Below are 72,089 nucleotides of genomic sequence, written 5' to 3' on the forward strand. Positions count from 1 at the left end.
AAATCACATTCGATAGAAGATTCACTATATGTGTGTGTTAGTTTTTAAATCATTTCAACTTGTATTTTAGATTCAGGTGTAATGTACCAGTTTGTTCCATGGGTATATTGTATGATGCTGAGGTTTGGGATACAATTGATCCTGTCACCTAGATACTGAGCATAGTACCCAACAGGTAGTTTTTCAACCCTTGGCCCCCTCCCTTTTTCCTCCTTCTAGCAGTCCCCAGTGTCTATTGTTGTCATCTTTATGTCCATGTGTACCCAATATTGAGCTCCCACTTGTAAGTGAGAACATGTAGTATTTGGCTTTCTGTTCCTGCAGTAATTCGCTAAGGATAATGGCCTCCAGCTGCATCCATGTTGCTGCAGAGGGTGTGATTTTGTTTTCTTATGACTGCATAGTAACCCATGGTATATATATACCTCATTTTCTTTGTCCAATCCACAGTTGTCGGACACCTAGGCTGATTCCATGTCTTTACTATTGTGAATAGTGCTACAGTGAACATAAGTACATATGTCTTTTTGGTAGAACAATTTATTTTCCTTCAGATATATCACCAGTAAGGGATTGGAGGGTTGAATGGTAGCTCTCATGTAAGATCTCTGAGAAATCTCCAAACTTCTTTCACAGGAGCTTCACTCATTTACATTCCCACCAACAGAGTATAAGCACTTGCTTTTCTCTGCAGCTTCACCAGCATCTGTTGTTTTTTGACCTTTAATAGTAGTCATTTTGATTGATGTGAGATGGTATCTCATTGTAGCTTTGATTTTAATTTACGTGATAATTAGTGATGTTGAATATTTTTTTCACATGTTTGTTGGCTGCTTATATGTCTTCTTTAGAGAAGTATCTGTTTATGGCTTTTGCCCATTTTTAAATGGGGTTATTTGGTTTTTGCTTGTTGCGTTGCTTAAGTTATTTGTAGATTATGTCTATAGACCTTTGTCAGATGCATAGTTTGCAAATATTTTCTTCCATTCTGTAGTTTGTTTATTCTATCGGTAGTTTCTTTTGCTTTACAGAAGCTCTTTAGTTTAATTGGGCCTCACTTGTCAATTTCTAGACAAAAATTATTTGCCTAGGCTGATGTCCAGAATGGTGTTTCCTAGGTTTTCTTCTAGGATTCTTATACTTTGAAGTCTTAGATCTAAAACTTTAATTCCTCTTGAGTTAATTTTTGCCTATGGTGAAAGGTAGGAGTCCAATTTTATTCTAGTTTATATGGCTAGCCAGCTATCCCATTTATTGAATAGGAAGTCCTTTCTTCATTATTTTTTTTGTTCACTTTGTCAAAGATCAGATGATCGTAGGTGTGTGGCTTTATTTCTGGGTTCTCTATTCTGTTTTATTGGTCTATGTGTCTGTTTTTGTACCTGTACCATGCTGTTTTGGTTACCATAGCCTTATAATATAATTTGAAGTCAAGTAAAGTGATGCCCCAGTGTTGTTCTTTTTGATTAGGATTGCTTTGACTATTTAGGCTCTTCTTTGGTTCCATAGAAGTTTTAGAATAGTCTCTTTCTAATTCTGTGAAAAAATGACATTGATAGTTTGATAGATATAATGCTGAAACTATAGATTTCTTTAGGCAGTATGGCCATTTTAACAATATTGATTTTTCCAGTCCACAGTCCATAGCATGGGATGCTTTTCCATTTTTTTTAATGTGTTCTCTATGATTTCTTTCAGTAGTGTTTTATAGTTCTTGTAGAGCTCTTTCACCTCCTTAGTTTGATGTCTTCCTAGGCATTTTATTTTATTATTTTATTGTGGCTATTATAAGTGAGCTTGTGTTCTTGATGGGGCATTCGAACATTATTGGTGTATAGAAATACTACTGATTTTTGTACATTGGTTTTTGTATCCTGAAACTCTACTGAAGTTGTTTATCAGTTCTAGGAGCCTTTTGGTGGCATCTTCAGGGTTTTCTAGGTATAGAATCATATTGTCCATGAAGAGATCTGACTTCTTCTTTTCTTATTTGGATGCCCTTTATTTCTTTCTATTTCCTGATTTCTTTGGCTAAGACTTTCAGTACTGTGTAGAATAGGAGTGGTTAGAATGGGCATTCTTGTCTTGTTCCTATTCTTAAATGGAATATTTTCAGCTTTTGCCTGTTCAGTATAATGATGGCTCTGGGATTTTCACAGATAGCTCTTATTTTGTTGAGGTATATTCCTTTGATGCCTAGTTTCTTCAGGGTTTCTATTATGAAAGGATACATGAGATTCTTCAAAAGCTTTTCTATATCTATTAAGATGATCACATAATTTTTGTTTTCAATTCTGTTTATGTGGTGAATCACATTTATTGATTTGCATGTGTTGAAGCAACCTTGTATCCCAAGAATAAAGCCTATTTGTTCATGATGAATTAAGTTTTTTGATGTTCTGCTGGATTTGGTATGCTAGCATTTTGTTGGGGATTTTTGTGTCTATGTTCATCAGGGATATTGGCATGTAGTTTTCTTTTTCCCTTGTGCCATTACCAGGTTTTGGTATCAGGGTGACACTGGATTCATAGAATGAGTTAGGGAGATGACCTTTTTCCTAGAAGTTTTGGGATAGTTTCATTATAATTGGTACTAGCTCTTTGTATGTCCAGTAGAATTTGGCTGTGAATCCATTTGGCCAAGGCCCTCTTTTGGTTAATTGGTTTTTTCTGATTCAAGTTTGGAACTTGATATTGGTCTCTTTGGGGTTTCAATTTCTTCCTGTTATAATCTTGGTAGGTAATGTGTTTCCAGGAGTTTTTCATTTCCTTTAGATTTTCTAGTTTTTGTGCATAGAAGTAAACAATCTAGAAAAACATTTGTGAAGGAATAATTCAAGAAAATTTTCCTAATTTTGCTAGAGGAGTAGACATCCAGATTCAAGAAATCCAGAGAACATCTGCAAGATACTATACAAAATGAATATCACCAAGACATGTAGTCACCAGACTGTCCAAGGTCAATGATAACAAAAAATCTTAAAGGCAGATACAGGAAAAAGGTTAGATCATGTACAAAGAGAACTCTCCAACAAGGTAATAGTGGATTTCTCAGTAGAATCCTTACAAACCAGGAGAGATTGGACCTGTTTTCAGGATTATTAAAGAAAAGAAAGTCTAACCACAAATTTTACATTCTTCCAATCTAAGCTTCATAAATGAAGGAGAAATACCAACTTTTCCAGACAAGCAAGTGCTAAGGGAATTTGTTACCACTAGACTAGCATTATAAGAGATTCTTAAGGGAGTTCTAAACATGGAAATTATAGAATGATGCCTGCTATCACAAAAACACACATAAGTACATAGCCCAGAGATTCCATAAAGCAACCCCACAATAGGAACTGCAAAACAACCTGCTAATAACTTGACAATAAGATCAAAACCTCACAAGTCAATATTAATCTTGAACATGAATGATATAAATGCCCTCCCCAAAAGACACAGAGGTCAGATATGGTTGTTCATGCCTGCAAACCCAACACTTTGGGAAGCAGAGATTGGAGGATCACTTGAGCTCAGGAGTTCAAGACCAGCCTGAGCAAAATAGTGAATCCTCATCATCTTTACCAAAAATGTAAAACAGCCAGGCATGGTGGCACATAACTGTTATCACAGCTACTTGGAAGACTGAGGCAGGAGGAGTGCTTTTGCCCATGAGATTGAGACTACAGTGAGCTATGATTGTACTACTGCACTTTAGCCTGGGTGACAGTGACATACTGTCTCAAATAACCAAAAACCAAAAACAAAACAAAACAAAACAAAAAGATACGAGTGACAAGTTGGATAAAACAAGACCCACCTTGTTGTCTTCAAGAGACCCATTTCACAGGTAACAATATCTGTAGACTCAAAGTAAAAGGTTGGAGTAAGATCTGTCACACGAATGGAAAGCAAAAATGAGGCGAGTTCACTATTCTTTTTTTTTTTTTTTTTTTTTTTTTTTTTTCTGGAGACGGAGTTTCGCTCTTGTTACCCAGGCTGGAGTGCAATGGCGCGATCTCGGCTCACCGCAACCTCCGCCTCCTGGGTTCAAGCAATTCTCCTGCCTCAGCCTCCTGAGCAGCTGGGACTACAGGCACACGCCACCATGCCCAGCTAATTTTTTGTAGTTTTAGTAGAGACGGGGTTTCACCATGTTGACCAGGATGGTCTCGATCTCTTGACCTTGTGATCCACCCGCCTCGGCCTCCCAAAGTGCTGGGATTACAGGCTTGAGCCACCGCACCTGGCTAGTTCACTATTCTTAAATCAGATAAAATAGACTTTAAATCAACAGTAAGAAAGGGCAAAGAAGGATATTATACGATAACAAAGGATTCAATTCACCGAGAAGACTTAACTATTATAAATATGTATACACTCAACATTGGAGCACCCAGATTCATAAGACGAGTTCTTGTAGACCTATAAAATGACTTAAAACAGCCACACAATAATAGAGGGAGAATTTAACACCCCACTAATAGTGTTAGACAGATCATCTAGGCAAAAAACTAACAAAAATTCTGGACTTAAATTTGATGCGACCAACTGGACCTAGTAGACATCTACACAATATTCCACCCATCAGCCACAGAATGCACTTTCTTCTCATCTGCATATGGAATATATATTCTGAGATCAACTAAAGCTTGGGCATAAAGCAAGTCTAAATAAACTCAAAAAATTTGAAATCTTACCACCAGAGTCTCAGACCACAGTGGAAAAAAAAGTAGAAATCAATACCAAGATCTCTCAAAATCCATAATTACATGGAAATTAAACAATTTTCTCCCTGAATGACTTTTGGGTAAATAAGGAAATTAAAGCAGAAATAAAACGTTTTATGAAATAAATGAAAACAGAAACATTAAAAAAAAACAGGTGTGGCAGAGGAAAGGAAATGCTTATACACTATTGGTTGGAGTGTAAATTAGTTCAATTACTGTTGAAAACAGTGTGGAGATTCCTCAAGAAATCTAAAAACGAAACTACCATTCAACCCAGCAATCCCATTACTGGGTATATACTCAAAGGAATATAAATTGTTCTATCATAAAGATACATGCACATGTAAGTTCATTGCAGCACTATTCACAATAGCAAAGACATGGAATCAACTTAAATGCCCATCAATGGTAGACTGGATAAAGAAAATGTAGTACATAGATGCTATGGAATACTATGCAGCCACAGAAAAGAACAAGATCATGTCCTTTTCAAAAACACGGATGGAGCTAAAGACCATCATCCTTAGCATACTAACACAGGAACAGAAAGCCAAATACTGCATGTTCTCACTCATAAGTGGGAGCTAAATGATGAGAACACATGGACACATAGAGAAGAAAAACACACTGAGAACTATTGGAGGGTGAGAGAAGGAAGAGGATCAGGAAAAATAACTAATGGATATTAGGCTTATATTAGGTGTTGAAATCATCTGTACAACAAAACCCCATGACACAAGTTTACCTACATAACAAACCTGCACATGTATCCCTGAACCTAAAATAAATGTTTAAAAAAAAAAAGAAAAAAAGAGAAAGAAAACAGAGACACAACATACCAAAATCTCCAGGAGACAACAAAAGTGGTGTTCAGAGGAAACTTTATAGCACTAAACATCTACCTCAAAAAGTTAGAAAGTTCTCAAATTAACGATCTATCATAACACCTAGAGGAACTAGAAAAACAAGAACAGACTAACCCCAATGTTTGAAATAGAAAAGAAATAAATTGTAAATTACTAAAATAATACATTTTTAAATTGAAAATTTTAGCATTATCCTATAAAAATACATTAAAATATTATTTACTATTTCTGAGATGATGAATACGTTAATTATTTTGATTGTGGTGATGGTTTCACCGGTGTATACGTGTGTCAAAACTTATCAAATTGTACATCTTAAAAATCTGTTATTGGCTGGGCACAGTGACTCACACCTGTAATCCCAGCACTTTGGGAGGCTGAGGTGGGTGGATCACCTGAGGTCAGGAGTTTAACACCAGTCTAGCCAACATGGTAAAGCCCTGTTTCTATAAAAAATTTAAAAATTAGTGTGGTGGCAGGCACCTGTATTCCCAGCTACTCCAGAGACTGAGGCAGGAGAATCACTTGAACCCAGGAGGCAGAGGTTGCAGCGAGGTAAGATTGAGAACCATTGCACTCCAGTCTGGACAATAAGAGCGAAACTCTATCTCGAAAAAAGAAATAAATGAAATCAGAGCACAAGTGAATGAAATTGAGACCCCAAAGTTCATACAAAGAATCAACAAACCAAAAGTTGGTTTTTGTAAGGATAAACAAGATGGATAGACTAGATTAACCAAAAAAATAAATAAATAAAAAGGAAAAGAAAAGAGAGAAGATCCAAATAAGTACAATCAGAAATGACACAGGTGACATTACAATGATCCCAGAGAACTACCAAAGATCCTCAGAGACCGGTATGTGTTGCTTCATTATAAGGAAAAGGAATGCAGAGAAAATAGTGAGAAATACTCTAATTAGGCATAATATAGAGGACCGTCTATAACTGGTTGATGTTACCATCCACAAAAATAGATCATTGCCTAGTATAATGATTTGTAGAAATAAATGAAGATTAAACCATATAGGTTTGTAGCAAATCTTCCTTTGAAATTTGCATTTGAAGTAGATATTGCGAAATTTCAATGCTTTATGGCAATGAGATAGCTATTAAGATTAAGCATTGTCTATAATCAATATGTATAATATCTATCTCAGTAATGAAAATATGACTATAATATGGCCTGGGCAAGCAGCAGTTTTTTTTTTTCCTGAAAACAGAAGCCTGTGAGTTGTGTGAGTGAAATAAAAAATGCATTAAAGCAGGAAGAACACTGATATGTTGGCAGAATTTTTTAATCCCAATTTTAACTTTAAAACATTCTCAGTTTAAAATTATACACACAGACATGCAAACATAATGTTAAAAAACGTTTTATTATATTTTTAAAATGTGAGCTCCCCTTAATATCATGTGGTTGCTTGTATTTTATTGGGTACCATTTCTGAGAACAAGTTTCTTTTGCATGGGTAATTTGATACATCATGCAAACAAAATTAATTCTAGGCTTTTAAATAATAATTTATGCTGTTTTTGGTGATGTAACAAACATTTATTGACTTTAGTTGTCATAAAAATTATAAATACTTCCGTTATTGGAGTCCTACTTTAAAGTCTTTACCTCAAGATATTAAAAAAAAAAAAACTGTCATGTAATCACAACCTAGAATTTTTATTTTTTTCCCCTTGAAATTCTTATTAGGTCTGCTTGTTTCTAAGAGGGAAAAGAAGCTGAAATGAGCTTCAAAGGACAGAGCACTGTTGACATGTATATAAGCATTGTCAAGCCTCCCCCTGGCTTTTAAAAGAAATTTCAATGACTGGTATTAATTCTTGACAGTTTTATTTCTAATATCATCTGGTTAACATAAAAGAGCCCCTGTCACTTTTTAAAATGGGCAGAACAGAATGGAAATAGAAAAACAGTGTAATATTATGAGTGAACTCTAATGCACCTGAAGTGGTAATCCGTTTTTCTTTATTAAAAGAAGGAAAAGAAAGCAACTTATACTATAAAACACTGATGTTTCAAATTCCCAATTAATAGTATATACATATTTTAAACTCTTTTCCTGTTGTACATAAGAAATGCAGTGTCTCTTGTTAGCAGCTTGTTTGTTGCAGGAACATTTTTTTTTTTTTGACATTTTTATTACATGAAACAATGCTTCTGACAGATTGCTTTCAGTTTCTCTGACATGCAAATAGAATCCATCTATACTTTGTTCTTACACACTTTTTGCGAAGTCATTAAGAAGAAGTCAGGGTGGTCAGAGACACCTTTGGTTTGCAATGAATAGTCAATGAAACAATATGGGTAGGTCATTTAATATAGTTGTAATCGATTGCTGCTGTTGCCTTTCCGGCCAAGCTGTTGTGCAGGAACAGATTTTTAATTAAATAAATAGCTGGGTCGGCAGGCAGGTGCGCCCGGGCAAGCAACCTGCCCCGGGATTTGGTTTGCAGCAGTTGCTTGGCAACACAACACAGACGGTCTCTGAACAACAGCTGCACCCTCTGTTAGCAGCTAGCAGATGCTCACACCTCAGAGAATGGTGTCAGAAATAATGATTTGTGAATAATAGTTTGCAGAGCTCTCTAATAAACAGAAATAAAATAGCCTGAATGATAAAGGTCAAAGATATTCCAGACTGCTATAATGAATATGAATTTGGATCCAGTGAAATTATCAGAAAAAGACAATGAAAATGAAATATAACTGTAAATAAAAAAAGAAAAAAGCAAAGAAACTTCTATTATATATGATACAAAGTGAGAGGGGCTTTTACATACATTATTTTATTTAATTTTTCAAATAAACTTCTAAGTATTTCTATGTCTAGCAGAGGAGACACTGAGTTTCAGAGAATTTAAATCATTTACAACTATAAATATAGTTTTCACTATTAATTTAGTATGCAAATTTAGGTAAAAATCAAAGATGGAATGTTTAACATATTACAAGAGAGAGTACGTGTAGTGTAATAACTGTTACTGCTAGCAACTGGTAGGCATGTCAGTATAAAACTGCATTCCTTATGCTGTTCAAGTATGATCCTGTTTCTATAGGATCATACTTGAATTTAATATAACCAAAAGTTTCAGTAATTTGGTCTGCTGTTGCTAATTTAAAAATATCAAAAAATGCAGGACTGGAAATTCTGAATCTCTGTAGTCATAAGAACGTATAATTAAGTTGTGACAAATCAGAACCTCCTACTATTTTATTCTTAACTGATTATCCCATGCCATGAACATATGGCCCCAATTTTAATGTTCCTTTTGGTCCAAATTAAGTTGAATAAAGTCATAGAGTATTATCTATCTGTATTTTGGTAGAATAAAAAATTGCTTTAATGGTTACTTTAAAGTTTATAATATTTACATTTTACAAGGAGCTTTAATGTTTTTTTAAGGCAGTGTGTATACAGGTTTTTTTGCTCCAGTTCATCATCCTATGCGCACGTGGGAGATGAGAACTGAAGCACAAAGGCAGACTGTACAATCACACAGATTAATCCGTCTCCTCTCTCACAACTGCACATATGCACATATGTGCCCAGCTTTTCCCTTAGTTTATCGTAAGTGGAAATTCAGTAATAATAAAGTAGCTCTGCTATAAAAATACATGAAGTAGAGTTTTATCTTTTTATTATTTTTTAGTGAAAAAGTATATATATTTTTTAAAACAGTGTTTAAATAAAATCTCCACAAACACTGTTCAGTAGTCATAATATTTTTCTATAAATCTTTAGATGAAAAGTATTTATTCCTTTTCCATTGAAAGGCTTAAAAACGTGTTACCTAAATAACATTCTATAAGTTATCACATTTTTTGAATAAATAGTTACAAGTCTTTAAGAAGATAAAAATGCTTCCATCCCAGCAATTGAATACATAACTTATTTTGTGATATAGCATTGAGTTCATTTAATGTTGAGTGGTGTATTAATTTTTATTGGGTCAACAAAAAGTTGCAGATATTCTGAGAGTGTTTCTTTCATATTTTTTTTCAGGATGTAAATGAGTCTAACAAATGAGTCATTTATACACATGAAGAATTTAATATCCCAAAAAGTATGATTTTCAAGGGAAGAAAAAACCTTTTTTTTTTAAGAGGGCAATGTTTATCTATTAGGCATATTACTGGATTTTGGGGAAAAAGCCTCCACTCTTATTTATCCTTAACACAGATTTAAATGCTAAATAAATTTTTGACAAATACTAAAAAACACTTTGCTTCATTGACTCATCAGTGTCATGTATGTATTGATAGCAAATGTAGAAAGTACTTCTCTGGATATTTGTTCAGGCAAATTTTTAGATAAAGCAGGCCTTGCAAAGAGATCAGAGCTCACTACTGTAGTTTGTGCAGGCATATTTAATTTGTAAGTAAATTAACTGTCCTCAAAGTAAACTCCTCCTGGAAGGGAAGTATGCATCTTTGATTTATAAAACCAACAAAAAGAATAGCAGTGTCATAGTTTTATTACATAAACTTAAAAAAATAATGTGTGTACATAAATCACTAGAAAATAGTAAAGTAAAAATTTGCCTTAGTAGTATATTTTAAGGAGATTGACTAACATATCCTGGTATGATGCAGTAAGCATACTATATCTCTTTTATGATATTATTGCTAAAAATATGAAATCATTAAAATATGAAATCATTAAAAGATATCAGACAATCTGAAATTGAGGGATATTCTACAAAATAACTTGCCAGTACTCTTCAAAAGTGTCAACATCTTGAAATAAAAGAAGGTTCTAGGAGTTTTTCTGAACTAAAGGAGATTGAAGAATATATAAGTAAACACATGTGCAATCCTTTTTGGATCCTCCATCAGGAAAAGGACATCAGTGAAACAGCAAAATTTAATCTATAGATTAGAAATTACTGTATCAGTATTAACCTCCTGGTTGCAATCATTTCACTGTGGTTATATAAAATGTTAACATTTCGGGAATGTGGTTGAAGGTGGAAATGTGACTTTTTGAATTATTTTTGTAACTTTTTTGTATGTCTGAATAATTTCAAAATAAAAAATTGAATTACTAAATTAGAATTTATTTCTCAGCATCAAGCCATTGTTGAATGTAAGTCAATACCTACTAAGAGCCGAGTGCAGTGGCTCATACCTGTAATCCCAGCACTTGGGAGGCTAAGGCAGGAGGACTGCTTGAGGCCAGAAGTTCGAGACCAGCCCAGGCAACATCTGAGACATTGTCTCTACAAAAAGCAAAAGCAAAGTTAGCTGGACATGGTGGCTTATTCCTGTAGTCCCAGCTACTTGGGAGGCTTAAGCAGAAAGGTTGCTTGAGCCCAGCAGTTCAAGGTGAGTGAGCTATGATCATGCTTCTGCATTCCAGTTTGAGCAACAGAGTGAAACCCTGTCTCTTAAAAACAAAAACAAAACCTACTAAGAGTCATATTTTAAGCTGTTATTAATATCAACATCATTTTCTTTGTGATGGTGTCTGATGTCACTAAGTACAAAAGGCAAAAGGGAAATATATACATATAAATCAATTCAGCTTCTTTGAGAGTAAAATGTAGACTTACAAATATTGACAACACAAGTAAATGGGAACTGTTCAGAGTAAACTGGGGTATACCGTCACTGAATTTAGAGACACTATATAGAGAAGAACTATCTGGACTTACAGAAGAGCAGACTCTGTAATAACAGTGACTCATCCATCTTTGAGCTTTAACCACTTAGCACAGTGTCTTGCATATAGTAAAAAGTCAACATATGTTTATTGAACTACATAGGAGCCTGGTGAAGAGGTTAGCTTCATATGGGAACAAATGGTATAAATGGCGTATTTTATCGGTTCAATGTGGAACTGAATGGCATATTTCATCAGCCCACTCACTAGATAATGTTTGGATAGATTTCTCCTCTTATTGTTATATTTTTAAAACTATTAACATGGTTGGTATTTATAATCACATATATGATACAAATCCAAGAGCCAGAAGAGATTGCCAATTCAGGAAAAGAGGTCCCAGAAAGAAATGGATGGGCTGCTGAGATGTTCAATAGCAACATTAGGAATTTCTGTGGTTAAAAAAAAAAAGAAAATTGAATATCTTTGCTTCTTTACAGAAAGCATAAACAAAGAGTCATTACTGAATCGAGAACTACTTTGCAGAGGGCAATCTAATTGTTGATTATGCCCCCGGAGGTATAAATCAGAAAATCATTGGATACCACTAGTTCACAAATTATCTTTCATCACACGCAAACAACAAAAGCTTCAATAATCAATCAAGCAATTCATTCGGAATCTGGTGCTGTGTCAAAAAGATTGCTAAATGCTATCTGTTACACTGCATTATCTTTCAGAAAGTAATAATGTAGTTTTTCCATGTTTTTCTCTTAATCAAAACCACATATTGATATATACCTGCTGTCTTTCAGAAGTCAAAAACACCAACAAAGCTTTGGATTGCTTTTAACTATGTGGAGACAACTCGGTTCATTCCCCTTGACAGGTTATAAACTTTAAGCATTAATTCTATATTTATATATTGCTAATTCAATGGAGTGAAAATCACTTTACCTTTACTGATTATCAAACCAGTGACAATTTCTCAAATTAGGGTATAATTAATAAAACAAGTATTCTTGCTGACTTTAAACAATGAGAATGTGGAAAGATTTTATTTTCTATGTCCTCCATTTTAATTAATAAATCAATGTTCTGCTAAGGACTGCAATGTATTTATTTAAAAGACAAAATAACTTATGAGAGCCTGAGGAAGGCATAGGGATGGCAGGTTGTCATTAGGCTAAAGTGAGCTTAAAGTTTCATAAGTATTTGTTGATTTTATTTAGGAAAAAGCTCTTATTTAAAAACACACAATGAAAAAAAAAAACACAGTAACAAAACCACAGTAAAAATAACACAATAAAATAAATGGAAACATTTAAGCATTAGGATTATGTTTATCAAAAATATGAATATAGTTACTAATCATAGATTCTTATTTTTTAACAAAATGTAAATAATATGTTGGTATTTCAGGAAAGTGGATTTTTATTTCTCCTAAGGAAAGATAAATTAGAAATCAAGCAGGCTTAAGTATTTATTCTCTCAACCTTGAACATTCAAACCCTGAATTTACACTAACTGGAATAGTAACATTTAAAGACATGCTGGAAGTGGGAATGGGAGGAGCGCTAGAGGGTATTAATTATGCTTACATAAGCAGTCCAAAATATAAAGGAGATTTAATGTACCAGAAACAATACAACTGGAGATTTTTTAAAAACCAAATATTTTCTTTACAATGTTTAAGATGTCTTCACAACTTTACTCCTACATTTTACCCATATATTTCTCTAAAAGCATAACAGATCTATGACCCCCAAGAACTGGACAAAAGTTCAGGGATTAGACATGAGAATAAAACAGCAGGAGGCAGAATGAAAACTTAGACATAATTTCTTTCTTCATTTTGGAGTCTAGACACAAAGGAGAGAACCAGCCTTGAAACAGTTAATATTCCTTGGAGAGGAACAATATGGAAATGAATGGCATTCTACTGCTATTAAGTTTATCTGGGCCAGGTACAAGTTATGTATGGAAAAGGATCCAATTTTATTCTTAGTTTAGCACGAATAAGAAGCTAAAATTGGGTCATGTTTAGTTATTTAAATTTAAATAACTTTGCTAATGCTGCCCTCCATTCCTCACATTGTGAATATTCAGTTTTGTGCGCCATGGCGTCAACTCTAGTTTCAGCAAGTATCATTTATAACTTAAATATATATCAAAGTGGATTGTATTAATAAATATTTTAAAAGTATTAATTGCTTTCTATTGAACATTATACAGAAGCCAATGAGGCTTTTGGAGTGAGATGCTCCAGAGATATCCAGACCTAAGAGAAGATAATTTATATAAACAGGCATTTTAAAAAATTATACTTTAAGTTCTTGGGTACATGTGCAGATCATGCAGGTTTGTTACATAGGTATACACGTGCCATGGTGGTTTGCTGCATCCATCCCCGCATCATCTACATTAGATATTTCTCCTAATGTTATCCCTCCCTAATCCCCAACCCCCTTCCATCCCTCTTCTAGCTCCCCCACCCCCTGACAGGCCCTTGTGTGTGATGTTCTCCTCCTTGTGTTCTCATTGTTCAACACCCACTTATGAGTGAGAACATGCAGTGTTTGTTTTTCTGTTCTTGCATCAGTTTGCTGAGAATGATGATTTCCAGCTTCAACCATGTACCTGCAAAGGACATGAACTCATCCTTTTTTATGGCTGCATAGTATTCCATGGTGTATATGTGCCACATTTTCCCTGTCCAGTCTATCATTGATGGACATTTGGGTTGGTTCCAAGTCTTTGCTATTGTAAACAGTGCTGCAATAAACATACATGTACATATGTCTTTATAATAGAATGATTTATAATCTTTTGGGCATATGCCCAGTAATGGGATTGCTCTGTTAAAAGGTATTTCTATTTCTAGATCCTTGAGGAATCGACATACTGTCTTTCACAATGGTTGAACTAATTTACACTCCCACCAAAGTGTAAAAGCATTCCTATTTCTCCACATTCTCTCCAGCATCTGTTGACTCCTGATTTTTTATGATGGACATTCTAACTGGCATGGGATGGTATCTCAGTGTGGTTTTGATTTGCATTTCTCTAATGACCAGTGATGATGAGCTTTTTTTCATATATTTGTTGGCTGCCCAAATGTCCTCTTTTGAGATGTATCTGTTCATATCCTTTGCCTACTTTTTGATGGGGTTTTTTTCTTGTAAATTTATTTAAATTATTTGTGGATTCTGGTCATTAGCCCTTTGTCAGATGGGTAGATTGCAAAAATTTTTTCCCATTCTGTTGGTTGCTGGTTCACTCTCATGATTGTTTCTTTTGCTGTGCAGAAGTTCTTACGTTTAATTAGATCCCATTTGTCTACTTTGGCTTTTGTTGACAATGCTTTTGGTATTTTAGTCATAAAGTCCTTGCCTATGCCTATGTCCTGAATGGTATTGCCTAGGTTTTCTTCTAGGGTTTTTATGGTGTTAGGTCTTATACAATCAGGCATTTTTTTCAGTATGAATTACATATGGGCATCACCTATAAAGCTTTTATAAATATTGATGTCCAGGCCTCAATCCAAATCAATTAAACTTCTCCTCTAGGACTCGGACCCCAGGTACAGTAATTTTCAACTCTTCAGTTGCTTATTTCAAGCCAGGGTTGAGAAACACTGATGTAAATGTTTTAATAATGATTAAACCTCTCAGTGGTAGAAACTCAGCTTCCTCCTTCCTTTTTCTCTCTGCCTCAGAGTAGCTGTGTGATTTGGCCAACTTTCCTCCTCTATAAATGAGGATAAAACTAGTAACTTCCTCAGGGGATTGCTAAACTAATAAAGTGAGTTAATATTTGTAGAATAATTCAAACAATAGTAATAACTGTGTAAATGTCTGTTAAATAAATGTAAAAAACAAATCAGGCCCTGGGGTAAAGGGGAAAATCATTTTAGGATGATAAGGGAGTAGCTTTAGTAGACTGAGATCCTGAGACCTCTCACAACAGTCAGAACATTATTAATGGCTTAGCTTGGGCTTGATCAAAAAGTCCAATCAAATAGAAATTCTTGCAATATTTGATGATTTAGTTGTGAATGACCAAAACAAAACTGACTAAGAATTGTTGATGCACATAATTGAAAAGACCAGTGGCTCAAATGAGACCTCATGGTTTGAAGAAACTTTCTCCTTTTTCTTACTCTCTTTTTTTCTTTTTTTTTTTTTTTGAGATAGAGTCTCACTGTCACTCAGGCCGAGTGCAGTGGCAAGATCTCAGCTCACTGCAACCTCTGTCTCCTGGGTTCAAGCAATTATTTCGCCTCAGCTTCCTGAGTAGCTGGAATTACAGGTGTGCGCCACCACACTTGACTAGTTTTTGCATTTTTAGTAGAGATGGCATTTTGCCATGTTGCCCAGGCTGGTCTTGAACTGCTGACCTTAAAAGATCCACCTGCCTTGACCTCCCAAAGTGCTGGGATACAGGCATGAACCAGTGTGCCCAGTCACTTTCTCCTCTTTCTTAACTCTCCTTTTCTTTCTAGGCTTCAACCTTAGACATACTCTTCCTTTTCATAGCAAGTAGTTCCATTTTACATGCATCCTATTCAGTAAATAAAGGAAAGAGAGATTATTTTTCCCTCTGTAGATACATGCAGAGTCGCAGATTGAGTTTCCTTTTCTCTGGCTTGCCCTGTCCAGAATGGTGTTAATTGCTTTGGCTGCCCTGATATCAGTCTTCTGGTTTGCCTACTCATGAACTCATCGCTGAGTGCAGGAAAATTTGACACTCAAATTAGTTAGACCTAATTCATATGTTCATTTTGGGAAGCTGTAGTTCCCCTTGCACAAACCATGCAGACAGAGTGGGGGATTAGTAATCCCTGAAAGAAAAAGCAGGGTGCTTGTTATCAGGAAAAAGAAAACGGATGTGGAGCAGGCTAACAACAACAGATGTCACCATGGCTAAAGGATAATCATTCTATGCTTCTTTGAGACTCTTTTAACTAGTAGGCGCCTATGTTCAGCTAGATTTGAAATCTCTGGGGTAGCACATTCAGAGGCCCTGGAAAGATCTTCTCTCATTGCTCAAAGCTGTCTGCCTGTTATTTCTGAAATTCTTTTAAGAGTGGACACAGTGTTTATGATAAGACTTAAAATGAAAATAACTCTGGACAAGAGAACACATTTATCTAGACTCAAATTAAGAGATAATTGGCTGACATGAGATCCTTTCTGGGAAAAAAAAAATAGTTTTATGGGATAAGAGGAAAAAGAAGCCAAGGAACAAGTAAATGGGCACAGAGAGGTAAAGCACTGAGCACTCTGGGCACACAGCCCACTGACCACAGCTGCCAAGGCCAAGCCCTTGTCAGAGCTCTGAAACACTGGCTTTTCAGCAAGTCACATTCTAGTATCTTAGAGTACTCAGTGTAGCTCCCAATTTCATAATCTGCCTAAAGTACTTTGATTCAAAATCAATTATTTGGGTTGTCATAGATGAGATGGATCGTGGGTACCAAAACAATCCTTCAATTCAATGAAAGACTTGATTGTTTGACATTATGGGGATTAAATATTGTGGTTATTGGCTAATTTCTTTTACATTTAAAGATGTTGCTGGGACATCATGCAGACAAGCCAGTTTTAGCTCTAGCTACTGCCAGAAATGGCACTGTGACCTTAAGACTTGGATGCTTTTATCTTGGAAACTGAACCACTAGAAGACTCTGAAAGATTTTACTTCCTTTTCCAGATACGCTTTTTTAGGGTGCTGTGTGTGCTTCTGTTTTTATTTGGCGTGCCCCCTTTCATTTACTCCTATTTAACAAATGCATACTGAGTGAATACTGTACATCACTGCTCCATGCAGAGTAATAAAGTGTTTTTTAAAAATTAGCTTCTCTGTGACCTTTGTGGTGAATTTGTTAAATTTCTGTTGTGAAATTTGCATTCTGTTTTTTCTATAAATGTGACCTGTCAATTTAATCCTCTCATTTCTAACTTCTGCTTCTATTTCTTCACTCTGCTGCCCAGAATTACATTAATGTGCCTTTGTTTCCATGACATCAGAATCCTTTGGTTTCCCCCAAGTCCTTTCTGCTGTCTCTTCCTCCGTCTTCCTCACTCCTTCCATGTAAATGCTCTTTAGACCAAATTTCCTTATTTTTCTAGCTGGGCTAAATGTCCCTTCTATATGTCTCCATAACACCTTATTAAAGAATGAATCACCCTGCACTGTAATGAGTTGTTTGCATGTTGGTATTTTGATGAGAATTTAAATTTCTTGGGGAAAGAAACTGGATACTATTCAGTGTTTTAACTCTACTATGGAGCCCAATGCGTAAAACTGAAAATAAACTCTTTACTTCTGATAGAACATATCTAAGATGCTTTGCCTGAAGGAGACACATAACAGAGCATTAGAGCAATTCCAGGCCCATGCTATCATAGAATTAGATCTAATGCTATAAAGCAGCTTTTCCTCAAAATAGAAAACCATGGCACTTTCAGTCCGGGTATACGAAAAATCAGAATCTTTGTTAATCCCTTATACTTAGGTGTAAACTTTTACTTAACTCATATTAGAGTTGAGACAGTACCTCCTGCTGCGTTTAAAAGAAAGTTAAATCTCAACACAGGTAGACTCTGATACTGACTAAAAGAATAATTGGAGACCAGAGATTTTTATGGAAGAAACCAAGAGCAATAATTGTTATTGAATCACTCAGCTAAAAACTGATTCTGTGAAACTTCTTGAGAAGTGCATGCTCATTCGTCCAACAAATTTTCTTCTAGAGATTTATATGCTGAGGAGGTTACTAAACTATGAAGAAGACAATTATAATGGAAGGGGGTACTGCTGAAGTGACATTCATGAATAGTAAAGAGGAAATGGGATTTCGCATATACGGATGTAATTGCCTTGGTTAAGAGTACAGAGAGTTTCTTCTTGTAGGAAAGAAGCTACACTAAGGGCAGAGACCCAGGTGGGATCATGTAATTCCTCCTCTGAGTGTTTCTGTTTTCACATTGAAATTAGTAGCAGGTCATTACTGAGAATAAGGAGGTGCTTGAAATTTAAAGAGAAATATGGAAGTATGAAAAAGAAGTTTCTAATAAGAGTGGGGGAGCAGCAAATGACTTCCACATTACTAAATCCACTGGCCATTTCTCAGGAAATTCAAATGATAGAGATAGCATTTGACATAGTTCTTTATGCTCTCCATTTTAGAATACTTCTTTCACCTATTTTTATTTTTTTCCCCATTTTTTTTGACTTTCTCAGCCTGTTGTGCTGGTTTTGTAGCACCTCCCCAAACTCTCAAAGTTGAAGTACTCCCCAGCTTGAAACTTGAAACTCTTTCAACCTACACTCGTTAGGTGATCCCACCAATTTTTATGACTTTAAAAATCACCTATGCCCTGATGGCTCTCGAATTTATATCTCCAGCCCAGATTTCTCTATGAATTCCAGATTATAATCTGGAATTGTCCAATAAATTTCTTTCTAGAAATTTAGTATGCTGATGAGAATACTAAAATATGGGAAAAACAATTATAATGGACGGGAGTACTGCTGACATGATGTTGATGAATAATCAAGAGGAAATGGATCATGAACAGATGGATGGAGTTGCCTTGGTTAAGAGCACAGAGAGTTTCTCCTTGGGCGAAACTCTGCCCACTTCATGTCTCCGCTTGGAATTATACCATACATCTCAAACTTAGTATGTACAAAATAGAACTCCTGATACAATAGTGTTTGATACTGTGATATAAATTATTATAAGTGTAGTGATATAAATTATTATAAGTCCTTTTCTGTTGAAATGAGGTTAGAAGAGAGGAGTGATTTGCTTTTGGAAGGGTTTGTGTTATGTAGACAAAGCCCCAAGAAGTAGATTCCTAATAGCTGTAAAGGGAAGGTTGAATGTTCAGAAGTTCTTGCAGTGTTAATTGAAGTCTATCATTCTTTGGAGAACTTAGAATGTAATGAACACTGGGAACATGGGTACTGCTTGGCTGATCAACATTAAGTTAAATGTAGATAGTGCTTAGCACTGTTATATTAACATACTCTGAGATGACACATGTTCAATTCTGGGAATAAATACAAATTTTCCCTACATTTATTTAAATTTTAAAATTGGAAAAATGAATAGAATGAGAAATAAACTTTATACAGTCTCGTGGTCAATAATGGTGTCTGAATCATGCAAGTTGAAAAGGGACTTGATATTTGGAAGCCTTAGCTGAAAAGTCAGGAAGCTTCAACCAAGCTTTAAATTTCACAGGTGCCTATTTTCTGACAAGAAAATATCCATCTGTACAGAAGCAGGGAGGAAGAATCAGTCATTCTAACTACAGAAAAACCTTGACATAACCCGAGAAGTGCACCCTAAAAATACAATCGTATAAAACAAGGGGTTTCTTCCGTTCAGGTTTTCATGTCCTGCTGCAGCAGCACCCGTTTCACCGCAGGATCTAACCCCATTCCTTTCAGTCCCTGCTGTGGTTTGGCGCCATCTGGTGGAAGTTAGGCTCTGGTTTAAAAAGCAAGCAGTTGATCCTGGTTCCTCTGTCTGGATGCCAGGATAGCGGTAACGATTTTGAAGCCTTCTAATTAGTTTACAATTGTTTTATCTCCCCGGAGAGTCTCAGCCAGGAGAATGTTGGAGATGAAGGGATCCACTATTTCTCCCATTTTTTCAGATAGAGGATGGGAGGAGTACAACAGCCAATTCTCATTCATATTATATCCAAATTGGTGTTCACACAGCATTTTACTGAATTTATGCCCATCCATAAAGTATTGGTTGACTCTTAACCTGAATTAAGGCTGGAAGCCAATGCTGGAGTCATCTACTCTTGCAGAGGCAGATAGATTTTTTTCTTCCCTTGCTTAATTTCGTAGCTGACCCGCCTTCCAGTTTCCATTGTCTCTGTCTGGGGGTTATATTTAAGGTGCTACTGGGTACTATTTTTATGGTTCATTCTTTCTTGTCTGTAATGATATCAAGTTCCTCAGCTTAGTATTGCTTCATTATACACAGCACTGTTTGCTTGAGAACTTCCAGAATCTCTTCACTGCTTTTGGCTGCTGGTGGAGTGGTGGTTTGGATTTTGTTTTATAATTTATATAGTTTGTATATTTTATGGTTTTCTACTGGTAAATTGAATTTATTTGTACATTTCTGAGATCTTTTCAAACAGATGTGGAGAAGGAAGAGAGGTAAACACATTTTCTTAGGAAGTCACCTTGTTAGGGTGTTTGTTCCCTCTTTATTTTTAATAAGTGAATGTGTGCAACTCCCTTCTGTTTAAACAACCATTTAGGGCATTTCTCAGTTATGAGCTGAATGTGAGGAAACAGTGATAAGACAGCCATCTACAAGGCCAGAAGCGGGCCCTCACCAGCACCTGAGCACGCTTTGAGGCCAGATGGATGCTGGCACCCTGCTCTTGGGCTTCCTACCTATATTCGTCCATTCTCACGTCGCTATGAAAAACTGCCCGAGTCTGGGCAATTGGTAAAGAAAAGAGCTTTCATTGACACAGTTCTGCATGGCTGAGAAGGCCTCAGGAAACTTACAATCATGCAAAAGGCAAAGGAGAAACAGACAACTTCTTCACAAAGCGGCAGAGAGAATGAAGGCAGGCAGGGGAAATGCCAGAGACTTATAAAACCATCAGATCTCACTCATTATCACGAGAAGAGCATAGGCGAAACTGCCCCCATGATCCAGTTACATCCACCTAGTCCTGCCCGTGACACGTGAGGATTATAATTCAAGATGAGATTTTGCGTGGGGACACAGCCAAACTGTGTTATCCCATCCTTGACCCCTCCCAAATCTCATGTCCTACATTTCAAAGCACAATCATACCTTTCCAATGTCCCCCAAAGTCTTAGCTCACTCCAGCATTAACCCGAGTCCTAGTCCAAAGTCTCATCTGAGACAAGGCAAGTCCCTTCTGCCTATGAGCCTGTACAATCAAAAGCAAGTAGGTCTACTTCCCAGACACATGGGGGCACAAGGGCATTGGGTATGTACGCCCTTTCCAAATGGGAAAAATTGGCCAAAGCAAAAGGACTACAGGCCCCATGTAAGTCTAAACTCAAAATGGATTTTGCAAATTTTCCAAACTTTTATGTTCTGCTTCTCTTTTAAATGTAACTTTCAATTCCAAGCCATATCTTTGTGAATACATAAAACTGAATGCTTTTTTTTTGTGAAACAGAGTCTTACTCTGTTGCCAGGCTGGAGCGCAGTGGTGCGATCCCAGCTCACTGCAACCTCTGCCTCCCGGGCTCAAGTGAAAAATTGAATGCTTTTAATAGCACTCAAGTCGCATCTTGAATACTTTATTGCTTAGAAATTTCTTCCACCAGATACCCTAAATCACCTCTCTCTAGTTCAAAGCTCCACAGATCTCTAGGGCAGGGGCAAAACGCCACCAGCCTCTTTGCTAAAACATAGCCAGAGTCACCTTTATTCCGGTTCCCCACGTGTTCCTCATCTCCGTCTGAAACGACCTCAGCCTGGACTCACTGTCCAGATCACTATCAGCATTTTGGTCAAAGCCATTCAACAAGTCTCTAGGAAAGTTTCAAACTTTCCCACATCTTCCTGTCTTTTTTGAGTCCTCCAAATTGTTCCAATCTCTGCCTGTTACCCAGTTCCAAAGTCGCTCCCACTTTTTCAAGTATCTTTACAGCAGCACCCCACTACCCAGTATTAATTTACTGTATGAGTTAGTTCTCATGCTGCAAGAACTGCCTGAGACTGGGTAATCTATAAAGAGGTTTAATTGACTCACCGTTTCTCATGGCTGGGAAGGCCTCAGGAAATTTACAATCATGGTTGTAGCAACTCTTCACAGGGTGTCAGGAGAGAGAATAAATGCAAGCAGGGGAAATGCCAGATGCTTGTAAAACCATCAGATCTCGTGAGACTCACTCATTATCACAAGAACAGCTGGGGGAAACCTCCTGCAAGATCCAATTACCTCCACCTGGCCCTACCATCGACACCTGGAGACTACAATTCAAGATAAGATTTTGGGTGGAGACTCAGCCAAACCATATCACTAGCTTTCAGACTGCGAGAAACAAACGTTTGCTGTTCAAGCCACCCTCTATGGCATCAGCATAGGTCACAAATATCCACTTTACGCTGTCTCAGATTTCTGAAGTGTTGGCCTACATCAAATGCTCTTCATGCCTCCAACTTTTTTATTTCGTCTTCAGGTCAGACCTGTTTTCAGTATTTGGAAAGGCACTTCCGACCCACACCATTGCTTTAATAAAAAACAGTAGTTGCGATCATCCCCTTTTGACCCCACTCTATAAAAACACTACAATTCTTCTGCAAATATTTATTATCTTACAAATTGGACTTACCTTTCTAGTCAGAAAGACAGCATTTGCAATCATTATTTTTCTTTTTTTCAGTTTTTAAGAAAACTTTAATCATGAATATAGAATGAAAGGGCTGACATTTTTGTATAGTCAGGTTTAGTGTACTGGAATATACTGATCCTAAGGGACACTGGTTTTCATCTATTTTCAAATTTCTTTTTATTTCACCTTTATTGGGAATCTTTGTTTCCACCTTACTGCTCTATGCTTCAGTTTTGTCATTTGTAGAATTGGAATGTTGAACACTTTATGCTCTATCCTAGAATTAACACAATAACAGCAATATTATTATCACCCATAACTTTGATTTGTGTGGCACTTTACCATTTACAACGAATTTCCATATGTAGACAATTAAATTCAATATTCTTGAAAGCCAAAGATTGTAATTAACCATTTTGGAAATAAGAGAAATAAGCTTTCAGTAATTTGTCCAAGTGAGAAAAATTGGTTTGTGGTAGATCTAAGATTAAAACTCAAGATCTCTGATTCCACATTTCATGTTCTTTCTACCATGCCAGTGTTTTCTTCTCTGGGAAATTAGTGATGTATTTATTTTTTCTCTATTAGTCTATCTCTTTAATGACTTTTTAAATGTCATACTATTCTCTTTCTAAAATGATGCAAAATGTATTATACTTGTGGTTTACCTTTTTGTTATCAGGTTTTTGTTTTTGTTTTTTTTGAGACAGAGTCTCCCTCTGTCATCAAGGCTGGAGCACAGGGGTGTAATCATAGCTTACTGGATCCTCAATCTCTTGGGCTCAAGTGATCCTCCTGCGTTAGCCTCTGTCTTGAGTAGCTGGGATTACAGGCTTGTGCCAGCATGCCCAGCTAATTTATTTTTATTTTTAGTAGATATGGGGTCTCACTATGTTGCCCAGGCTGGTCTCCAACTCCTGACCTCAAGTAATCCTCCTACATTAGCCTCCCAAAGTACTAGGATTACAGGAGTGAGCCACCATGCCCAGTCTACACATGGTTTATTTCAAGCCATTTCCAAAAAAAGCCAGTTCTACTTTCAAAAAGAGACTTCCAATAAACATGTGGGAAATGCCTACTGCTGTATTTAACACAGTCCTTCTTCACTGAAAATGAGGAGTTTCTAAATTAGGGAAAAGGTGCCAAGATCACCACTAAGGAGAGGGGATGGCAGGGATTCGAAGAAAGTGAGACTGGGTTGGCACTGTGGTCTCACTCCCAGATTAGCTTTCTAACTCCAGAAAAGCCCAAAGAGCTCTAGAGATTGAAGAGAGACACCAAGAGAGGCAGTTTTGTGACCAGAATGGGCACTGGCTTTGAAACCCGATGAACCTGGGTTCACACTCTGCCCCCTCTCCTCTGACAAGCTGAGTAAATGTGCTCAAGTTTGCTGACCTCTCAGAGTCTAGGTTTTCTGATTTGCAAAATACCTACCACATACGGCAAGCGGGAGGTTAAAATGCCATAAATGTATAAAAAACACCTAATTCAATGTCAAGAGTGTTGATAATATCTAATAACAAGTGTAGTGTGATGCTGTGATATAAGAAATGTATTATTTGTTGTCTGCTCCCTGGTTCCTTGCACAAAACTCTCATGGATAGCGGTTCTAGAAGAATCTTTTGTTCTTACATTTGCGTTTTGACCCCAGTTCCTGACAGAGTTCCTAAGACCTTTTAATTTCCTTTATGACAGAAACAATTGACACAATTCCTAAATCCCCTGGAATTTTTTGAGTGACAAGAGCAACTTTTGCTCTAATGAAGTGACTCTCAGGGGGCTTCTGGATGGCCTCTGGATGGGGTTGGCTGCCGGGGGAACCGACCATGTGATTAGAAGGTTGGAACTTTAGGTTCCATCCCCTGGCCTCCATGGTAGGGAGAAGGACTGAAGATTAAGTTGATCACCAATGGCGAACGATTTAATCAATCATGCCGACATAATGAGGCCTCCATATAACCTCTAAAAGACTGGGTATGGGGAGCTTCAGGACAGCTGAACACGTAGAGGTTCCTTGAGGACGGTGCACTCAGAGAGTACATGGAAGCTCTGCGTCTCTTCTCTCATACCCTATGCATCTCTTCCACCAGGCTGTTTATCCGTATCCTTTGTAATATCCTCAATGATAAATGGGTACATGTTAGTGAAGCGTTTCTCTGAGTTGTATGGACTGCTTTGGCAAACTAATTGAAACCAAAGAGGGTATCATCGGAACCCCAAATGACAGCCAGTCAGTCAGAAGTACAGGTCACAATCTGAGACTTGCAATTTGCCTCTGAAGTGGGGTGCAGTGTTGTGGGATTGAGCCCTTAACCTGTGGAATCGGATGCTATCTCTGGGTAGCTAACGTCCGAATTGAATTAGAGAACACTCAGCTGGTGTCTGCTGGAAAATTACTTGGTATATAGGGAAAAATCCACATCTGGTGTTAGAAGTATTGTATTGAGTGGCTGTGTGAGAGTTGAGGGAAAATTAAAATGTCGTTCTTCTTACATCTGGTTATACATACAATTTTGTATGTATACCAGATAGTACAACTGAAACTAGATTAAGTAATCTCTGCATCCACTAACAGTTCTGCCGTTTAAACATTATTCTGGATCAGGATTTTAAAAATATTTTAATGCTACCAATGTGGTGATATAAACAATGTCAAACTTAACACTTTGACTTGAGAAACCCATACTTGCATTGAACAAATTCACCCATTCAATAAATATTTCCTGAGCATCTACTGGAGCTGAGGAGCAAGACAAGTATTTTCTCAACCCTCATGGAGTTTATATTTTATTTACACTTCTACTTAACTAAATAAATAAAGCATCAATGCACATTTTAGAAACTCTTGCCATTGATAAGTCAAAATTTACTTTTAACTTTGGTATAAACTTCCCCTGACAACACCAACTCCCGCAAGAATAACAAGGCAATGGATATGTTTGGCAGAGCAACTATTTATGTCCTGTCTTCTGTGTTGCCAGGGTGACGGTAGCAATATTGAAAACATTGGAGGTGGTTGTTACTGGCAAGGATCCCAACCTTCATTTCCAAATGGAAGGACTGTGAAAAGCAAAATGTAGGCTGGGATGTGGGCAGTAGACTGGCTATGGCTATACATAAACTGGATGAATGGATTATTGACGATTAACCAAATGTGTATGCTATTCTTGTTCATGTAATACTCATAGGCAATATTTCCTTAATGATATTCAAAAATTATGAAATTTTAGTGATTACATCAATTTTTTTAAAAGCCCTATCATTATATGCTTTCAAAAATTGTTGATTTTGTGGCATTTTGCCTATTTTCTCTTCCTCTCCAGTTTCTTTCTATTGAAAATAATTCAAAGGCATACTGAGCTTTTGTTCCCTCCTCTAAAGAAGAATTGAAAGGTTGCCACAGTATAAGTTTGGCTGCTAAAGAATTTTCTTAAACATTGGAATATATATTATAAAGGAAATAAATGATTACCATACTGACCCTAAAAAGAAAAAGTCATGTGTTAGGACTGCTACTCTGGAACACACCACGTGCATGCAGACATGTGAGCCAGAGGGAAGTAACTGGTGGTGATTTTTTTTCCCTTGCCAACTTTATTCAGTGAATCTGTAACTCCAAGCCAACTAGCACACTGTTGCTGAATTAATTAAAACAACAGACTCCTTGTGAAGAATGCTATTGTTTGACCCTGTCAAACTCCATGTCCTCCTCCCTATAGTGTGGTGCATTTATGTGCTACAGAGTCAAGAGAGAGGGAGAGAGAAAGACACAGACAGAGACTACATTTCTTAGATTTCTTTGTTGCTGCTGAATTTCTTGATACAAATCAGGTTTTGCCAGTGATATGCTATGCTGTAATATTTGAAAGGCATGAGTAATATGGAGACATTTTATACATTTGATATAACTTTGTTGTTTGTGATAAAGTCATATTGATAAGAGGTTTTTTTGCAGCGGAGTTTTACTGTCTATTTTCTAGCTTCTTTGGTTTTGAAGAACGTTTTTTTCTGAAACGGAGTTTTGCTCTTTATTGCCCAGGCTGGAGTGCAGTGGCGCAATCTCGGCTCACTGCAACCTCCCCTTCCCAGGTTCAAGGTATTCTCCTGTCTCAGTCTCCCAAATAGCTGAGATTACAGGTGCCCGCCACCACACTGGTTAATTTTTGTATTTTTAGTAGAAATGGGATTTCACTGTGTTGGCCAGGCAGGTCTGGAACTCCTGACCTCAGGTGATCCACCCGCCTCTGCCACCCAAAGTGCTGAGATTACATGTGTGAGCCACCACACCCAGTGGAGAAGCATTTTATAGCTACTGCTCAGGCCAAGCCTGGAGCTCATTTCTCCAACTGTTGCAAAAATTTTAAATTTTTTATTTACTTATTTTATTATTATTATACTTTAAGTTCTGGGATACATGTGCAGAAGGTGCAGGTTTGTTACATAGGTATACATGTGCCATGGTGGTTTGCTGCACCCATCAACCAGTCATCTACGTTAGGTATTTCTCCTAATGCTTTCCCTCCCCTTGCCAGCCATGCCCTGACAGGCCCTGGTGTGTGATGTTCCCCTCTCTGTGTCCATGTGTTCTCGTTGTTCAACTCCCACTTATGAGTGAGAACATGTGGTGTTTGGTTTTCTGTTCCTGTGTTAGCTTGCTGAGAATGGTGGTTTCTAGCTTCATTCATGTCCCTGCAAAGGACATGAACTCATTCTTTTTATGGCTGCATAGTATTCCATGGTGTATATGTGCCACATTTTCTTTATCCAGTTTATCATTGATGGGCATTCGAGTTGGTTTCAAGTCTTTGCTACAAAATGGATAGTGCTACAATAAACACATGTGTGCATGTGTCTTTATAGTAGAATGATTTATAATCCTTTGGGTATATACCCAATAATGGGATTGCTGGGTCAAATGGTATTTCTGTTTCTAGATCCTTGAAGAATTGCCACACTGTCTTCCACAATGGTTGAAGTAATTTACACTCCCATCAACAGTGTAAAAGTGTTAACTATTTCTCCACATCCTCTCCAGCATCTGTTGTCTCCAGATTTTTTAATGATCACCATTCTCACTGGCATGAGATGGTATCTCAATGTGGTTTTGATTTGGATTTCTCTAATGACCAGTGATGATGACTTTTTTTTCATGTTTGTTGGCCGCATAAATGTCTTCTTTTCAGAAGTGTCTGTTCATATCCTTGCCTACTTTTTGATAGGGTTGTTTTTTTTTTCTTGTAAATTTGTTTAAGTTCCTTGTAGACTCTGGATATTAACCCTTTGTCAGATGGGTAGGTTGCAAACATTTTCTCCCATTTTATAGATTGCCTGTTCACTCTGATAATAGTTTCTTTTGCTGTGTAGAAGCCCTTTAGTTTAATTAGATCCCATTTGTCAATTTTGGCTTTTGTTGCCAGTGCTTTTGGTGTTTTAGTCATGAAGTATTTGCCTATGCCTATGTCCCGAATAATATTGCCTCAGTTTTCTTCTAGGGTTATTGTGGTTTTAGGTCTTAAATTTAAGTCTTTATCTTGAGTTAATTTTTGCATAAGGTGTAAGGAAGGGGTCCAGTTTTAGTTTTCTTAATATGGCTAACTAGTTTTCCCAGCACCATTTATTAAATAGGGAATCCTTTCCCCATTGCTTGTTTTTGTCAGGATCATGCGGTGGTAGATGTGTGGTGTTATTTCTGAGGCCTCTGTTCTGTTCCATTGGTCTATATATCTGTTTTGGTTCAAGTACAATGCTGTTTTAGTTATTGTAGCCTTGTAGTATAGTTGGAAGTCAGGTAGCGTGATGCCTACAGCTTTGTTCTTTTTGCTTAGGATTGTCTTTGATATACGGGCTCTTTTTTTGGTTCCACATGAAATTTAAAGTAGTTTTTTCTAATTCTGTGAAGAGTCAATTGTTGCTTGATGGGAATAGCATTTAATCTGTATATTATTTTGGTCAGTATGGCCATGTTCACCATATTGATTCTTCTTATTCATGTGCCTGGAATGTTTTTCCATTTGTTTGTGTCCTCTCTTATTTTCTTGAGCAGTGGTTTGTAGTTTTCCTTGAAGAGGTCCTTCACATCCCTTGCAAACTGTATTCCTAGGTATTTTAATTCCTTTGTAGCAATTGTGAGTGGGGGTTCACTCGTGATTTGGCTCTCTATTGTTGGTGTATAGGAATGCTTGTGACTTTTGCACATTGATTGTATCCTGAGATTTGCTAAAGTTGTTTATCATCTTAAGGAGTTTTTGGGCTGAGATGATGAATTTTTTTAAATATACAATCATGTTATCTGTAAACAGAGACAATTTGACTTCCTCTCTTCCTATTTGAATATGCTTGATTTCTTTCACTTGCCTGATTGCCCTGGACAGAAACTTCAATATTATTCTGAATAGGAGTGGTGAGAGAGGGCATCCTTGTCTTTTGCTGGTTTTCAAAGGGAATGCTTCCAGCTTTTGCCCATTCAGTCTGATATTGGCTGTGGCTTTGTCATAAATAGCTCTTATTATTTTGAGATATGTTCCATCAATACCCAGCTTATTGAGAGTTTTTAGCATGAAGGGCTGAATTTTATGAAAGGCCTTTTCTGCATCTATTGAGAGAATCATGTGGTTTTTGTCACTGGTCTGTTTATGTGATGGATTACATTTATTGATTTGCATATGTCAAACCAGCTTTGTATCCCAGGGGTGAAGCCAACTTGATCGTGGTGGATAAGCTTTTTAATGTGCTGCTGGATTTAATTTGCCGCTATTTTATTGGGGATTTTTGCAACAATGTTCATCAGGGATATTGGCCTAAAATCTTCTCTTCTGTGTGTGTGTCTCAGCCAGGTTTTGGTATCATGATGATACTGGCCTCATAAAATGAGTTAGGGAGGAGTCCCTCTTTTTCTATTATTTGGAATAGGTTCAGAATTCATGGTATCATCTCTTTGTAACTCTGGTAGAATTCAGATGATAATCCATCTGAACCTGGGCTATTTTTCATCAATAGGCTACTAAATACTGCCTCAATTTCAGAACTTGTTATTGTTCTATTCAGGGTTTCAACTTCTTCCTGGTTTAGTCTTGGGAGGGTGTATGTTTCCATGAATTTATCCATTTCTTCTAGATAGTTTAGTTTATTTGCATAGAGGTATTTTAGTATTCTCTGGTGGTAGTTTGTGTTTCTGTGGGATCAGTGGTGATATCCCTTTATTATTTTCTATTGTTTCTATTTGATTCTTCTCTCTTTTCTTCTTCATTAGTCTGGCTAGTGGTCTATTTTGTTAATCTTTTTGAAAAACAAGCTCCTGGATTCACTGATTTTTTAAAGTGTTTTTCATGTCTCTATCTCCTTCAGTTTTGCTCTGATCTTAATTATTTCTTTTCTTCTGCTAGTTTTTAAATTTGTTTGCTCTGGCTTCTCTAGTTCTTTTAATTGTGATGTTGGGGTGCCAATTTTAGATCTTTCCTGCTTTCTCCTGTGAGCATTTAGTGCTATAAACTTGCCTATAAACACTGCTTTAGCTGTGTCCCAGAGATCCTTGTATGTTGTGTCTTTGTTCTTACTGGGTTTAAAGAACATATTTCTGTCTTAATTTCATTATCTATCCAATAGACTTTCAGAAGCAGGTTGTTCAGTTTCCATGTAGTTGTGTGGTTTTGAGTGAGTTTCTTAATCCCGAGTTCTAATTTGATTGCACTGTGGTCTGAGACTCTGGTCATTATGATTTCCATTCTTTTACATTTGCTGAAGAGTGTTTTACTTCCAATTATGTGGTCAGTTTTAGAATAAGTGCTATGTGGTGCTGAGAAGAATGCCTATTCTGTTGATTTGGGGTGGAGAGTTCTGTAGATGTCTATTAGATTTGCTTGGTCCAGAGCCGAGTTCAATTCCTGAATATCCTTGTTAATTTTCTGTCTCATTGATCTGTCCAATATTGACAATGGGTGTTAAAGTCTCCCACTATTATTGTGTGGGAGCCTAAGTCTCTCTGTAGGTCTCTAAGAACTAGCTTTATGAATCTGGTGCTCTTGTATTGGGTGCATATATATTTAGGATAGCTAGCTCTTCTTGTTGCATTGATCCCTTTACCATTATGTAATACCCTTCTTTGTCTTTTTTTAATCTTTGTTGGTTTAAAGTCTGTTTTATTAGAAACTAGGATGGCAACGCCTGCTTCTTTTTTGCTTTCCATTTGCTTGGTAAATGTTCCTCCATCCCTTTATTTTGAGCCTATGTGTGTCTTTGCATGTGAGATGGATCCCCTGAATACAGCACACTGATGGTTCTTGACTCTTTATCCAATTTGCCAGTCTATGTCTTTTAATTGGGGGCATTTAGCCTGCTTACATTTAAGGTTAATATTGTTATATGTGAACTTGATCCTTCCATTATGATGCTAGCTGGTTATTTTGCCCATTAGTTGATGTAATTTCTTCACAGCCTCAATGGTCTTTACAATTTGGTATGTTTTTGCAGTGACTGGTACTGGTTGTTACTTTTCATGTTTAGTGCTTCCTTCAGAAGCTCTTGTAAGGCAGGCCTGGTGGTGACAAAATCTCTCAGGATTTGCTTGTCTGTAAAGGATTTTATTTCTCCTTCTCTCATGAAGCTTAGTTTGTCTAGATATGAAATTCTGGGTTGAAAATTCTTTTCTTAAGAATGAAGACTGGGGGGCCGGGTGTGGTGGCTCATGCCTGTAATCCCAGCACTTTGGGAGGCCGAGGCGGGTGGATCACGAGGTCAAGAGATCGAGACCATCCTGGTCAACATGGTGAAACCCCGTCTCTACTAAAAATACAAAAATTATCTGGGCATGGTGGCGTGTGCCTGTAATCCCAGCTACTCGGGTTGCTGAGGCAGGAGAATTGCCTGAACCCAGGAGGCGGAGGTTGCGGTGAGCCGAGATTGCGCCATTGCACTCCAGCCTGGCTAACAAGAGCGAAACTCCGTCTCAAAAAAAAAAAAAGAATGAAGATTGGTCCCCACTCCCTTCTGGATTGTAGTGTTTCTGCAGAAAGATCTGCTGTTAGTCTTATGGGCTTCCCTTTGTGGGTAACCCGACTTTTCTCTCTGGCTGTGCTTAACATTTTTTCCTTTGTTTCAACCTTGGTAATATGTAAATATATATATTCATCAAGAATTAATGAATAAATATCACTAACATCATTTTGCTGGCAAGAAGATCAGCATAATGAACAACATTTCTGTTATAGATGTGCCTTGTAGAAAATCAATCTTGCCACATTCTTATAGATTCCTTTGTCATTATTTGAAAAATGTAGAAGCAGTGTGGGTTTAAACAGATCCTGAACTGAATTCTAAGAAAGGACTTCCCTAAGGCAACATAAGGGTATCAGTAACACCTCAAAACCCTACGCAAAATTTGTGCTAATTTGTGTACATTTGTTTTGCTGGGAGAAAAAGTTCATTCCTTTAACTAAGTTTCTGGAATGGTTCCTCCAAAAGGTTAAGAAATACTGATGCAACATAGCGAAATACTTATCAACACTAAACAAATCTAAAACGATATATTCATTTGTAAGAAGAGCATTCATCATACTCTATTAAATAAAAAAAATAATAATGTATAAAGATAGACTAGATAGAGCATTAAAATAAGCACTGATTTACACACCTTTGTTATGAATGAAGTCAAGATGGGCCTCAGGCAGACTGATCCTCTGGAACTGATTTCCTGGCAGCAAAATTTTCCCTGTATCAGCAGTTTATTTTTGCTTTTTCCTTTATTCTTATATCTTTTTATTTGAGGTGATTTCAAGTGAGATGAAGTTCTGAGATCTAATTTTTCTTAAGGTTAAATGTTCAGTTTCAGGTTAAATGTTAGATTAAAAATCCTGAAATCTCTTACATACCCCCGCAAATCTAATTTCCAGAAGCTACAATAATTGAAGTCTCGTCAAGGCGGAGATATTATAGTGGAATAATCTGATGGATAGTCATCTTCATAGCACAAAATTGATACTTATTCCTTAGGCAATGTTAAATGTTTCGTTTATAATCATATTGTTGGTTTATGAGATTATTTTGTCATCTAATTTGTATGAGTGAGGAAAAATAAATTTGTCTTAGAATCAAAAGCAAAAATGTAAAAGTAATATATACATATACATAAGGAATACATTGTAATTTTAATACATGATATAACGTTAATGTGAAACTTCGAAGATGACACTCATTAATGAAATTTCAGAAAAATAGACCAATTGGACAATGCACCAGAGTAGAGAGAACATATTTGTCTTATTTCTATTTCTGAATAATTTGAAAATATAATACTCAAAATGTCTTTTTGTTTTTTTTCCATACAAAGTTTAGGATTTCTTTTCTGTGAAAAATGTCATTGGGATTTTGATAGGAATTGCATTGTATCTGAAGATTGTTTGGGTAGCATAGACATTTTAACAATATTAATTCTTCTAATCCATGAGCACGGGATAGCTTTCCATTTATTAATATCATCTTTAATTTCCTTTATCAATGTTTTATAGTTTTCATTGTAGAGATACTTCACTTCTTTGGTTAAATTTATTCCTAGGTATTTTATTATGTTGTAGCTATTGTAAATGGGATTTCTTACTTGGTTTCTTTTTCAGATATTTTACTGTTGCATATAGAAATACTACTGATTTTTGTATGTTGATTTTGTATTCTGCAACTGTATTGAATTTATTTTTCTAACAGTCCCTTGGTGGAGTCTGTAGGGTTTTGTATACATAAGATCATGTCATCTGCAAACAGGAACACTTTTACTTGCTCCTTTCCAATTTGAATGCCCTCTATTTCTTTCTCTTGCCTAACTGCTCTGTCTAGGAGTTCCAGTACTATCTTAAATAGAAGTGGTGAAAGTAGGCAACCTTGTCTTCTTCCCAATTTTAGAGAAAAAGCTTTTAACTTTTCCTTGTTCAGTATGCTGTTAACTGTGGGTTTGCTGTATATGGCCTTTATTGTGTTGAGATATGTTCCTTCTATATATAATTTGTTAAAGATTTTTACCATGAAGTCATGTTGAATTTTATTGAATGCTTTTTCTGTGTCTGTGGAGATGATCATATAATGTTTGTACTTCATCCTATTAATGTTAGGTAATGCAAATCAATGTTTATCGATTTGCGTATGTTGAGCCATCTTTGCATCCCCAGGATAAATCCCTCTTTAACATAATGAATGGTCTTTTTGATGTGCTGTTGAATTCACTTTGCTAGTATTTTGTTAATGTTCATCAGGGATATTGTTTCCTGTAGTTTGCTATTTTTGTTGTGTCCTTGTCTTGTTTTGGTATCAGGGGAACTTATTTTTTACATTGACAGATAAAATGACATATATTTACCATGTACAACATGATGTTTTGAAGTATATATACATTGCGGAATGACTACATTTGGCTAACTAACATATGCATTACCTCGCACAGCTATCATTTTTGTATACACACATATTTGAATAATATAGATAATATATACATATTTCAAAATAAAATCTAAGATGTGTTTTTTAGCAAAACTTATTTCTACCAAAAGCATTTCAATTAGTATCATTTAAACATTTTTCTGAGGGGGAAAAAAGGTCTCAAGCTTAAATGCTGAAAGCAATGAGACTATTTTATTCTATAATTTTCTTTCTTTTTAAAGACACCAGACAGATGTGTTTTATTTTTTTTTTTTTAAAAACCTTTAATCAGAAAGTCTGATTAAATTCGATATTAACTCAAACTCTTAAAATTTTTCTGGAAAAGTCAGCAGGGTACATCACAGAAAAGTAGGCAGCTGCTGACAATTCTTTGGTGGAAAAATAAGTTGCATAGTTACCCACGCTGCCCAAATCATTATCAAGCCAAGTTTGTTTTTCAAAAATAGGTTTTAAGATATATCAAAGAAACTATGCAATACAAAAATTTACCAATGAAGTATATAGCAAAAGCCAAATATGATAATACACATGAATAATCTATAAAATAAGCCTTTAAATTCTAGAAAACTAAAATGGGGAGAACTTACTGAAGGGTAACATACATAAAATGAGGCCTAATAGCAAGGAACAATTCTAAACGTTTTCCCAATGACTGACTAAGCTTCAAAATGACAGCGTAGGTAAATGATTAACATGTAGTTTTTCTTTTATCCAAGCCAATTCAGTTCTACTTAGATAAACCTGGTTACCAATCAATCCATATATAAATTCGAGTAATTTTTTTCTACTCAATTATTACCATTTTTTATTTTTCATCTTTTCCTTAATCTTCTCTAGCAACATTTTTCCTTTGGTTTAATCAGTTGAACCTAAAAGGTTTAGTACCTGAAATGAGTATCAACTCTTACTGGAATAGCACTTGGGAAATGCAATTCTAGAAAAGGCAAATGTTTAACTGAGGTGCTTGACAAAGTTAAGCGTCCACTCCCAATATGACAATGTCTCCCATGTTCATCAATAGGTTAATGGCTGTTCTTGGCTAGATCACGTGACCCTGCGCGATCCTGGAATGCTCCCTGGTGAGGTACTACCGAGCTATGTGCACAAACACCTACCCATTTAAGCTTTCAACAAATACAAAGCATCGTTTTAAACCATTTCAGTAGAATAAATTAAAAATATTGCATTTCTATTGGCCTGCTTTGCTTCTTGATCTGGCTTGGAGTTCTGCTTGTGGCATAGAAGACACAATAAATTAGTGACTACTCCAAGCTCTTTAGACTTCAGCACTTCTTGTGCTTCAAGCCTCAGCTCCCTCCCTTTTCTTTTGCAGCAATAAAGGTATTCTCATTAGCATCGTCACTGTTATGGAGACAACACCTCCAGGAACTGGAGTGATATAACCAGCTTTTTGTCTGACTCCTTCAAAATCCCCATCTCCAAACAATTAGGTTTGACAGTTTCGGGATTGTGAACTCTATTTATTCCCAGATCAATGACTGCTGCTCCTTCCTTGATGGTATCTGCTGTGATCAGATTTGGAATGCTGGCAGCAGATCTTACAATATCTGCAAGAATCGTATGTTTCTTCAGCTGCTCTTTGGGAGAATATTGATGAGATATTGTAACAGTGGCATCACCCTCGGGACCTTCATGGACCCTTTCTGTGTGCAGTAACATTGCAATGTGCATTCCAACATTTTTTGACCTTCCAGCCACAACCACATTCTTCCCTAGGGTAGGAATGCCAGTTCGCTTAATTATTTCCCATGGGGTAGCCCGTAACATGGAATACTGGTCCAAACATATTCGCCCTACATTAATTACACGGAAGCCGTCAACATCCTTGTCTGGAGAAACAGCACTGCAGGTCTTTCTCTTATTAATATGCTCTGGAAGAGGCAGCTGAACAAGGAGGCCATCTACATTATCATTACTATTCAGTTTCTTGAGTAAACTCAACAATTCTTCCTCTGAAATTGAAGCTGGTTTCACAATTGTCTCACTGTTGATTCCCACATCTGCAGCTGCTCTGGTTTTGTTGAGGATATAGGAGTGACTTGCAGGATTCTCGCTGACCCGGATCATGCTCAGGTGTGGTCATTTGTTACTGGAATAACACCCACTCTCTCACTTCCTACTTCCTGTGTGATCTGCTGGGCCAGTTTCCTTCCAGAAATGACTACAGTGAGGTGGAAGGGGTGCAGGGGGAGGGAGCAGCTACGGGCAGGCTGCAGCAGGGGAGCCAATGCGGGCTTGAGGAAGTGGTAGCCAGAGCCTGCCCTGGTGACCCTGCCAGGAGGTCTAGTCTGTAATTTTCTGTCAGACCTTCAAAGTATTTTTATTATCTTTCTCGTCTTTTAGTAGTTATGAATATTTTCTTGATCATTACTGATTTTTATTTCCTATATTGTGGCAGAAATTTTTATTCTTATATATGGATTTTTGCATTTTCAGGTTAAAATCTTATTTGGTGAAATCTCATTTTTTTGCCCCCAGAGTTAAGCACAAAAGGGGAAAGATCAGTCTATAATTGAACGATGTAGTGAAACCTTAGCAGAAAAATATCTGGCAGTAGAAGCAGAGAGGTGCCTCCCTGGGAGCTAAAGGTTATGTTTTCTCTCCAAGCTATCTATTCTCCATCACTAATGAAGTTGAAAAAGAACTTTTAAAAAATGTTTGCTATGTTTTTCAAATCAAATTATGTATATCTACACTAGTGAACATAGGCACTTATGATATGCAGTTAAAGTATTTTATTTAATAGTTCCTTCCTATTGGAATATTGATTCCATGGATAATTTAAGGTGTGCAATAAAATCTTAGATAGTTCTGTCTCCTTTTTCTCAGATCCATTCTCTTATTGTGAAATTAAGAAAACAGGGCTTTCAGGACTTTCCCATCTCCATCCATCTATCTACTTAAAAATTTTAATTCAGTAATATTTTTAGTATTATTTATTCATGAATTTATTTATTTAACAGATATTTCTTACTTTCTCCTGCCTGATCCTATGCTTATTTCTGGGGAGACAATAAGGAGAAACAGGGAATCCCTGCCTTCATGGAACTTAGAATCTATGTAGGGAGATAGATACTGTGATGATCACTTAACAATTATAACCCTTGTTGCATTGTGATTAATGGTACAAACAGAGGTGTTTGGTAGTTTGGTTGAGGAATCTGAGGTAGAATTGAAATGAATGGAGGTTAGTAAGGGAAAGAGAAAAGAAAAGCATGTAAAAAGCTGTGTGGTGGAAAGGCTGGAGGTATGAAGACAGCAAGGCTGAAGCAGAGCGTGAGACGTGTGGCACACAATGAGGATAAAAAGGTTTGGAGACTTCAAACCAGACAGAGCCTTACTAGCTACATTGTTTTTCATTTTGTCCACCTGTTTTCCTCTTGATCCCGTATAATAATGGAAAAACACTGAAGCATTCAGCAATGTAGAAACATTGCTCGACTTGTATTTTGAGGAGATCACCTAGCTGCATTTTTGAGAATATTGGAGAGATACCAAAGGGTTTATGGGAGAAGTTAAAAATCTGTTGCACTAGTTCGTGGGAGAGGGGATGGTATTGTGGATCAGGGTGCTATGATGGAGAAACAAAGAAATGATTGGAATCAAGAGGCTAGTATTAGTAGGGGAAAAATGACTTTGTTGGCGAATTGGAAAGGGTAGTGAGAGAAAAAAACGGTCAAAGATAACTGCTACTTAGATGGACAGTTATGCATGTTAAAATGTGTTACACTTAAAGGGGGGATACGATTGTCATCATGTTGGTTTTGAAAATAAAATGTACCTAAGTGTCATCAGCAATCCAAGAGGAGATGCCAAGTTGGCAGTTGGATGTTTGGGTTTTGAATTAGAAATATAAATTCCTGAGATATGTGCATATAGAAGAAAATGAATCGTCATGTATTAAATGAGATTGATTAGGGGAAAAAATATACAATGAGAAGTCCCAGGAGCTACCCTTGATTAACTCCAATATTAAATGGCCAAATTTAAGCACAAATCCATGTTTCATTTGGCCCATAAAAGAAATGTTCTTGGAGGAATTGGTTGGTAGCATTTACATAATGGGAGATTACACGTAAAATTCCATATTCCTAGCTTCTCTTGAGAACCAGAAGCTATGACCATATCGATGTGGTATTCTAACTGAACCACAGGTGGCCACAGTGGAGCAGCAGCTTAACCTCCCTTAGACAGATGCAGCATGCATTTTGCAGTTATTCACAATCTCCACCACTCCCTACTCTCCATCACCTCTCTGGGTGGGCTGCCATTTGTTGTCATAACTTGTATTGGAGTTTTCCAAAAGCCTAATGCCATTACCTGTCTGGCCCCTTGCATGTATTCAAATTTGTGGACTCTGCATAGACTTTAAATTCTTCTAAAGTCTAGTGGACAATAAATACCTACAAACATATACTTATTGTATGCTGTGATAAGAACTCAAGTAGACACTTACTGAAAGTTCATGGGTGATAGAGGAGAAAGTCAATTGCTCTGCCTGGAAAAATATCCAGCCCTGGATGATGACTTTTTGTTGTTGGTTTTATTTTGCTTGATTTTAAGAGAGAAATGGGAATAAAATTCTGAGAAAATAGAATTTTATAAAGTCATAGATGTTTCCTGGGAGTCAATTAGAAATTTGACATATGGGAGAGGACAGAGCAAATTTGGGAAGAAGGTCAAGATGGATTCTGAAAGATATTTTATGACAGGATGAAACACAAATTCCATCCTTTAAGCACTAGAGAGCCATGGGGGAAAAATAAAAGTTGTGAAGTGACCCTCTTATGGATAATCTTCACGCTGTTATATCTGTTTACAAGATAAGAATGCATCGTATATGTTTACAGGGCTAAGAATGTTTTTAATCATTTTATACAGCCACTTACCTACTTTGTGTTGTGTGTTAAAGACAAACTTACTTCTGTTCAGATACCAGTAATTTGTTCTGTACTTTTCATATTGATTCTTAGAAGCAGACTATTCCTTTGGAAAAGAACTTTTCCAAAGGAAAAGTTCTAATCTAATCTAAAGGCCATTTAGTCATTCATACCAGTAAACTTCCTTCTCCAGTTCAACTTCCAAGTTTACAACTTTTTAGCCTCTAGAAACCAAATCTTTTCTATTTATCCAAGCCTCTACTCAAATAATTCAGAGAAATACTAAATAAAAATTATTTAATAATTATAATAGATATTTGATATTTATAAAATAATAATGTATTTCTGTGAGATAATATTTATCCTAATTAACAAATTAAAATTCTAAGTTATTCAAAAACATTAGGCCCATAAACACGTCATTACCTATTTTATTAAGACAAACTAATTTTAGCTTCTGAAAATAAGATGTAAACATTGATAGAACTGGAAAATAAAATGTAATAGCACAAGGGCAAATGCCAGCTTTTGAATTATATATAGTGATGATTCATGGGCATAACCATAAATCTTAAATAATGGAGCACATTTATCTTGAGGGATTGTCACAAGCATATGGAACCTTCAGGTGGTGTAGTGACTAATGACCATTCGTAGGCCAAAGTGAAATCCCAGCTTAATACCTAGGTTCACGTATGTGTGTACGTGATAAAAACTGTATCATTGGAAATTTTTGGTTTACTTTGTTTTTATTATTATTTTTATTATTATTATTTTACCTAATTTTTGAGCTTCTGAAGAGAAAACTAGTGCTGAGTAAATCAGACATCTAGTGATCCATTTATTTAAAGATACGTTTTTTTCCCAAAAGAAAGTGACCATGTTCCAAATTACAAGCCTATGTGTATATGCCTCTGTATATGTGTGTGTGTTTGCATACATTTGTGTGTGTGTAAATATACAGACAATACACCTAGTAGTCTCTAGTGCTATTGTGGACATTTTAACCAGTTTTTTTGTGGTAGTTTATTTTTAATATACAGGGGTTTATTTTTTTATTTTTTAAGGAATGCTTAACAAAATGAAGCTGGCTGGATAAATAGAGAAAAGGACATGGGAAGATATAATCTGACACAGTATCTCCAGATTTGAGCTGGATGGCTAAGAGTTATTTTAGATATTAAACATAGAGGGTTAGACCTAATATGGAGATGCTGTTAATGAATTTTGAGGACGAGAACTAATTTAAATCCTTCTGTCTCTGTAGTGCTCTTACATGGCTAACACAGACAGCCCACATTTGAAAGCTGATGGAATATTTTTCCTTTAGGAAGTTAGCTATAGAGTATATATTGACTGCCTGAAACAACAGTGCTCAAACCAGAGGGAAAGGAAAAAAATCCCTGCCCAGAAGCAAGAGAGAACCACAATGTGTGAAGATCCCTGCTGTGCTTTTCTGTTCTCTGTAAAACTGAATGATAGAAAGCCGCCTGGTTTTTGTTTCTTCAACTCCACTGGATCCCTCTTGCACAAAGCTTTCAATATCAGGACAGACTTGGGGGACCTCACTTCTAACAATTCCTTCAAGATCACTCTTCTTGCTAAACCAGTCAGGTTATTTTTAGGTCTTAAGAGCAAGGGCTCCAGGTGAGGAAGAAAACAGACGGAAGGGTGAGACTGTGGGGAGATGTCAAATTCAGCCACTGAAACCCCACGAAATATAGGCAATTATGTACAACCCCTCCTATATTTAATTCATTTTAAATGTAGTTTTATGCATTTTGCTTAAAAATAGAATAAATCTTTTAGAGTAGTTTTGTATGCAGAAAAAGAAAGGGAACAAATTCAGAAAACAATGACCCTCCCTAACAACAACAAAAAAAAGCCAAGATGTTGTAGTGGGTTGTAAGCCTCACAACTATCAGATTTAATTTTTTCTCCTAAGAGGAAGTCAGACAATTCTGACAGCCTAAGCCTAGATTATCTTTGGCCTTAGACCATATTCTTCTATGTGTCTGCAATTTGATTCTTGTTGATTTCTCCCAGGGATTTTTTTCCAGATGAATAATTAATTAGAGTCCATGTCAATTTTCCATAGTCATTGAATACTGTCAAAATCTTCCTAGAATAAAACTTGGATTTGTAAAATGTGAATTGTTACATATTCTACTTTCCTTGGAATTTGAAGGTTGTCTACATCCATGTGAGACTTGTCGTTAAAAACTCAATTAGTTGTCTAAGTATAATCCCTGATACACTTTCCTTGTTAAAATCTCCCTTTTGTCACTTCAGTACCTCAGGAAACTTTTACTGTAGCTTGAACAGTTTGGATTTTATTGTTTTACTATGATTCAGTGATCATTTAGCACCCATGATACATTAGATTATAAAAATATGTAGCTATTGTCTGCTTTTATAAAATTTAAAATTTTTATTTGATGCTTACATTCTAGGATTTGTTTTTTTTACTAGAAAATAGTGATATCGTTTGGCTATATGTCTCCACCCAAATCTTATCCTGAATTGTAATCCCCAGGAGTTGAGGGAGGAACCTGATGGGAGGTGACTGGATTATGGGGGCAGTTTCCCCCATGCTATTCTTGTGATGGTTCTCACAAGATCTGATGGTTTTATCAGTGTTTGGCAAGTTCTTCCTCCACTCTTCTCTCTGTCTTTCCTGCTGCCTTGTGAAGAGGGTGTCTGCTTTCCCTTCAGCCATGATTGTGAATTTCCTGAGGCCTTCCCAGCCATGTGGTCAATTAAACCTATTTCCTTTACAAATTACCCAGTCTTGGGTATTTCTGTATAGCAGTGTGAGAACAGACTAATACAAACAGTATGTAAATAAATGATTGTAAAAATAATGAAATCAAATAATTAGAAAATAGAAATACAAAACCCACTTATGATTCTTGTTCTAAAATACAAAGGATGAATCTATAACTTTCCTCAGTGCTCTTAACAAATTTTTATCATTTGTACAATAAAAATAATTGTATACACCTAAAGGATTATAAATCATTCTATTATAAGGACACATGTTCATAGTGGCACTGTTTACAATAGCAAAGACCTGGAACCAACCCAAATGCCCATCGATGATAGACTGGACAAGGAAAATGTGGCACATATACACCATGGAATACTATGCAGCCATAAAAAACAATGAGTTTGTGTCCTTTGTAGGGACATGGTTGAATCTGGAAACCATCATTCTCAGCAAACTGACACAAGAACAGAAAATCAAACACTGCATGTTCTCACTCATAGGCAGGTATTGAACAATGAGAACACATGGACACAGGGAGTGGAGCATCACACACTGGGGTCTGTTGCGGGGGATTCAAAGGAGGGACAGTGGGGTGGGGGTGGGAGGTTGGGGAGGGATAACATGGGGAGAAATGCCAGATGTGGGTGACGGGGGGATGGAGGCAGCAAACCACATTGCTGTGTGTGTACCTATGCAACAGTCCTGCATGATCTGCACACGTACCCCAGAATCTAAAGTACAATTAAAAAAAACATAAAAATAAAAAAAATTGTATTCGCAGCTAACATACTCTATAAATTTTTCAAAAGTTTTCTTTCTCTAAGAAACTTTTCAATATGTCTCATTTTTCCAATTATTATCCTTTATTTTGACTTGTAATGTGTTTAAGGTTTTAAATTCTTCCTTAGATAAGATACTGAAATCAATTTCATCAAGGGTTCAATCAGTTTGAATATGAAATTTTTTATAATTCATTTCATCCTTAGCTCACAATTTTTTCCACTTTCATTTCATTGAAAAACTGTATAATATTACTGACTTGGGTTCAGTTAGCTCAACAAAATATATAAAAATTCTTATATCTTTTAATTTCTTATATATTATATATTCTTATATTTATTATTATATTGTTTGGTTTTTCTTATATTGTTCTGTTTATTTCTCAAATGTATTAATACAGATGACAGTCATGATACTAGATAAAATGTTGTAATATTTACTTGGAATTCACAATCCTCTACTCCCTATTCTCTTTTCCATTTTTCCTAATCTGTAACATCTATTTCTCATTTTCCCACACTAATAAACATTGGAGACAGATTTACTATGCTTTTGTCCTAAATTCTATATATATATGCTCCTTCTTCTGAACCACTTCCTGCTCTTTTTCTTCTCATGTTTTCATCTAAGATAGCCTTTCCTTTCCTCAATATAATCCATTGAGTTTTCCTTATGTCATCAACCTGAGGAAATAGCTCCATATCTAAAATGTCATAGCAACTATTCGGTAAGTAAGTTAATTTGATCATTCTTTGATTCAACAAGATTTCCTGAGCACCTATTATGTGTCAGACACTTTTCTAAATACTGCAAATACAACAATGAATAAATGGAAACATGTCCATGTCTTGGGCCAGTGGCAGTGGCTCATGCCCTGTAATCCCAGCACTTTGGGAGGCAGAGGGAGTTGGATCACTTGATGTCAGGAGTTCAAGACCAGCCTGGCCAACATGGTGAAACACCATCTCTACTAAAAATAGAAAAGTTATCCAGGCATTATGGTGCACACCTGCTGTCCCAGCTGCTTGGGAGGCTAAGGCAGGAGAATTACTTGAACCTGGGAGGTGGAGGTTGCAGTGAACTGAGATTGCACCACTGCACTCCAGCTTGGGTGACAAAGTCAGACTCTTTCCCGAAAAAAAAAAAAAAAAAAGAAAGAAAGAAAAGAAAATGAAACTTATATTGTAACGAGTGAGACATATCACAAAACAGACACATAAATATGTAATTGAAAAGAGATAACAGAAATAAAGTAGATGATGGTGATAGAAAGTGAGCTTTAGTACATGGTGGGGGGAGTTTTTCCTAGTGTCTTCTTTTTTCCTCTTGTTTTCTGTCAAATTCTACCTTCCTAAATGCATGATTATTTTGGATTGGATGCCAGATTACTTACGAAGAGTTGTATAAATAATTTGAGGCTGTGATTATAGTCCTGGTGATGGCTAGCCTGTTTTCATTCCACTATTACTGAAAGACTAGGAGTGCTTTTGGATTCTGGAAAAAAAGTCTCAATAAGTCTTGAACTTCAATTTTTCCTCCCCAGCCTTGTGAGGCAGCCAAGATTTCCATTCAGCTACCACTCATGGAGTTAGTTGCCATGTGATGTGCACCGTTTTTGGAAGTGGATGAGCAGTGGATGAGGGGAGCTTTTAAATAGGGAGGTCAGAAAAGGCCTCTGACCTGTGCCTGCTATACTAATGCAGCTTGTTAATTTTTAAGCAAAGACGGTGATCCATGGGATCCTGCTGGGGAGCTGTGGCATTCTTGAAGGATTCACGCTTCTTCAGCAAAGTCTTGATTGTTGAGAGGATGGTCATTTCACCCCTGCAGCATGGACTCTTTGTGGTCTGCTCAGGCTTCTTGGTTAGAGGTTATATGCAGGAACTCCCATTGCATTTTGGGTTTCCCTCACTATCTGGTGTACCTGTTCCTAGTTGGAACCTATGTAAGGGGAAGTGAAAACAAACTTTCTCCTTTACCCTGGTGTTTCCTTCCTCCTCCCACAGTTTCCCAGAAGTGGAAGAGACAGACATTATTCTTTCCTGAAAGAATCTCCTCTATCATGGAGCAGTCAGCTCTGTACCTGAGGTATTGGGAGAGGACTATGGAGGAATCCTCAGTGCTGGATCTTGTGATTTCTTTAGTAAACCACCTTGTTAAAAAGCCAGGCAGACTACTATCTTGGAAAATAAGATACTTTTTTTCTTTTTCTTTTCCTTCATCTTTCTTTTCTTCTTCTTTTGTTTTGTTTCTTGCTCTGTCACCTAGGCTGGAATGCAGTGGCATGATCTTGGCTCTCTGCAACCTCCACCTCCCGGGTTCAAGTGATTCTCCTGCCTCAGCCTCTTGAGTAGCTGAGATTACAGGCCTGCCACTGCACCCAGCTAATTTTTGTATATTTTGTAGAGATGAGGTTTCACCATATTGGCCAGGCTGGTCTCAAACTCCTGACCTCAAGTGATCCACCTGCCTCGGCCTCCCAATGTGCTGAGATTACAGGCATGAGGCACCATGCCTGGCCAGTAAATACATTTTTACCCATTCCCTCCAGCCCCTTTGCTCTTGAGTGACAGTCCTTCAGGCCTGGCTTTAGAGATGGGAGACCACAAATAGAACCTTTTTGAATGAAGGAATTTAAAAAATATCAGTTTATTCTTTACATAATATTAATCCTGACAAACTAGAGAAATGTTCCTGCTGAATAATATCCTCTTAACTGTGACTCCTTAGGCTTGATATGATTGTGACATTTCTACTAAGGAAATTGTTTCACCACTTAAACCCCAATAACCTATATGAGAATCTTATTTCAGCGCCACAAAAGGTCAGTCAGAATGCAGTAGTTTAAAATGAGTCATCATCTATTAAGTATTCTAGAGAGAAATGCTTATTATAACATTTGTTTTTTTAAAAAACTTTGATCCAAAATATTTTGTCAACCCTAGCAAGTATACCTTGCCACATGGGGAACGGTGTCTTCTACTGACTGGTTTTGTTTCCCAGATTTGCACAAACCCTAGTACTAGGTAACTGGGCAGAGTATTGATGTGGAAAGTAGACTCACCACACATTTTCTGCAGATTTTAATTACAACAACATTTATCCACTCTAGTGCAATATTAATCCCTCCATCATCAAGTATTTATTGAGTTTAAACTCACGTAACTGCAAATGAGGGGATAATAGAGCATACACAGACGTGGGCATGGAATAGACTACCAGTAAAGGCACATTTGGGAAACTGGGCAGTGAGACTTGGGGGCTAATTGTGCTGGGTAATAAGAATCATAAAGTTCAATGACTTCTGGGAAAGAGTCACTCTGCCATGTTACATGAAGTACATGGGCTTTGGAGAGAGACTGCTGGGCTCAAATGCCATCTCTGTCATTTACTGCTTATGTGACTTTGTGCATCACAAAAGATCCACTGTTACACTAGAGATGCTGTCATAGTGGATAATGTCCTTGTAAATGTGACTCCTTAGAATTGATCTGATTATGCATCTGCACTCAGGAGATTTTTCTCACCAATTAAATCTTAATAACTTCTGTGACAATCTAGCTCCAGGGCAGACTTTTCTTTCTTTAATTTCTCTACATCCTCCAGCTCTCTAACTTATAAAATGTAGATAATGATAATACTTTCCTTCTTGGATTGTTAGAAAGATGAAATGAATCAATGTTTGCAAAGCATTTAGAACAGTGCCTGAAACATATTACATACTATGTAAATACAAATCAATGTATTCCCAGGAGCTGCTATTTTTCTATTAAAACCCCAGTGTTGTATAAAACACTTCTTAATTCCATAGTGGACAAAGCATAAGTGTTTGCAGAGCTAAAAAACAATGTACAGAATACATACAATTTCCTTGACAATAAACAGCTATAGAAAGTGTATGGTCCATGTTGAAGGAATGGAAGCTTACTTAAATTCTGGCAGTGCAGATATGCATAGCTACATATAGAACAGACAAAAATACTGTATAAACAGTCCAGACTGCAAGCAATTGTCTCTCCAACTGACAGTAAATGCCATGGCATAAAAAGCAAGTGTTCTTATATAGACAGAGCAGGATATGATCCTTTGGGACTAAAAAGAGGCCAGTAGGTGATGCAGAGCTAAAAGATAAAAGAAGATAGAAATCTGAGTAGTAATATCATGAAAGGCTATGTGTTTTCACTGAATCCTCAGTACAAACCTTTCACAAATTAATACTATAACCATACTATGATATATTTCTGGTTTGCTTCATGTGTATAGACACACATGATACACACACGCACCCAGACACACACGATACACACACGCACCCAGACACACACACACAATGTTTATATTAACTACTTAAATGATTAAGTGTTTTTCATCTTACAGAGCCTTTTAGTCACTTTAACAAATCCCTTTTGGATAACTAACATTCAAGAGCAACTTCATATACATAATGTTACAGATAGGGGCCTGAATTAGGAGAACCCTAAAACATGCTCCACATACACTTTATAAAATGATGCCTTAATGACAATGTTCCTCATAACACTACAAATGTTCATAGAAATTTTAATAAATTGTGGGGAGTTTTTAAAAAGGAGTATACAGTGTTATTTGTACAGTTTTAATACTAAATTTATTGCTCTGAAATAAAATTGCAAAAAAGATTTTTTTCTTGAGCATCTGAACATTTATTTTAAATTTGATTATATTTATTAAATGATTATAAGTTGCTATGATTAAATCTTCAAACCCCTTAACAGTAGATACACAAAAATGACTGTAAAACTCTTTATTAAGTATATGTATATACCCCTTCTTTAAAAATCAGCACAATGGGCTTATTACATTTCTTACTTTTTCCAGTACTGTTTTTTTTTATTTTTCTGGTATCATTGCCACTCTTATTTTGAAAACCTCTTAGGGATTCAGTGATATCATCTTGATTTCCTCTGATGATTTCAGTAATGCATGCAGAGCCCCATCACACAAATAATACTTTCTCAGACCCTCTAAGGTTGCAGAGACTTAGTACAAGATCAATAGATTCTTTTTGGAATGAAAAGAATTAGTTTCTTATGATGATTGCACAATTTTGTGAACATACTGAAAACCATTGAAATGATTTACTTTAAATTTTATTCTTTAAATTGGTGAATTATATCCTAATAGAACTATGAAAAATGTGTGCTTTAAATTGGTGAATTATATCTTAATAGACCTATGAAAAAAGAACCAATCAATTTTTTGAATACCAAGGGTATTCAAAATCTAGGCACTAATCATCACGTAACTTCCTTTTACTAGCCAAATTTTGGCTAGTTTGGTCAATATGGAATATTAAGTCCACACCTTTCATGTATTTTATAATTTTGAGCCTCAAAAATCACCAATATGATTTTTTGAAAGTTTTATTTGGCCGGTGTATGGCAGGTTATAACTCCTTACGGGATTTTAATTCACAGGATCATCAAAGGTTTGATATTCTGGGATATCAGGAAGGAATCTGAGTAGATAGGCTCTAAGGGGTAGCTGTAGATCAGGGTCCCTAATCCCCAAGCTATAAACTTGTACTGGTTTGTGGCCTGTTAGGAATTTTACAAACTCTCCCCAATAAAATTTCTATGAACATTTGCAGTTGCATGAGGAACATTGTCGTTAGGGCATCATTTTATAAAGTGTATGTGGAGCATGTTTTAGGGTTCTCCTAATTCATATTATATTCAGTAATACACAGCAGAAGGTGAGCAGTGGCTAAGCAAGTGAAGCTTCATCTGTATTTATAGCCGCTCCTCATGACTGGCATTACCGCCTGAGTTCTGCCTCCCATCAGATCAGCAGCAGCATTAGATTCTTATAGCAGCACAAACCCTACTGTGAACTGTGCATTCGAGGGATCTAGGTGGTGCATTTCTTATGAGAATCTAATGTGTAATGATCTGTCATTGTCTTTCATCACCTCCAGATGAGACTGTCAAGTTGCAGGAAAACAAGCTCAGGGCTTCCACTGATTCTACATTATGGTGAGTTGTATAATTATTTCATTGTATATTATCTTGTAATAAGAATACAAATAAAGTGCCCAATAAATGCAATGCACTTGAATCATCCTGAAACTATCCCCTACCCCAACCCCACTCCATGAAAAAATTGTCTTTCCAGGAAACTAGTTCCTGGTGCCAAAAATGTTGGGGACCACTGCTGTAGAATGTTTGGTAGCATAGTGGTCAAGTATGCTGTCCCTAAAGTCAAACCACCTAGAGTTAAATCCCAGCTGTGCATCCTGTTAATTGTGTGATCTTGAGCACATTATACAACCTCTGTGTCTCAGTTTTCACCTGTGAAATGAGGATAATAATATCTGACTCATGTAGTTATTAGAAGGATTGAATGCAGTGGCATGCATAAAGCATGAGGACATGGTAATTTGCTACTACTATGGTACTACTAAGAACTTTCTTATGACTAATGATCATTATTTATTAATATACAATACCTTTCTACCCATCATCACTTTCTTGACTCTCCTTATAGTTGGTTATTTTTTGTGATCACCAATGGTTCTTCCTGTTTTTGATGTAGTGACTGTTTCCCTGCACTATTTGATTTATTCATATTTCTTTATATTTAGGCTTGTATTAAACAGATTGAAACATATTTCTAAAACTGACGTATAGGCTGAGTGCGGTGGCTCACACCAGTAATCCCAGCACTTTGGGATGCTGAGGTGGGCGGATCATGAGGTCAGGAGATCAAGACCAACCTAGCCAACATGGTGAAACCCCATCTTTACTAAAATACAAAAAATTAGCTGGTCATGGTGGTACACGCCTGTAGTCCCAGCTACTTAGGAGGCTGATGCAGAGGAATTGCTTGAACCTGGGTGGCAGAGGTTACAGTGAGCCAAGATGGTGCCACTGCACTCCAGCTTGGTGCCAAAGGCAAAGCAAGACTCCGTCTAAAAAAACCCAAAAAACAAAAGCAAGCAAACAAAAAAAAACCTCCTGAAATATAAAAGCACTATACCCATAAATATGAATGGTCTGCTAAACTACATATTATAATGAATGAAAAAACTAGTCATATCCTAATACATTTACCTTAATTTTGTTTGACCATTCTGTTTCCACAAACTTTATTACTTCTCTTTCGAATACTGTATGTCCATATCTTCTGTAGACTCAATGTGTACCAGTTGTCATCTTCATCATTATGATCAACATTATCATTTGTATTATTTTATTGCTCTGATGATCAAATTTGATTATTAGGTGCTAGTTTAATTGGACGCTGATTTCTTTTAGCATTGCCCCTGAGCTTTTTAAAGTGTCTTCAAGATAATGACCAGCGCCATTCTGATTGTTTCTGCCCTGGTACATCAAATCAGTCATCTTTCAAGAAGCATGGAGTGTTTATAGTGGTGAGAAGAAAATTAGAGCCAAAAGTATGCACTAGAAGTACTCAGGTGGATTTGGGGTTAGAAGGATATCAAAGAGAATGATACAGCCCTTTTGTCACTTCTAGTCATAACACAACTGAGACATAAGTTCCATGAGGCCGTAACCTATCTGTATGGCTACATTCATTGTGTTCATATTGCTCATTCCATGTATTTCCAACTTAATATGTTACATTGCTATCCCATGCTTTATTACATAATTGTATCTCCCAGCAAAACATTTGTCTGCTTTGATAACAAAATCACATTTTGAATTATATTTTTAAAAATGAGATCCCTTAGGATAGTTACCACCTAAGAAGCAGAAGTTACACATTTGACCATTAGCTTACTAGTGATATGAATTTTATCACTGATCTAGTTTCAGTTTTAGGAATTTAAGAAGCCTAAAGTACAGAAATTTTTTTTCTAACTAATGAATGACTCATTAATATAAAAAACAGGAAATCTGTGTCAGATTTTTTACCCCTTTTTTTCACAAGCTCAAAAGTCTCATCTTATGATTTCAAACACCTATTATCCCTTATTAAAGCAGTCAATAAATATTTGTTGATAAATAAACAGTGTAAGATACTATGCATTGATGTGTACAGATATTAAAACATTTAACATCACGGACTTAAATTATTAAATGGCCCAGCAATGCGGACCATTGGAAAAGAGGGTCCCAGTCAATTGGTTTGAAACTTTTTTCAACTCTTAGTAAGCTTCTCATCTTTATAGGTATCTATAAACAAACTAACATTACAAATTGACAGATTTTGATATTAACTACAAGTTTTGAAATGGTAGCTATAGCTCAGGTTCTATGAAGAATAATCCACATCAATGTTGCATTTTGGCTGGGTGTAGTAGTTCATGCCTGTAATCCCAGCACTTTGGGAAGCCAAGGTCAGGGGATGGCTTGAGGCTAGAAGTTGAAAACCAGCTGGGGCAATGTGGTGAGACCCTGTCTCTACAAAAAATAAAATAAAATATTAGCTGGGCATGGTGCCATGTGCCTATGGTCCCAGCTACTTGGGAAGCTGAGGCAGAAGGACTTCTTGAGCCTGAGAGTTTGAAGTTAACAGTAACCTATGATAACCCCACTGAACTTAAGCCTGGGCAACAGAATAAGAGGTGATATTGTTAAATGATAGCATCTAACTGTTGTTATCATTTTAAAGAAATCACATAAATTCAGAGTATATCTAACTTTTAAAATGTTTCCTCTGCAGAAATGTGCTTTTATACTACTTCTAAAGAAAAACCAATTTGGTAAGATTATTATCACTCTAAATACAGACATAAATATAGAGAAATCTTTCTTAGCATACCAGTTTGGCAACAAATAATGTGTGAATTACAAATCAGAAGTAGAAACCTGGGATCAAACAGGTTTTAATTAAAATTCTGGCTCCATCATGTACTGGCTTTATTACTCAGGGCAAGTTTACCTAATCTTTGTCAACTTTATTTCTTTACTATCAAAACAGAAATAATAACATCTGCCTCTTAGATTTGTGAGGATTTACATGGAATAACATTTAAAATGACAGTGAACAATGTTAGCACTTGTAATCTATGGAAGTCATTATTAAATGTTTCTTGTTTATGAATGTATTATATGATTCCATAAAGTCTTTCTTCCCTGCTAAGAGTAACAGTATCATTATATGTAAATTGTTTTCCCTCGAGTGTAGTGAACTGTGGCAGTCCCCAAGATCTGGCATTTTTGAAAGCTTATTATGGGGAATACAAGTGGTAGCAGTGGAAGAGGGTTATAAGAGCTCCATATAGATCTCAGGTGATAGCTACTCTTTCTCTTACAGAAAATCTCTTGATGAGAAATTTGTTTTGTTTTTGTTTTGTTTTGTTTTGTTTTGAGGCGGAGTTTCATTCTTGTTGCCCAAGCTGGGTTGCAATGGTGAAATCTCGGCTCACTGCAACCTCCGCCTTCCCAGTTCAAGTGATTCTCCTGCCTCAGCCTCCCGAGGCATTGGGATTACGGGTACCCATCACCATGTCCAGCTAATTTTTGTATTTTTAGTAGAGACAGGGTTCCGCCATGTTGGCCAGGCTGGTCTCGAACTCCTTACCTCAGGTGATCTGCCTGCCTCTGCCTCCCAAAGTTCTGGGATTTCAGGTGTGAGCCACCACGCCTGGTCTCTTCATGTGAATTTGAACCAGACTTTTTATTTATAGAAATGTTAAACAGAGTGGAAAAGACACATGGGATTATTTGGTCTAATATATATGTCCTTATATGTTCAACATAAAGCCTTGAACATATAAGAATAAAATATTTTCATTATCTTATTTAATCTTTTCAAAATTTAGATGAAGAATTTGTCTAAATTTATCGACAATAAGATGTTGCTATGTGAGTTAATTTATGTAAAGTACTTTAATGATATTAATAAAAGACATTAATTTATTTTATATGGTTCAGCTGGGCCCTCAAGAACTGTTATGATTGTTGGTTTGGAGAAAATATTTACTAAACAATAACGGCTCCCATTTCGTGTCACAATGAAGGATACTTGAAGTTTGAGAATTTCATCCTAGCTAAAAATGTGGTGTTAAACATTAGGTCCTGGCGCCCCTTAGCGTACACATGGATCATTACAGCTACATTGATATTCACCTTTGTCTTTAGTACTCTGAGTGTGAATAAACCTCCAAAGATTTGTGAGAAAAGATGCTAATATAGAAATCCCCAAAATATATGTAATAACAATAACCTCTACACCACCACCTCCTTTGTGATGGTTTTAATAATCCTTATGCTGTTTCCATATTGTTAGATATCTCCTATTCAGTGACCTCAATAGATTCAATTTGGGTCTTGATGCCATATTTTCAGGTTACTGTTGTGCAGTGTGGGTAAACTACGATAAAATAGGTTGTCCCTGGTGTTCTAATCTAGCCTAGATTGCCTTCGGTAAGGCCATTATTATTTTAAATTGGCTTCCTATTCAAAATAGGCACTGTCCTGCTGTAGGTCGAGAATATTCTCCTGTGCTTTTCTTACTAAAGAAAAAATCGGAGTTTAATTCACCATGAACAGTAGTGAATAAACTAGATTAAGGAGAAAAATGTAGAAATTTGTCATTGCTCCTATATTTTGTAGTTAACAGTTTATTGGAAACTTATTTAGCTGAGGAAATGTTTTCATCAGTTTTTTGTTCATCTCAAATTCAATGCTAAGTTCTTGTTACTCTGATTTTTTCTTGCATTCTTCATATTGCTCCTTATAGTTTTTATTAATGCTGTTCACCAGGTATTTCCAGTTCCCTTCCTAAGCAAATGATAGAATTGTACTGTGTGACAGTGAATTACATGGTGACTATGCAGCTCATTTTAGCCAATGAAATGTGAGTGGAATTAGGCATTTACATTGGGGGTAAAATTTAGAAGCTAATAATTTGCCTCTGCTTTTCTCCCTCTTCGATGATGACAAGAATACTCCAGATGGAGGCTGCTCTGTGTCCTAGAAGGAAAATAATGCAGTGTAGAGACCCCAGAAGCAACTGAAATGGAGCATAAATGTGAACTTAAACCTTTGCAGTGTTCAGCCATAGAGATCTGAGGTGGTTCTTTACTGTAGCATAACCTAGCCTATCATAACAGATGATATACCCCTCTTTTTAGATGTATCTATTTTTTAAAACTTCCTCCATTATTAAAATTAATATGAATTATTTATAACTTTTGTCAAGTTTTTTTAAAAAAGATAATCCATATATTTGTAATAATGATTTGATTAATAATTCACCACCAGTATTACAAACTGAGTTGTTTTTCTATTAGTAGTAATAGGTTATAATTAGTTGTTAAAATGTTTTCTTGGCCAGATGCGGTGGCTTATGCCTGTAATCCCAGCACTTTGGGAGGCGGAGGTGGGCGGATTATGAGGTCAAGAGATTGAGACCATGCTGACCAACATGGTGAAACCCCATCTCTACTAAAAATACAAAAATTAGCTGAATGTGGAGGTGCGTGCCTGTAGTCTCAGCTACTTGGGAGGCTGCAGCAGGAGAATCACTTGAACCCAGGAGGTGGAGGTTGCAGTGAGCCATGATGCACCAGTGCACTCTGGCCTGGCAACAGAGTGAGACTCTGTCTCAACAACAAAAAAAAGTTCTTGAATATGATGAACTAAATTTTGAAATGGTCTAAAAAGCAAAAATGACAAAGGTCAGTTTGACTTTGCCCAGAATGTCCTGAAGGACAAATTGCCTTTTTTATTTCCCTAGTATTCATCTAAGTAGAAGTATACATTTTATGTCCATAAAAAGCTTATTAAATATAAAATTCTAATAATCCTTGCTAAACTAATATTAATATGATCAACCATTATGCTGCTAACTTTTTAAGCAATCTGTCTTAACTTTGAACTGCCCTGGATTAAATCTGATATATCTAGAATCAAGAGAATCTGCTATGTTGAGTAAGAGCATAAATATTCAGAAAATTACCACAGTCATACAATTGTATAATCAACATTTCTTTTTCCTTGTGGACAAATATGTAACTTGAAGATGTTTTTATTTAGTTGCTTTTTGTTTTGGCACTTGCAGATACATAATTATCTTATTTTCCTTATGTATTTTATCCTTGTATTTTGCTTTTGAACAATACTTAATTCATTCAGCCAGGCATAGTGGCTCATGCCTGTAATCCCAGCACTTTGGGAGGCTTAGGCAGGCAGATCACTTAAGGTCAGGAGTTTGAGACTAGCCTGGCCAATATGATGAAAGCCCGTCTCTACTAAAAATACAAAAATTAGCTGGCATGGTGGCATATGCCTGTAATCTCAGCTACTTGAGAGGCTGAGGCAGGAGAATTGCTTGAATCCAGGAGGCAGAGGTTGCAGTGAGCCAAGATCACACCATTGCACTCCAGCCTGGACGACAAAAGCAAGGCTCCATCTCAAAAACCAAAAACCAACAACTTCATTCATTCCTCAAATAATCACTAAAAGCTTGCCATATACCATATACTGTTCAATATTATGATTATTTAATTATTACTACAGCTTTCTTTGAAAAAGCTCCAAGATCAAAATGGCATTTTATAGCTCTGAAATCTAGATATGGCCCTTTCTGGAATAGGTAAAATTTATTAATAATTTTAATATTGTAGATTTTGAGTATGCTGTTTAATAAGTTTTGAGAAATGTGTACATTTATAAAACTACCACCCCAGTGAAGTAATAGTGGAATAAATTTTACCTCCATGAGAATAGCTAAAACCACAAAGATTGTGAAGACCAAGACTTGATAAGAATGTATAATGATTGATACTCTCATACATTGCTGCTAGAAATGTCAAATCACACAATCACTTTGGAAAACTATCACCTTCTTTTTTTTCTTTTAGAGACAGGATCTCACTCTGTTATGCAGGCTGGGATACAGTGGCACTTTAATAGCTCACTGCAGGCTCCACTTTCTGTGCCCAAGCAACCTTCCTGCCTCAGCCTCCCAAGTATCTGGGACTATAGGAGAATGCCACCATGCCCGGCTAATTTTTGTATTTTTTTTTAGAAGAAAGGTCTGGCTATTTTGCCTAGGCTGGTCTCAAACTCCTGGCCTCAAGCTTCCCAAAGTATTGGGATGACAAATGTGAGCCATCACATCTGTAGTTTCTTACACATTTCAGCATATATCGACCCTAAATTTTAGCAGTTCTATGGCAGCTGTTCACTCAGCAGAAATGACAACACATGTTAAAAACAAACAAACAAACAAAATACACAAGAATTTTCATAGTGGTTTGAGTTATAATTGTTCCAAGTTTCAAAATGTCTATCAACAGGTAAACTGATGAATAATTTGTGGTATAGTCACAGAAAGGAATACTGCTCAGCAATAAAAAGAAAAGTAAACTCTGCTAACACGTGGAACATATAAACACATCTCAAACACACTGTTAAGCTAAAGAAGCCAGAGAGAAGAAGAGCACACAGTGCATAATTCCATTAATATGAAGTTCTGGAATAGGCAAAACTAAGCTGAGTTGATAGAAACCAGAAGAGACGCTGGCTCTGAGTGGTAGGGACTGGGGAGCTGTGTGTGGCCAGGAGATACAAGGCAACTTCTCTGATGGGAGCTAAACTAAAAGCTATCTTCTTAACTATAAAAACAGAAGCTAGAGGACAATCATATTACCTCTTAAAAATGATGTAACAAAATAACTTCTGGCCTAGAATCCATTGGAAATCATTTTTGAGTACAAGAATGAAGTTTTTTTTTTTTTCCCCAGGCCAATGAAAGCAGAAAATTTGGGGTTCCTCTTTCTATGAGGGTAGATTTGACCCTATCAAACAACCTCCTGTCCCTCTTTCTCCACCTGCACCCAGAGCACCCTATGAATTCTGGCAAAATATAAAAGTTAATTACTTGAAAGAACTAGAGAATGACCAAACACAGGCACACATTAAAAAAAGAAAATGATACTGGGTAGGTTTCCTTTTATTAATGGCTCTTTGCCTAGTCCAACCTTTATCTGAAATGTGAATGCAAAGCTGCAGTCTTACCAGCATAAAGAATGTACATGGAGTTTGTAGCCATAGCAGCTAGAAAATGATGAGGAAAATCTTGGAAGAAGAGAGCCTGAAATCTTTTACATAAAATTTTGTCCATAAAATCTACACCCAGACTCCACTGACCTGTGGAAAATATATGTCTGGCATAAACTATAAAAATCTAGCTAGGTATGGAAGAATTAAAAGAATTCAACTGCCACCAACTTCATAGAAGATAGTTTGGGGTTTTTGTCCTATCAAATTAACTACATGCTAAACAACAGATCAATATTTTATTGAGAAACATGGCAGAATCATATATTATTTACAGGGTTGAGGATTTAAAGTTACTAGCCATATAAAGAAAGTGCAAAACAGAAAATATGATCCACATGCAAGAGAAAAGGTAATAAATGGAAACCAACCATAATATGACACAGATGTTAGATGTTAGGAAAAGGATTTGAATGTAGCTATCATAACTATGCTCAAGAACAAACATGCGCTAATAACAAATAAATACATCTGAGCAGAGAAATAGAAACTATAGAAACTACAAATTAAACCAAAAATTCTAGCACTAATATATTTGCTAATATTTAAATTGCCTCTTAAATTTTCATTTTTTATATATATGGTTTTTTTTTGAGACAGAGTCTCACTCTGTCACCCAGGCTGGAGTGCGGTGGTGTGATCTTGGCTCACTGCAACCTCCACCTCCTGTGTTCAAGTGATTCTCGTGCCTCAGCCTCCCAAGTAGCTGGACTACAGGTATGCACCACCATGCCTGGCTAATTTTTTTTGTATTTTTAGTAGAGATGGGGTTTTACCATATTTACCAGGCTGGTCTTGAACTCTTGATGTCAGGTGATCTGTCTGCCTCAGCCTCTCAAAAGTGTTAGGATTACAGGCATGAGACTGCATGGGGCCTCATTATTTATAACAGTGATATAGTAAATAAAATTTCTTTAAAACAAACAAACAAAAATAAATTCTAGCATTGAAAACACAGTATCTGAAATTTAAAACTCGCCAGAAGTTAATGACAGACTGGAGATGATCAAAGTAAAGGATCAGTCAACTTGAAGACAGATCAATAGAAATTAACAATAGCCAAGGAAAACATATTTTAAAAGAACAGAACTTCAATGACCTATGGAACAATACTTGGGACTGGAGTCCCAGAAGACAAGGGAAAGAAGATGAAGTAGGAAAAAATTGAAAAATAATGACCAACGTTTCCTCCCATTTCATAAAATATATAAATTTGCAGAGTCAACAAATCTTAAGCTTCAAGCATTGTCTATAGGCAGAAGATAAATGGTCTCATTTCATAAAAGGTTTTGAAATGAAGAAGAAATGAAAAAAAAGGTACAGGAAATATGCTGGTGATTAGAACACCTGGACGGTATACAATAATGAGATAAGATCCTAATGAATTAAAAGCAGATAAAATGAAATTATATGATGACAATAATGTAAGTTCAAAAGGAGTGAGTGTGGTTAAAGTACCATATGGAAAGGGAAAAACAATCGTGATTATCCTCAAATGGTCAGCGAGGTCTGTGAGTGACCACTGAAATAATGGCTATACAGCGTAAAACAGAGTGGGAGAGGGGATAAGCAGGATGATAGGAAATAATCAACCTAGAATTCTACATCCAGACAATTTTTCATAAAGGTATTTTCAAATATTTGACCCTTTTCAAATATTCCTTAATTCCTCTTTTTCAGAAAACATCTGGAGAATATGCTCTACCAAAAAAACAGTGAAGTGGGGAGGCAGGGTAGCAAGAACAATACATGGAGTTATGTTCATTTTCTAGGGCTGCCCTAACAATATGCGGCAGACTGGGTGGTTTAAACAACAGGAATATATTTTCTTTTTTTTTTTTTTAAACTTTACAAATTTGTCTCTATTTTTTTAAGAGGAAAGTTTTAAACTTTTAAAATTTTATTTTAAGTTCTGGGATACATGTGTGGGACATGCAGGTTCGTTACATAGGTAAATGTATGCCATGGTAGTTTGCTGCACCTATCAACCCATCAGGTATTAGGTCATGCTGCCTTAACTCTGTATCCTGATTCTTCCCCCCCCCACTACTCCTCCCCCAAGATGCTCCAGTGTGTCTATGTGTTCCCCGCCCTGTGTCCATGTGTTCTCATCATTCAGCTCCCATTTATAAGTGAGATAATACAGTGTTTGGTTTTCTGTTCCTGTGTTAGTTTGCTGAAGATAATGGCTTTGAGCTCCATCCACGTCCCTGCAAAGGACACGATCTCATTCCCTTTTATGGTTGCATAGTATTCCATGGTGTAGATGTACCACTTTTTCTTTATCCAGTCTAACATTGATGGACATTTGGGTTGATTACATATCTTTACTATTGTGAATAGTGCTGCAATGAACATACGCATGCATATATCTTTATAATAGAATGATTTGTAAGGATTTTTTTTTAATATAGTGCTAGAGTCTAGAAGTCCTAGGTCAATGTGAGGGCAGAATTGGTTTCTTCTGAGGCCTTGTTCTTGGGGTTATGGATGACTGTGCACTTGCTACCTCTTCATAAGGTGACCCTTCTCTGCACATTGCTCCTGGTGTCTCTCTGTGCGTCTTAATCTCCTCTTCTTAGAAGGACCCTAGTCAGGTTGGATTTTGGGCATACCTTAATAACTTCATTTTAATTTAATTACCTCTTTAAAGGAACTTTCTTTAAATTTTGTTACATTCTGAGGTACAGGCAATTAGGGTTTCAAAATATGAATTTTGGGGGAGCATAAGTAAGTCCATGACAGGGGTATAAGAAAAAGGGGTGTTAAAGAAGTATAATTCCCAGAAATAAAGCTTTAGTGAAATTCCCAGGATGACAACCGCAGCAGGCCAGAGAGCAACCAGTCCAAGTTGAAGCAGGAAGATGGAGGATTCCCACAGTGATAGCAACAAGAAAAACAGAAACTTTCAGATTTACTTGAATTGTAAAAACATTGAGGAAATATTTACTCTGCCAGCAGATAGCTGAGGAGGAATTAGAGATAGATATATAGGAAACTTAGCAAACTAAAAATTTGGCAGTAATTTACTCCATAGAGAACAGAGTTGTACAAGAAAGGAAATACAAGCATGGCTATGATATGGCTTATCTGTAAATAATATTTATATAGTTATAGTTGTAAAAACACTGGTTATTTTTCCAATTAAAATTGTGATGTAACTCTATTTAGAAGAAAGTCTGGGAAAATGTGGAAGAGGTCAACCTCAACTTCTATAATAGGAAGTCTATAATAAAACCTAAAGCTGGAAAAAGCAAAAAAATGGTTATTGTGTGCTCTTAAGAATACGGTCATGAGTAAGAGATGAATCTACGGAGTTGGATGAATTTATTTCTGAGAATGAAATCAAGGGGACAGGTAGAGGTGAGACAGGGCACTACTGTTTTGCATAAAAATTTAAACTTTTTAAACTAAGAACCTATGTTTATAGCAAATGTTTGAAAAAAAGCAAATTTAAAAAATATTGAAAAGTAGAATTTTGTATTAGTCTGTCTTACATTGCTATAAAGACACTGGGTGATTTATAAAGAAAATTACCTAGGAGTAGATAATTTATAAAGAAAAGAGTTTTAATTGGCTCACAGTTCCACAGGCTGTACAGGAAGCATGGCTGGTGGGGGACCCTCAGGAAACTTAAAATCACGGCGGAAGGTAAAGGGGGAGCCAGCGGGTCCTTCATTGCTGGAGCATGAGGAAAAGAGAGTAACGGGGGAAGTGTCACACACCTTTAAACCACCAGATCTCATGAGAACTCACTATCAAGGGAGGGCGAAGTCCATCCCCATGAGCCAGTCACCTCCCACCGGGCCCCTCCTTTAACACTGAGGATCGCAACTGGAGATGAGATTTGGATGTGACACGCAGCCAACCATATCATTTCACCCCTGGTCCCTCCCAAATCTCATGTCCTTCTCATATTTCAAAACACAACTATGCTTTCCCAACAGTCCCTCAAAGTCTTAACTCAAAATTCCAAGTCCAAAGTCCCATCATAGACAAGGCAAATCCCTTCCACCTATGAGCCTGTAAAATCAAAAACAAGTTAGTTACTTCTAAGAAACAATGACAGTATAGGCATTGGCCAAATACTCCCATTCCAAAAGGGATAAATCTGTTAAAACAAAGGGATTTCAGGCACCATGCAAGTCTGAAACCCAGCAGGGCTGTCATTAAATTTTAAATCTCCTAAATAATCTCCTTTGACTCTGTGTCTCACATCCAAGCCACATGGATGCAAGGGGTAGGTTCCCAAGGACTTGGGCAGCTCCGCCCCTGTGGCTCTGCAGGGTCCAGCCCAGACAGCTGCTTTCAAAGGCTGGTCATTGAGTGCCTATGGCTTTTCCAGACACACAGTGCAAGCTGTCAGTGGATCTACCATTCTGGCGTCTGGAGGTTGGTGGCCCTGTTCTCACAGCTCCACTACGCAGTATCCCGGTGGGGACTCAGTGTCAGGCTGCATTTAAGAACTCTATGCTAGTAAATCCCAAACTAAAATTTCAGTCCAAATATTCATGCTTACTGCTTTCTAAAAAATGTCTCCATTCAGTATCTCTCATAGATACTTATTCAGTATCTCATAGATATTCAGTATCTCACAGCTAGTTCTCAGTTCCTTATTCCCCAGGCAGGCCTGTTTTGTCCTTCTCCTGAACCTCCACCTGCTGTTTTCCTGGGCATAAAATGTAACCATTATTCAGCCAGTCACCCAAGTCAGAAAGCTAAACATCATGGTCTCTGATTTACTGCCCGCACATAATCACTGAATCCTATTGGTTCTACCTCTTTACAGTCAGCTTCCTTTTCTCCATCTCTGCTGACTGTCACTTATTTCTGGTATTACCAAGCTTTTTATAGTTATTTACGCAGGTACCAATCACTTTCTTGCTTTTGATTTAATCACACACTAGTTCTTCCGTTTGAACCAATTTTTTGACTTCTCTTTTAGAGGTCAGCAAAAACAATGGATCTTTCAAAAAGTTCCCCTCACATATTCATCTCATTACTCATTTTGGCCTGGATATGATATTCGTGCCTATTATAATGATTGACACACAGAAGATGAATAATTTTCTTTCAAGGATAAATAAATGGATTGAATGAATATTGATAAATTCCAAGAGAATGGGTTTGATTCTTCCATCACTGAGTAGGAGTCATTTCTAGGTTATTGAGGTTTAGGTGAAAAATTGTATATCTGTTCTACCTAAACTCTATGCTGGCTAGAATATTTTAAAACTGTTTTTATTGAAAAGTATAAATGTTCTAGCCATTGTCTGCAAATTCAGACACCATGGCTTTTAAATAAAATAGAAAAATGCCTGTCACTTTAGGTATTTTCTTTAACACATAGATATGGTGAAAGCAAGCCCCTGCTACTGTAGGAAGTGTCTTCTCTTGAAGAGGTTAAACTCAGCGGGAGAACACTGTCTGCTTAAAAGACATCAATCAGAGATTCAGCTACTCCTTTACCCCTTCCCATCCTTAGTTGAGCAACTGTCAGTTTGCCAGAGAAGACCTCAACCCTTGCTCTGCCAGGATGTCAGGGAGATGCATATTCATCGAAGACTGCTTGGGACAGGGTGAACTTGGGTGGCTGCATTTCACTGTGTCTATTCTTAGAGAAAATTTATTTTAAGATAAAAAATTCCTCCCTTATTTTAGGATATAATCTTGACAGCTCAGGGGGTAAACAGTCATAAGAGGTTGCTGAGTGGAAAGATTTCAGTAACGCTAAGTTCAAGAAGAATTTAAAATGAAAGGACTGTGTACAAGCAATGTAATTACCTTTGTCATCTCCTTCAACTTTTCAGTGCTGGAACTTTCCAGTAGCTAAACATACAACTAGAAATGAAACTATTTTCATATTCCTTCATACACATTTATAAATAGGAGGTGGTAAAATACAGATTACGTTGTTATCTATTTTCCCCATTTCGTTTTTCTGTGTGTGACTGATAGAAAAAAAGTGCATTGGGAAATAGAATTCATATGTGACATCCCGGTTCATCTCTTACTTTATGACTTTGAATAATTATTTCATCAACTTAATGAAGTTCAGTTTCATTTTCTACAAGATAGAGATAATGCATGTTTTGCTAAATATAAAGCTTTTAAAACATACCAAATTAATTTCTATGGAAGAGTACTATAATTGTAAAAGTGTTTACAAATGCAAAATATTTATTCTTTCATAATACACATATCATGTTTTTTGTTGAAGTTTCCAAAAATAATTACAAGTTAATTAGAGGCATATATTACACTTAACATAGGTATGTTATTTACATGGTTTTTTCCTAGCACAAGTTCAGCAGGGCATTTTGTCAAAGCAGGAACAATTCTCTAAAGCAGGTTTAGGTTATATGGTGGAAGAATTTGATGCTATGCTTAGAAGTTAGAACATGATTTTATCAGCAAACAGAAGTGAGTTAGTTTTAATTCATTCTTAGTTATTCTTATATATTAGTTTTGTAATATATTTGAACTACTACTAAGTAACAAGCTTTGTCTTAGGTGTTGAGGATAAAAAGATGAGCATCACTCAGCCTTTAGCATTTAGCTATGTACCATCTAGTAGAGATTCAGAAAGTTAAAATCTGTAGTAAAACACTGCACATTCTATCAAGTGTTATGAAAGTGCAAAAGAAGAGGTAATTAACTTTCTATGGAGAAGGGACAGGCAGGTCCAGAAATGCTCCATGGAGAACATCTAGATGTAAAGAATAATGAGAGAAGGAGATATATAGGAGTTCTAAGTTAAAAAGCACAGTAGCAAAAGGTAACATAACTAAATTCATGTATAAAGGACAAGCTACCTAAAGATTAGAATATGTGGCAAGGAAAAGTTAACAATTATAGGAGGAAGGAAGGCAGATCCTGGAGAGCTTATTATCATGCTTAGAAATCTAAACTTTATGCTGCAGATACTGAGCTATATTAAAGAGTTTTAAATAGACAAGTGTCAAGTGTCCTAAGTCAGATTGTGTTTGTGTTTGTGTGTGTGTGTGTATGTGTGTGTGTGTGTGTGTTTATTCTGAAAGTGGTATGGAGAAGAAATTCCAGTGTAAAGAAGCCAAAATTAGGGTGATAAGAGGCTATTGCAACAGATTTTAAAGATGCTGAAGCTGTAAAATAAGATGATTTTCATAAGCATAAAGATTTGGGATGATTAGGAAAAATAGAAGTACAAGGATTGAATGAAGATGAAATATGATGGAGAAGTCAGTATCTAAATTGACGACAGGATTCAGATTTGGGTACCTAATGTGATGGTCGTTGCTATGGCTTGAATGTCCCCTCTAAAACTCATACTGAAGTTTAATTGCCATTGCAACAATATTAAGAGGTGGGAGTTTTAGAAGGCGATTAGATTATGAAGGCTTTGCCAAAGCTGTTATCTCAGGAGTGGATTAGTTATTGCCTGAGTGGGTTGTTAAGAAAGTTAGCACTCTCTCACAGGAACTCTCTTGCCCTTCTGCCATGGAATGATGCAGCAAGAAGGGCCTTGCCAGATGCTGGTACCATGCTTTTGGGCTTCCCATCCCCAAAGAATCACAAACCAATTAAGCCCCTATTAAAAAATAAAAAATAAAATACCTAATCTCAGATATTCCATTACAGCAACATAAAACCAACTAAGAAAAATCAAACGAAGAAATGTGATGGGTGCTGTAACAATGATCTGAAAACATGAAAATGACTCCAAAACTAGATAATGGGTGGAGGCTGCAAGAACTTTATGGAGCAGGCTAGTGAAAGGATAGCTGGCCATAAACAGAGCAGTAAGGGAAATTCTGGTGAAAGCTCATAAGAGAAGAGCTGTAAGGAAAGTCTGGAACTTCATAGTTATTATCTAAGTGGAAGTGACCAGAATGCTGGTGGAAATACTGGCAGTAAAGGCTATTCTGATGAGGTCTCAGAATTGAAGAAAAAGAAACTAAAAACTGGAGTAAAGATTATCCTTGTTAAATTGTGGAAAAGAACTTGGTTGAATTGTGTCCATGCCCAGGGGCTTAATAGAAGGTGGAATTTAAGGGTGATGAACTAGGATATCTGGCAGAAGATTTTTCAAAATGAAATACTGAGGGACCCATGTGGCTACTTTTGGTTACTTACAGTAAGGTCAGAGAATAAAGGAATGATTTAAAGATACAAAAATATAATTAAAAGGGAAGCAGAACAAAAAGATTTTTAAAAATTGCATCCTGGTCATGTAAAGAGTGAAAAGGCATCTTCAGGAGAAACTAGTACCCAAAGAAGGGAGCCAGATGCTCTTTATCAGGACAATGGGGGAAAATCTACAATTTGAGATCTTCATGACTGCCCCTCCCATCACAAGCCCAGAGCTCTAGGAGGGCAGAATGGTTTCTGGGGAAGGACGTGGAGCACCTTCCAAAAGCCTGCTGCCTGGACTCTGTTCCCTGCATTCTGGTGCAATGCTCCTCAACCACCCCAGCTGTGGCTCAAGCAGGCCCAAGGGTAGCTTGGGACCACTGCTACAGAAGGCACAAGGCTTAAGCTTGACAGCATTCGCATGGTGCTAATTCTGCAGGCTTACAGAGAGCAAGCATTCTGGAGACATGGCAGCCTCCACCTAGATTTTGAAGAATGTGTCGGACAGCTTGGGGACCCAGACAGAGGTGGGTCCCCTCTATTGCAGGGGCTGAGTCACTGCAGTGAGTCCCCACTAGGGTAGTGCATGGGAATTGTGACTGGGACTGAGGTATTGCATGGGAAGTGGGACCAAGATTGAGACCCCAGAACTGTAGATCTACCAGTGTAGGAAAGCTACAGGCACCCACCTCCCACCCATGAGAGCAGCCACATGACCTGCACCCTGCAAAGCTATATAGGGATGGGGCTGCCTGAGGCCTTGGGAGTCCAATCCCCATACCAGTGTGCCCAGTGAGACATGGAGTCAAAGGAGGTTATTCTAGCATTTTGAGATTTACTATTGTTTTCCCTGCTGAATTTTGGACTTACCTGGGAAAAGTCACCCTTTAATTGTTACCCATTTTTCCCTTTCGGAATAGTAATGTCTACCCTATATCTGTCCCACCATTGTATTTTAGAGGTAGATAACTTGAGCTCATAGACTCACAGTTGGAGTGAGTTTGCATCAGGATGAATTGTGCCTTGAGTCTCACCCATGTCTGATTCAGATGAGACACTGGATTTTGAACTTTTGAGTTGATGCTGGAATAAATTAAGACTTTGGGGGCTATTGGGATGGAATGAATGTGTTTTGTGTGTGAGAAGGACATGAGTTTTAGGGGCCAGGGATGGAATGCTTTGGTTTCAATGTCCCCTCCAAAACTTTTGTTGAATTTTAACTTCAATTATAATGCTGTGAACAAGTGGGACCTTTAAGAGGTGATAGATCATGAGGGCTCTGACTTCGTTAATATATTAATGCTGTTATTGCAGGATATGATTAATTTTCGTGAGAATCGGTTAGCTTTTGTCAGGGTGGTTTGTTATAAAAGCAACCTGTCTTTCACACAAGCTTTCTTGCCTTTCTGCCATGGAGTAAATCAGCACGAAGGCCATTGACAGATGTCAGTAACATGCTTTCAGACTTCTCAGCCTCCAGAATCACGTGCCAAATAAATCTCTTTCTTTAAAAATTACTCCAGTCTCAGGTAGTCTTTTATAGCAGCAGAAAACAGCCTAAGTCAGTGGTTATAGCTACAAGCAGATAAACAGTTTTTGGGTACAGGCATTAGTGGTGGAAAAATGGGTTTCATTTAGAATATGTTGAGTTTTACCTTTAAAGAATTCAAAAAGATATTTTTATTAAAAAGGCATATACATGTTTGACCGCTGTAGAGAATTGACAGGGATGATTGAGGGAGAAATATCGTTATCAACCCTTTATAACACTGACAGTTGAATTTTTGGATATGGATTAAAAAGCTTAAAAGGACTGTGAAATATGAAGGAAAAAGCTTAGGAAGGAGAACTCCATGTCTGTGTTTTGGTCAGCTGCTATCAGGTCATGATCCAGTAGGAATACTGAAATAAATCTCTGATGACATTAAAATATTATTCTCTATTGAAATGAGATTGATATTATTGACTTGCTAATTAATCATACCGGCATAGAAAAATTATGTGAAGATACACATCAGAATAAAAATTTAATATGAAAATTTCTAGGTATAACATATGTATCTTTCTACTGGGTGTGGTGGCGGATGCCTGTAATCCCAGCTACTCAGGAGGCTGAGACAGGAGAATTGCTTGAACCCAGGAGGCGGACTTTGTGGTGAGCTGAAATAGTGCCATTGCACTCCAGCCTGAGCAACCAAAGTAAAACTCCAACTCAAAAAAAAAAAAAAAATTTATTTATCAGAGCAAGACCAAATTATAATAGAGGCAACCTGAGAGAAATTATTGCTTCTTATATCTTAGGTTCTTCAACTTTAAAATGAGGAATGGTGATGAATACCTTCTAGTCCTATGAATTCAAGCAGGGCTGAATTAGAATCTAGGCTTTGCCACTTTTTGGCAATGAGCTTCCATCACTGGCTTTAACCTTCTTAATGCATATAACCATCTTATTCTTGCTGTTTCTTAGACCAGGCAAGGGAATGAAATATCATCAACATAACTAGGCAAAATAATATAAAGTAGGTGACATTTGTCTATCTTGGCATCTTTGTTGACAATTTTAAAGGACATCAAATTGAATTTATATATTCCCATCTTAATAGTTTACTTTCAATGTGCTTTGAGCATATAGTCACTTTTTTAAAAGTAAGAAATAACAGGGCACAGTCCTATTATTTGATATATAATTTTGTAATTCTAGCTCAAAGATAGGTCATGGTTTTGATTTCATCTTGCCTTTGAGAAGAGTGGGTAATGTTTGAATATATATTTTAATTACTAGAGTTGGTTTTAGTTGTCAGGTTCTCAGTGTGATTATCTTCATGTCACTCAATATTTTTCTTCATGTCACTACTTTTTTTTTTTTTTTAGAAATAACAGCATAGATACATAGTACTTAAAGTCAAGAAGCATTACTTTTTTCCTTCTTTAATTCTTGGCAATATACCTTCTTTAATAATTTTGATCTATTGGTTATTCTGTAACATTTTATATGACTTTATTTCTATTAATGGATTCGCGTGTCTATTAGTGGATAAATTAAAAACTTAAAAAAATGCACCTTATCTTGACAAAAAGCTTTTGTTTTCTATACAACTTATTGCTTTTATTTCTTTTTATTCTTTTGAGAGCAATTAGAAATTTTTTCTTTTTAAGTATAACTTATTTTCATTATTTTAATGTGATATATTTGGTCTTCCCACTCTATAATCCTTATGCATTATCTCATTTTTAATCATTTCATATTATTTAAAATCCTACAAATATATTTAGTATAGTATCCAGAATTCACTTTATTTTGCTGAGTATTCTCATGTTAATTTATTTTAGATTTTGACACAAACATTTTTTTCATCAATGTAAGTGTCTTTCTACTTATTTGGTAGGACAGAATCCATCAAATTCAAGTGCCTTTATCATTTATATTCTTACTCACATATAGAAATATTCATTAAACAAATTTGCCATATGTACCAAATACTGTTTTAAAGACTTAAAATAAATTGTTCTGTATCTAAATATATAATGAGCAGAAGACAAACTTTCTTTGATGATTTATAACAGGGGTGGTTAAATTTTTCTGTAAATCCAGGTAACAACTGTTTCAGGCTTTACGAACAAAAGGAAAAACTGGGGATATTATATAGATTTTCATACAGTGAGATAAAGTATTTTCATATTTTATTGACAAAATTAAAAATACAATATCTGAGTATGATTTTTTGTAATATTAGTCAACTAATAAAGAGACTTAAATTCTTTGTTTGGAGGCATGATATTTTCCATAAATAATGTTCAAAGTTAGTGTTCCCTATCATTAAATTGGTTGCAAATGTTCATTTATAAAAAGCATTTTTTTTTTTTTTTTAAAAAAAGCTTGAGGGTCATACAAACTAGGACAGTAAACCAGATGTGATCTTGAGAGTCACACAAACTGAGACAGCAAACCAGATGTGATCTTGAGAGTCACACCAACTGAGACAGCAAACCAGATGTGATCTATGTGCTATAGTTTGCCACTGCCTGAGTTAAAGGATGGTTCAACAAAATGTGAACATTTTAAAAACAGTTGAGGATGTTGATAAATTTTAGTTTTAATTATGCAACTTAATGAAATATAACAGTAATGAAACCCAATCCTATGGCTATAGACACGTCTAAAAAATTGTGCTCTAAATGTTGTGCTTTTTATAAACTTCCAGCTTGATTACCTCTGCAGTAAGTCGAAGTGATTGTAGGCCAATGAAAGAGGACTGGTCTGCAGATGAATTATGATGATAATACTACCTAGTTTTCCCTCAAGAAAAAGAGCTGTTCTGCCAATTCTCTGACTCCTTTTCATAATTCTAAACACTTCTAAAACCACTACACAGAGAGAAAATTACTTGTAAACATTTCATCCCATTTTTCTAGAGAAATAAGAAAAATAATATAGAGAGACTTCTCATGATGTGGATCACCTATGTCACCCATCAATGTAATGAGCTGCAAGGAGCCCTGACCCCAAAACTTTCTATCTGCTTAGCTGGGAATATGACTACTACACAAAGCTTCAGCTCTGGCCACATGATGAAAATCAAGTCTCTCTCTTTCCTGGTAATTTAAAGAGTATTACTAATTTTTCAGAGAAACCAAGGTGACACAGGGTTAAGCTTCTCTTTTATTCCTCGTTTTATGCCAGTCTATTAGCTGGGATACGTCATTATTACTAAGACGTTTTACTTTTGACCTACAGATTTGGCTTCAATATATTGTCCTTCAAATCTGAGGCTGACCTCAGTAACCTGGCCAGCTCCTGTTTTCTCTAAGGCCAGTGTGCTTCTCTCAGGATCTGGCTGTTTATGAGCCTCAGGCTTGAAACCAAGGCACTGCTGGCTACTTTGGACCTTGGACACTGCATTCTGGCCTGTCTTCCTGAACCTCCACAGTCTGGCCAACATCAGAATCTCGTTACTGTAGCACCTTGCTAGTGCTCCAAAATGATGCCCCTCAAATGCCTATCTATCCTCTGGGACCAGTAAATGAGCAAGTTTTATCTAATAAAACAATTCAGAAAACTGTAGTAAAAATACATTGTTACACACACACACATATATATATATATATACACACATATATATGTATAAACATTTACATATATACATATATACTATATATGTGACAATGTTATATATATAAATGCTTTATATATATAACATAGATATGTGTGTGTGTGAGTGTGTGTGTGTGTGTGTGTGTGGTGATGTCCTTTCCATTTTTGAGGTTAAAATGCCCTTCAATTTGTGAAATAATGCTGGTATTAGGTGTTTAATATTTAAGTCTTTAGTTGAAAAAGTAAGTTGAAAATCATGTTTGCCTAAAGTTTTGCGATTTTACTAGAGCATAAAATCCCAAAGTCATAGAAAGGGGGAAGGACAGTTCTGGATAATTACAGTTAGCTCATTATAGTTCTCACAGACACTGATGGCTGGTCCACTTCCACTTGTTGCTAATTATTCTGCTAATTGAGTCCCAAGTCCATTTGTAAGACCGCACTTCATACCATAGCCTGAAGAGTGCACCATTTCCAAGGATGGCTGTTTGATAAGGAGTTACTTTCCATATTTTACCAATCTAGTTACTGATGACTCAAGACTTAAGTGACTTGCTTCAAGTGACAGGACTACGTGGTCAATCAATGCCAAAGTGGGGGCTAACATGAATGGTAGCAATTCAGCAAAAGCCTACAAATCAGAGTGGCTGAATCTATTTATCATATCCAATTCTGTTATAGGAAATAGGCTTGATGAAATACAATAACTTAATCCACCCAGAAACAACTTACCCTATCCATCAAGCAAGCAAGATGTCACCTTCATATTTTTTATTTCAAAATAACTTCCTTGTAGAAACTTTTTGCATTTGCCTAAACGTTTCTTCATGTTTTACTTTCCTATAAACTTGTGGTGGTCCTCATTTAGTCAAGTAGAAACAATATTAGGATTCCATTCGCCAAGTATTAACATGATATATAGGTTAATATGCATTTACATGTATTTTTTATTCATTACACATTTTGATTATTAGCACAGTAAGTGTAATATTTACCCTCCAGTTGTGTTTTATTGTTATGTAGGTAACTGAAAACAATTTTTACTGGCTACATTTTAGAACAATCTTTCTGCTACATTTTCCCACAGATGCAAATGCCTTTATATAAGCCTCATCTTAGACGTATATTATGCAATGGGGTCACTATTCAAGAGCTGAAAATACCTGATAGATGAATATAAATTTTAGATTAAAAATGGTTTAGGAAGTGCCAACGCTTTCAATTCCCCAAATGCTTCAGATTAATCATGATCAAGTACATAGTGGGAGACTGAAGGACAATTGCAAGAATGTTGTTTAGCTACTTGGTGAGGATTCATTACCTCAGACATTATTTGACATAAAAACAGATGTACCTCTGTCACTGCTTTGACCTCTCCAACAAGATGAACAACTAGGCTGATACACTTATTGATTAGAGCAAAACCCATTCCGTCAGAAATAGACAATACATGCACCCCAGTGTAAATGAAGAATTAACTTCCAAGTCGATTGGCTATTAATCTGGATTCTGAAACAACACAACTAGCTGACTGGCAGTGCTACCTTTTTATTGTAGGTACACAGATAAAACGACTGTCTGCATTCCACAGCAGGCAATATTTTATTAATATGGGTAGTTTTACATGAAGCCTGTAAATCAAATATGCCAAACTTGGTCTGCATTCTAAGGATGTTGAATATTGAAAGTGTTCATCATTTTGCAATTATCTTGTCTCTGCTTTTTTCTCTAAAGGTAACATGAAGTATTTGTGAATGTTAGTGTGCTTATTAGTTGATTCAGATGTTCTTTCACATTTATTGATATTTATCATATTTATATAATATCACCTTACAAAAAGGGTTCCATTAGTAAAATGTTAAAATGAAGGGAGAATGGGGGGAGGTGAGGGATGAAATAATTACCTAATGGTTATAATGTACACTATTTGGGTGACATTTACACTAAAGCACAGACTTCATCACTTGATAATATACCCATGTAACCAAACTGGGCTTGTATACCCCAAATCTATTCTATGTATTAATTAAATGTAATTATAATTTTGTATATATTTAATCTATTACATATATATTAAAAACCTGTTTAAGTTAGCTGGGAACAATTTTTAAAACTCACTAGTTCTAAACTCTTTTCAAACCCTCCTGTGAGTTCTATTTTTCATCATTTCTAAGGACTGGAAAAAATAAAGCAACTGACAAATATTTAATATAAGTTGGTTATATATGACTGGGTGAAGGGAAGGAGAAATATTTTCCTTCCCTCTCCTAGGTTCATGGCTGAAGGCCTAATAACAAAAGGGCAGATTATCAAGAGAAAAGCATACACATTTAGTTAATGTAAGTTGTACTTCACATGGGAGCCTTAACAAAGAAAGGAAGACCTAAAAAGGCAGTTAAACTTGTATGTGTTTGATAGTATGTTTGATGAAGAATAG

The 72,089-nt window shown here is 36.4% G+C and overlaps 1 pseudogene across 1 annotated transcript; it reads right to left on the bottom strand.

Annotated features, from left to right (window-relative positions):
• Window positions 1–34,132: 34,132 nt before the first annotated feature.
• Window positions 34,133–36,123, bottom strand: LOC116550027 (annotated as a pseudogene). Its single transcript, XR_004268209.1, has one exon. The product of XR_004268209.1 is annotated as a bifunctional methylenetetrahydrofolate dehydrogenase/cyclohydrolase, mitochondrial pseudogene (transcript).
• Between the last annotated feature and the right edge of the window lie 35,966 nt (window positions 36,124–72,089).

The sequence above is a fragment of the Sapajus apella genome, unplaced genomic scaffold (assembly GCF_009761245.1).
Source record: "Sapajus apella isolate SASKATOON/1434 unplaced genomic scaffold, GSC_monkey_1.0 scaffold7, whole genome shotgun sequence".
In the NCBI taxonomy this organism is placed as follows: Eukaryota; Metazoa; Chordata; class Mammalia; order Primates; family Cebidae; genus Sapajus; species Sapajus apella.